General features: G+C 44.2%; 1 protein-coding gene across 11 annotated transcripts; it reads left to right on the top strand.

The window, feature by feature from the left end:
- The first annotated feature begins 18,102 nt into the window (after nt 1–18,102).
- Nucleotides 18,103–47,538, top strand: Upb1 (beta-ureidopropionase 1). Of its 11 annotated transcripts, none has more exons than XM_021257269.2 (12): nt 18,103–18,215; nt 18,320–18,441; nt 25,252–25,334; nt 26,113–26,284; nt 28,476–28,563; nt 33,122–33,216; nt 36,657–36,818; nt 38,736–38,905; nt 42,632–42,713; nt 44,015–44,057; nt 45,265–45,419; nt 47,192–47,538. In XM_021257269.2, exons 2-12 carry the CDS (start codon nt 18,322–18,324, stop codon nt 47,273–47,275), a joined length of 1,254 nt encoding a protein of 417 aa, XP_021112928.1. In that variant the 5' UTR covers nt 18,103–18,215; nt 18,320–18,321; the 3' UTR covers nt 47,276–47,538. The 11 variants fall into 11 exon arrangements, with proteins under 11 accessions (XP_021112928.1, XP_087054217.1, XP_021112929.1 ...); XM_087198091.1 differs by having other exon boundaries at nt 25,252–25,324; XM_021257270.2 differs by having other exon boundaries at nt 18,320–18,425.
- Nucleotides 47,539–64,335: the final 16,797 nt, after the last annotated feature.

Raw genomic sequence — 64,335 nt, forward strand, 5'->3', positions numbered from 1 at the left:
ATATAAAATATTCATGTATCAAAACATCACATTAGGGCCGGGGATTTAGCTCAGTGGTTCCAGGGCCTGCCTCAAAAGCGGAAGGACCCAAGTTCAATTCCCGGTACCAAAAAAAAAAAATCAAAAGGGGGGGCCGGGGATTTAGCTCAGTGGTTCTGGCACCTGCCTTGAAAGCACAAGGTCCTGAGTTCGATTCCCGGTACCTAAAAAACAAATAAACAAAAACATCACCTGAGGCCTGCTGTGGTGGTAATACCTGTAATCCCAGCACTTGGGAGGGTGAGGCAGGAGGATTGCTGAAAGTTCGAGGCCAGCCTGGACTACATAACAAGACCCTGTCTCAAAAAAATAAAATCACAGGGCCAGGGATTTAGCTCAGTGGTTTTGCCACCTGCTGCACAAGCAGAAGGCCCTGAGTTCGATTGCCAGTACCAAAAAAAAAAAAGAAAAAGGAAAATCACATAGTATCTATACATACATATGTGTATATATACCTGTATAGATATATGTGTGTGTGTATATATATATACCTGTATACATATGTATATATATATAACTTTTATGTGTTAATTAAAAACAACAAATGTACACACAATTTTTTTTGGTTTTTTGGGTACCGGAAATCGAACTCAGGACCTTGTGCTTCCGAGGCAGGGACTGGAACCACTGAGCTAAATCCCCGGCCACTACACATAATTTTTTAAAAGAAAAAAAAGTATGTTAGAACTACCAATGTCTGGTGAATGGCATCAAAAATCTAGCAAGAGGCTTAGGTTTCAGTCTATTCTTGTATTGAGTAGGCCTTAGTATAGGGGGAAATCCAGATCAGCTATGATTCATGCCATCTCTGCTCTTGAAAGGGGACAGTAAGAAGTAAAAATGGCTTTGGACTGGATCACCAACCCCTAAGTTACTTGAACATCATGATGTAGGGCTAGATGCAAGTGTCCTGCGCAAGGCTAGAAAAAGAAAAAACATGAAATAATCAGAGTGATAAAAAAGGATCTTGAGGGGCCGGGGATTTAGCTCAGTGGTTTTGCCGCCTGCTGCGCAAGCGCAAGGACCAGAGTTTGATCTCCGGAACTAAAAAAAAAAAAAAGGATCTTGAACTCAAATTTGGGAACATGATCCAAGAAGACTGAAAGATATTAGAACAGGCAAATACGTGGATGTTTCTGCTTCTGTTTAAACTGCAGACAGTTACATTAACAGATGAAACTTCTGCTGGTGTTGAGAAAACTTAATCTTAGTGACTATCATTAATAAATGCTCTGTCAAAGTGGTGCTCATATCCCCACCCCCACCCCAGTGCTGGGGATAAATCCCAGGGCCTCATGCATGCTAGTAAGCACTCTACCACTGTGCTACACTCTCAGTCCAGGCTCTGTACTCTGTTTTCTATTAGTGAGTATTAGTTCTGCAGAGTGATGGGTTTTGTTTTGGCATGTTCTGACATGCATAGCATTTGCATTCTTCATCCACAGAGACGATAGGGAGTCCAGGGGATCGACGCTTGAGATTCTAAATTCTGAAATAACCCGTGATACTTACTACATCATTGTTTCTGCCTGAAAAACAATTTGGACCATGAAACTTTTCTTCTTTGATGCCTTGCAACTGGGCTGACAACAAGGTCTCACAGGCTCAAGTCTGGCAGCATCACTAGTATAAGCAAAAGCAGTTGCAGATACTTAGTATTATGGTTGGAAAAAAATCTGCCAAGTCTGCTTAGATCCCTGTCCCTGCCAGGACACCAATACAGTATTTCAGACCTCCTGAGTCAGCGGTGCATCCTAGTAGAGTAACACTGAAGGAGGTTTGTACTATTTTTATGGTGTTTTCAGTGACTTTCCACTGAGCTGTGGGAAAATTTGACAGTTGACTGTGGCTGAATCATAACCCAGAGGTCCTGACCACTCAGATCTTTTAAGATTCCTTTCATTCCTTTCCCAAAAGGGGAACCTGACAAACTCCAATTGGTTAATTCCATTTACCTTCTGTTCCTTGCAACTACATATAGGTGCAGAGTTTTGTGCCCTAAGTGGTGGCAAAAGGTATCAGAATAACAGATCTATAGTCTGTATTTACAGTATCTTATATTTACCTAGTATTTATGGTTTCAGGCACTTTTTAGATTTTTTAATTGATTCTTCACAATAACCCAGGAAAGTGTTTACTGTTATCTTTAGTTTACAGATGAGGAAACCAAAGCTCAGTAAGTCTTGTAACTTGTGTATGGTCACACAGGTTGGGTATGAAGTGCTGAGATTTAACCTGAGCATTCTAACTCCAGACTCCATACACTTATCCATTATGTTAGACTACATGCAAATATAAGCACAGATATGCCAAACACAGAGGCCCTTTGGATATCACACATCAACCCCTAGATTTTTGCAGCTGAGAAAACAGACCTTGTGAAATTATGGGAATTACTCAGTGACAGCTAAGATCCAAAGCAGGTCTCTTCTTTCTGGGGTTAAATGTTCTATCTACTGTGTCAGAATGCCTCAGGTTTTCTGTTTCATCTTGAGTATAGGCAGCTTTTTAAAATATTTTACCCTCTATTCTTTAAGAAATGGAATTTCCATTTATATAAATATGAAATATTTTTGCATAGTTTTTCTACAATATGAAGATTTCCCAATTCTCCTCTACCCTTTTATTGTAGACTTTATTTATTTTGATTACTCAGGTTTAAACCCAGGGCCTTGAGCATACCAGGTAAGCGTTCTACCATTGAGTTACATCTCCAGCCCCTTTTCATTTTTTCCTTTGAGACAGGGTCTCACTAACATGCCTAAGCTGGTCATGAACTTCTAATTCTCCTGCCTCAGCCTTCTGAGTAGCTGGGATTACAGGGATAGGCTACTATACCTGGCAAAAGTTTTTTTTTTTATGTAAGGTTTACAACATAACTGAGTGGAAAGTCCTAAGATATTCCATGTATTTCCTGTCCACACATGTACAGCCTCCCCCACTGTCATCCACATCTAGCGCCAGAGAGGTACATTTGTTACAATCAGTGAACCAACGTCATATCGTGATTACTCAAAGTTCAGAGTTTCACTAAGGTTCACTCTTGGTGTCCTGTATTCTATACATTGTGGAAACTATATAATGACATATATTCATCTTATAGTATCATATGGAATAGATGAAATAATTTCACTACCCTAAAAATCCTGTCCACTCCAGTGGCTGAAACAGGAGGATTTCAAGTTCAGGCTTGGGCAATTTAATGAGACCCTCTCGCATAAATACATACATATGTACATGCACACATACATACATACACAGGGCCAGGGTTCAATCCCTAGTACCAAAATAAAACCCTCTCTATTCCCTCACCCGCACATAGTCCCGTAGTACACTGCTTTCTCCCTCTCTTCTGCATTTTCCTCTTTACAAGAGTTTTTTTGTTGTTTTTTCCAAACAAGATCTGGTCTTTCTCCTTCCTATTATTCCAAGCTTATTGAAAGTTGATCTTCGCTGCTGACCCCTTCTTACCCTCTATTCAATTACTTTATTGAATTCCTACTAAGGACCACCTTCACCCATTTCAATAGTCTCCAAACACTGAATTCAATACACAATTGCAAATCAGTCTCACATCAGCATTAACCACTGCCTGGCGCTCTGATCTAGGATGCCTGCTTCTTCCTGCATCTGCTCTAACTTTTCCGAATATTTCTGTCCCAGGAATTTTCTACTTCTCATCTTTCTCCACTGTTCGCTAAAACTTCTCTAGTCCACTCTCTCTAGGTCTCATGGCATCTTAATCGCTAGATTCGCTTTCTTTCTCTCACGTCTTTTATTTTCTCAATGGCTGTATCATTAACACAAGCACAAGGAGACCATAATTCATGTCTCACTGCTGGGCGGCTCGAAACACTGGTGGTATTTGCACCGGCGGTGGCTTTGTATTATTTTTATTAGTAAAAAGACTGATAAAAGTGATTAAGTCTATTTGTACCAGCAGTGGTATAAGCCACCCGGTGGGAGAGTCAAGCATGTACCAGCAGTGGTTCAAGCTGGCAGGAACGTGTTAAACCAGTGCTCAAGCAAGAAGCCTGAGGCATCTTGAAGGTCCCCGTCTTCTATACTCCATATTCTGTGGTTAAGATCATTTTTATTTTTCTTTCCACAGTTCCTCTTACACCATCCGCTCTATATCCAGCAAGTTAGTTCGGGCCTTCAGCACATCTCACCTCAGCTGTTGCTTCAGTCTAGGAGCCCTCACTTCCAGTCACTCAGCCTGTGCATACTCTGCTCAGTACCCACATTTATCTAATTAACAGACCCAAGAATATTAATCATCTGCTATAAAATCTTCCATAGCACTGACTACACAGAATTCTGAATATTTGTATCTCTAGTTTCCCATTAGAATGGAGGCAATTCAAAATTAGATAACTTTGTCTTATTAAGTATTATAGTTCATTGCCTACTATTGTATATTAAGTATGCATGAAGAAATTCTTGTTAAGTGAATGAATAAAAGGCCAGACTATGCCATATACAGTAGGAAATATGAAAGAAATACAAGCTGGTCCTCTGGAAGCTTTCACTCTTGTTGGAGAGATAAGATAAACACAAGAAACTTGTGTACCTAAACCAAGACACAGACTCTAAATGCCAGAAGATCTCAAAAAAGACAGAGATGTAAGAGGGAACTGTTGGTGAAGACATCAAAGAGGAACAATTTGATCAGGATCTAAAGAAAGGCATGGGTGGGATTTGTGAGTGCAGAGTATAAAAGGTTGATGCTCCAGAATGGAAGTGGCACAGTGACATGCATAGAGTATTTCTATCAGCCTATGGAGAATGGGATCCTGGTCTAATGGGGGCTGTGTGTAATGGTATTGGGGAACAATGGGACTAACTGGGAGGAGTAATGATAACAGAGACTGTCAAAAGTCAGGAAAAAAGGAATTTGCTCAGAATAAGAAAGCAGTCACTTTTTGAGCGTTACAATACAAAAGCTAACATATATGAAAGATAGTACAAAAACTTTAATATATAATACTACCTAAAGATATGTACACACATTCATTTAATACAGCAATCTTCTGAGATAGTTATAGGTTAAGTCTCTCTTATCCTAAATGCTAGGAACTAGATATATTTCAGATTTTTTTGAATATTTGCATAGACTAAAAATTGAGCATCCCCCAGGCAAAAATCTAAAGTCTGAAATGCCTCCAAATCTGAATTTTGAGCATCATTGTTACATCCATTTGCAGAATTTTGTATTTAAAATTTTGGGATTAGGGTTGTTCAACCTGTACTATTATCCTCATTTTACAGATGTGGAAATTTGGTCACAGAGCCATTAAATGACTTGTTCAAATGTTGGACATGGTGGCACATGTCTGTAATGCCAGCTACTTGGGAGGCTGAGGCAGGAGGACTGCAAGATCAAGGTAATCTTGGACAATTCACCAAGACCTTGTCTCAAAAAAGAAGAAGAAGGAGGAGGAGGAGGAGGAGAGCTGGGGATGTAGCTCAGTGGTAGAGTGCTTGACTAGCATACCTCAGGTCCTGGGTTTAATCCCCAGCCCTACAAAAATAGACAAACAAATAAATGAAAAATAACTTGCATGAAGACACGTAGCCATGTGCAAGATCCTGCACTAAGCACTACTGGCACAGGTAAAATAGCTCCTTCTTTTAAACTGCTTGAGATCTAACCAATGTTTATCTCATAAATAATTATCTATAAATCAATCTGTCAGGTATTGTAACAAAGATATACAGAGGATGGGAGTGTTATAGTGGGAAAAATTAATTTGAAAAGGCTGTGCTGGAAGACAAACACATGGAAATAGGAAGAATAAGCTTTCTAGCTAATATAGCTTCCCAGCTGACACAACGATGCCAGCAAGATGGACAAGGAAGGTGATGAGGGCGGAAGCGGTGAGACTGGAGAGGGCCCAGAATGCAAGACATTTCACAAGCAGCAGTGACAGTAACCCGTTTAACGTAAGCGCAAAGAATCAGACTTCAGTTTTTAAGTTTGGGAAGCTCAAAGAAGGGCATTAGGAGGAAAATAAATTCATTTTAAGGTATACTGAGTTAAAAATCAACTGTTCTATTTCAGGAGAGTGTAATAGCCCTTAATATAATAAGATTCAGAAATGAGACTTCTAAAATTGTTAGCAACCAGGCTTGAGTTCTACAGTAATACAGAATTTCAAAATACTTTAATTAGGCCCTATGCTGGTTGGATAGTCTCCATGTATTTTCTCTACTTTTATTTTCTCCTAACTCCCAGCTAGTCTCTCTTATCCATTGTTTTGCATCATCCTTTCCGTGGAAAGATCTGATTAGAAAGTAACAAAGCTGAAGTCTAAATGTACAAGAATTTATCAAAAACTAATTTCCAAAACGCCTTTCTTTCTTTTTTCCTTTTGGGGTACTGGAGGGTGAACCTGGGGCCCGGCACACGCTAGGCAAGCTCTACCACTGAGCTACATACCCAGCCCCCAAAATTCTTCTTTGCTTAACACTTTTCTCAACTTTTCAAGTGTTACTTTCAGACATCCAATTACAGATGCTCTTTGATTAAAGATGGGGCTACCCCTAAATAAACCTATTGTAAATTGAAAATATCTTTAAGTCCTTAAGTCAAAACATCACAGCTTAGCAATAGTAATACTTCACAGTTGTGCTTTATTTGTAAATATCTCCAACCTCTGATGATCCATTAATTTAGCTGAGTTTAACTCTTTCTTTTTTCTTTCTTTCTCTTTCTTTCATTTCTTCTTCCTCCTCCTTTTCTTCTTCCTGTTTCTGTCTCCTTCTCAGTCTCTGTCTGTCTGTCTGTCTCTCTTCCTTTGTAAAATCTATCAGAGAGAGAGATGAGGGAAGATATTTCTTGAGTATCAACACTAAGGTTATTGGCAGGGGCTGTGCCTCAGACAATTTCAAAATGGGCTTTCCAAACCTCCTGAGAAGTGGTAATATCACCATAGGGGGAAAGTGGATGAAAATTAACTGTTTGAGCCCCTACTGAGAGCTGAGCATTACACAGCTAATTATTTCAGATCTGCTTTTCATTTCATTCTTGAAGTAAGTACTGTTATCTTATGCTAAAGAAAAATAAAGTAGCTGGGCCTGCTTGTATTTCTAGCTACTGGGGAGGCTAAGGCAGGAGGATCGCTGGAGCCTAGGAGTTCAGGGCCCCCCTGGGCAACATAGTGAGATACCATCCAAAAAAGAGTAAGGTCCAAAAAAGTTAAATAACTTACTCAGGGTTATAAAACCTATACATACAAAAATGGAAACTTAAAAAATTTGAAGGGCCGGGGATTTAGCTCAGTGGTTTTGCCGCCTGCTGCGCAAGCACAAGGACCCGAGTTTGATCCCCGGTACCAAAAAAAAAAAAAATTGGGATTTTTCGATAGTACCATATTGCTTCTGATAAAATGATATGTATTACTTCCCAATGGATGGGAGAGTTATTAAATAGTATTAATATATAACCCTATATTATATGCCTATAACTTCAATATTTCTTAGTTTCATTTGTTTCCCTACTGTGTTCTGTACCGATTAGCTCAGGAAAAATATTAAGGGAAATATGAGCAACTCAGCCATGAAAATTTGTCAGATTTTGTGTTAAGCCTATCTTATAGAAATAGACCATCAGAAATGGAAATGTCTTTGGATAGTCAAGCTTGATTACCTCTGATTATAATAGCATTTAATGGGTTGTGTCTGTTATAATACAGGTCAAGAAACAAACAGCATTTCCTTCCCCTTATACAACGTTTTTGAATGAAGGCTATTGTGTATTGCCATCTGCGATTTTTGTCTATGCACCATTAGTTGAAATTTTAAGTTTTATTTATTCCTTCTTTGAATTCTACTCATTCACCATTCTACTATACACCTTTATATATAGCAGACTTTTATCCTATTGTAAACTGAGTTGGAAGCCAGCAGGCTTGAATTATTTAAAAGAAAAACACTTCCACTTGTCTTGCCAAGTACGTTGATCAATGCTCACTTAAGTGATGTAATCATCTTCTCTCATTTTGTGAACTCGCCACTCTCTCTGTAGGTGACTAAGCAGTCTGCAATCTTCCTTCCTTTAATTGGATAATGCTTAGGCTTATGATTTATCCTTCTGGTTTTTACAAATTTATGCAATCATTTTCTCCTGTAAATATGGGAAAGGGTTTCACAGCTAGAGTTTTTCTTCAGCACAGCCCTCTCCAGCACTCTCTAGATCTGCTTCCCATACATTGTTCCTAGTGCAACTCTTTCTCTCCTCTTGAGTTCCAGACAGACTGGCTGCTCTGCAATGGTTGCCTTTTTTCCCCCTGTTTTCCTTCTTCTTAGATTAACCTTCCTGTGCACTCCTTCTGGCCCAGGAGTTTGTTCTCCCTACTTCTGGATTTGTGTGGCACTTTTGGTAATGTTATTGCCTAACACTGTGAACATAGCTACTGTGCTGTGTCTATAAAGTTTGTCACCTACAGGCCTTGCACAATGCCTAGCACCATGTCTGACACATAGTAGATGCTCAGAAAGAGAAGCCATTATTATGATTATGATTATGAGAGCAAGCACCATATATGACTTATTCCTATTTGACCCCAATGCCTGGCACAATGTCTGGTTCATTCAATATGCATTTATAAAATTAACCAGTGAAGAGAACTGTTGAATGGCACTTGTGAGACAAACTGTATAGCTTGCTATGAACTGATGAAACTAATTCCATGGAGTATGAATAGGAAAAGTACATGATTTACAGAAATGGAGTTGTGCTGCCCAAATCATGCCCCTCAGAAGCCCAGCAGGATAGGTAGTAGGAGGCTGAAGAAGCTCTTTTTGACTAGAGACTGCAGAAGCGCACTGTGCACTGAGATATCAGACAGAGATTGGGGTTTCAGGAAACAAAACTGAGATTGAATTACTGACTGGAGTTCAGGGATAGAGATAGCAGCAAGACAGAAATCTGAAGAACACAGATTCTGGAGCTAAGGGCAAGACTGGTCCAATACTTAAGATGGGCTGAATTTGCCAGCAGTAAGATTGTTGGGGGGCACAGAACCTGATAACTTATTATGAAACTGTAAGCCTTCTACCTGATTGTTACTATATACTACAACCACTCAGAATAGTGTGAAGGATTTCAGGTTGGCAGTTAGCTATAGATGGTAAAGTTCTGTTTAAATCTGTTTGGCCTAACCAAACAGCCACCTCATTCTTCCTATACACTTGTTTCATATCAAGACTGAGCATTGCCTGGCCTCCTAACCCCATACAGAGTTTTGTCCCCTATCTTAGCCCCAGATACAACCATTTCCAAGTTGAAATTGTTCCTTGTGACCATGAGATAGTTGTTTCATCCCCTGCTTCTGGGACTAGAACTCCCTTCCCTAATTAGTTTCAGAATCTTGGTTCACATACTCTTGTGATAAAGTGGTCCTTTAGCTTCCTTCAAACCCAAACAAAGCACACTTTAAAAAAATAACAACATTTAGTAATAATCAAATCTTGGCATTGCCTAGTTCTTCAGTAAGATCCTATCTCTTGACTTTCACTTCTTCAGATAATGTTTTTTTATGGTTCTATGGCCTTCTCAAGTTTTTTGTTGTTGTTTTGGTTCATGTTACAGCAATACACATGTATCACGGCTTCTCTAGTTCACCCCCTCTCACGATTGACTTTCTTCTACAATACTCCCACCAAGTGGCCATCTAGACTGTACTTGAACACCCTAAATGGTTGAAAACTCATAGCTTACAGACTGCCTGGTTCATCTTCTGACATCTCCTGTTGGAAATAACGGTATTGCTCAAAATATGCTTCCTTTAGTTTCTTTTTCTTTTTCTTTTTTGAGGCAAGGTCTTACTATGTCATCTAGGCTGACCTTAAACTGTTCATGCAGCCCAGGATGGCCTCAAACTTGTGATCTTCCTGCCTTGGTCTCTCAAGTGCTAGAACTACAGATGTGCCCCATGCCTGGTTGCCTCCTTCAGTTTCTTTCCGTTGACTCCAAGTCCTTTCTGTTAAAATAAATAGGACAAATGTAGACCTCTCATATGTGACCCCCTCCAGAAATCTAAGTAGTAATATCCTTCCCAAGTTCATTTGCTTTGTTTTGTTAGATAAATGGTCCTGGGACCTTCAACTCCTGTTGCTATTGCTAGATGGTCTCTCCAACACTGTCTCTTTTTTTCTGCTTTTCGTAGACTAAAGACCTCTTCTGGACATTATACTTTTCATAATGCAATTTGAGACTTTATCAGCTCTTTTGGTAGCCACAAAGCACTGTTGACTCACACTGAGCTTGTAGAGAGTTGAACATCCCTGAATGCTACCTATATAGCTACTGATCCCATTACATACTTACCCAATTGTTTTAGGAAGAGAAGGTGGTAGAGAGAAAGACTTGTTTACTACATTGGTACGATGAAATTTGGGGCCTGAAGATTCAACCTGGGATTTTGCGTTCCTGATGATAACACGAGCCTAGGCTTAGTTTGCTACTTCAAATAATTATAGACAAATTTGTGATGGTCATAAACTAAATTTCAGCATAAATTTTGATGAAATTAGTCAATTTTGATTGTCTCAGATTGGAGCCTTCCTCAAAATTATCCATCTTTCAAATATATGCTATTTATCAGCAGAAGAACTGGTAGGAAAGCTATAAATCATCCAAACCAAAGCCATTATTACCACTGGAAAAATAACTCACAGATAAGTATCTAGTACATTAAGGACAGTATAATTTTAATTTTCCATGGAAGAATTATATTCAAACACCGTTCCCTTAATTGAAAATAACATAGAGCTGAGAATGGGAGCATATGTCTGTCATCCCAGCTACTCAGGGACTGAGACAGGAGTTCAAAGCCAGCCTGGGCAACTTAGGGAGACCCTGTCTTAAAATTAAAAAAAAAAAAAGTTTAAAAGGCTGGGGATGTAGCTAGTGCTCTTTGGATTCAACCTCCAATATTGAAAAAAAAAAGCAAGCAAAACAAAATAACCATAAAGAAACAAAAAAGGAGATAGGTATTACTTTTAGATAAAGAAATTGAGAGTTAAAAATGTTGTAACTTGTCTATGATTACGTGACTAAAGGGGGTAGGATGGCTAAAGCCTAAGTCTTTGGATAGCTAGTATAGTTCAGAACTTACCAGACCCATGGCACTCCACTGCAAGTAAGACCCAGCCCTTGGCCTTGAAACCCTAATACTGAAGTTTCTCTAGAGGTGTTAGGTAACATGTGGTATATTGTTGTCAGTTTTTGTTGTACTGGGGATTGAACCCAGGGCCTTCACACTGAGCCACATTCCTAGCAGCCCTTTTAATTTATTTATTTATATATATATTTTTAGACAGGGTCTAACTAAGTCTCTAAATTCCCCAAAGTGGGGTTGAACTTTCGATCCTCCTGCCTCAATCTCTGAGAGTACTAGGATTACAGGGGGGTACCACCACATCTGGCTAGATACCCAGATTCTTAAAACAGCCTTGCAATCCACCAGTATGAAAATTATAGAATTTATAGGAATTAGCCCAATATCTTTAATTAGAGACTAGGAAATAATGTCAAATAATTTACCTAAAATTATAGTTATTTAATAGTAAAACCAGTCCAGTGTTCTTTCTTTTAGACTACTATTTCTCAAAATACAAGCAGGTAAATAGTTATCTGTTACATAAAGCAAGAACATTTATGAAAATTGGGTCTGATACATATTCTTCATAACTCAGAAGTGTTACAATTAAGGATCCCACAAAACTAATCTAAGAGAGCATGGGCCAGGAAACTAATCAGAGAGAGGTGAACCATGAGATATTAAACCAGCAACTTCCCAGTAAACAGAGTTGTACTACATGATGCAGTTCAAGGGCGCGGGCCTCCATACCAATATGTATTTTTGTTGTAACCACTAAAGAACTTAGACTACTTGAGTCCTAGATATCCAAGGCACAAAGAGAGTTAAGAGTCTTACAGAGCCAGGCATGGTGCAACACACCTGTAATCTCAGCATTTGGAAGGCAGGAGGATCGCTGTGAGTTCTAGGCCTCCTAGACTGCAGAGTGAGACCCTGTCTCACAAAAAAAGAGTCTTAAAAGGTATAATAGATAATGTGAAATAGGAAGAAAAGGGGCAAAGGGGAAGGGGAAGTGGCAGGGGTAGGGGAAAGGAAAGAAGGAAATGGAATTAACATGAGAAAATGAAAAAATGGAAATAATATCTTTGTAAGTAGGGAGGGCAGGGGAAGGGGGAAAAAATAAGAATCAAGAGAGATTATGTAAAGGTGCAAATTTCCAATGATGAATGTCATTATATTGTATACCTAAAATGTACCAATAAAATTAATTAAAAAATAAACTGAACCAGATACTGCTGAATATGTAATTTCTCAACAGTGGAGGCCAGTTGCTATGGTTTATATCTAGATGTCTCCCCAAAGCCTTATGTGCTCATAGGTGGGGTTTTGGGGAGGTGACTGGATCACAGGGACTAATACACTGATTAGTTTATAGCTAAATGTGATGTTGGGAGACAGAGCCTAGTTGGAAAATGTGGTATTTTGGCTTGTGCATAGATGTCCCCCTAAAGCCTCATGCAGTCATAGGTAGCTTTTTCAGAGGTGGCTGAAGCTAGAGTGTGTGATGCTGGAATTAAGGGCATGTGATTACTAAAGCAGTACACTGATTGGTTTGACATCCCCCTAATCCCGATAGTCTGGATAAGACAAAAGGGGAAAAAAGATGCTGTTGAGGTTTTCTTGCTGCTTTGCTACCTTCATCCACTGTGAACTGTTACCCTCTGCTATGTGCCACCCTGCCTTGGAGCCAGCTGATTTTGGACTAAAACCTTTAAGAACCATAGCTAAATAAACCTTTTCTCTCTCTTAAAAAGAAAAAAAAGAGTCTTGTAAAAAGAAAAGGATTATAAATCTGCCTCAGCTAAGGGTAGTCTTTTTAGAAAGCAGGCTAAAAGCTGGGTGTGGTGGTTCATGCTTGTGATCTTCAACTTCCACCCAAACTAATGTATCTCCCTGGGAACCAAGATCAAAGGGTAATTTGAGTTGGGAGACAGGAAGCCTGATCGAATTGGCTGAAATATTCTAGGAGATGTTGAGAACCTGTACACAGATGTTGAGAACATTTGTACATAAATTTTGAGGAAAAATCATTTCATAATTAAAGAATGACTACAGCTGTCTAAGGCCCAATGCTGCCTTGTTCGTGAGCTGGCTGTGGCATGTGAAACATAACTCCGTTTTTCCTCAGGTCACAGCTGAGGCTTCAGTGGTCTGTAAGGATATGGCGCTCAACAGCAAGATCACATCAGCTAAAGGCATCCTGGTTCTTTGAGAACCAAGTAGTAATACAAAAAGTCTGAGGAGGGACAAGCTCCTTATCAGCTTAATTCATCCCACCTACTGTTGTGGGAATGCTCTCCTTTCTGCCCTCATCAGCTTGAGATATGCATTGACATAAGATCAGGATCACTGCCCATCCCCTAAGTCACCTGATGCTCCCTCCAATTATTGTGTGTACTCAATAAATAGTGGCTAGCTCAGAAAGTCCTTGTCTCTGCCCACTCTGAGGCACTGACATCCCAGGCCCCCACATACTTTGAAATTATGCAAGTCTCTATTGTCTTTTTTTCTTTGGCCCTCAATGTCGGAGGATTGATTGATCAGCAGCATCTGATACACGGAGATCAGCAATTAGAATCTGTAAGATACATAAGACGGCATATTCCAGAAAATAATACTAAATGATGTTATCAGATGTGGAGAGGAGGGATTTTCTGACCTGAATATTTTTCTCAGGGCCTTTCCTCATGCCTGATTTTTCATCATCAGAGGCTCTTCCTGTAGGAAATCCCCTACTAAATAAGATGGAATTGTTAGTACATTTTAGTGTAAATCAGCTAACTCTAAGATGAATTATGAAACTTTACTGGTATAGTTAGTAATCATGGATTGTATAATTCAAAATACCTAAAAGAAAGTATTTCAAGGGTTCTTTAACAAGAAATGATAATTTGAGGTGATAGACATGCTCAATTTGATCATTCTGTTATGTATGCACGGAAGCATCACATTGTATCTCATAAATACATACAATTATTCTTTGTCAATTAAAAATAAAATCTTAAAAATAATTTTAAAAGGGCCAGGGATTTAGCTCAGTGGTTTTGCTGCCTGCCGCGCAAGCGCAAGGACCCAAGTTCGATCCCCGATAACAAAAAATAAAGAAAGAAAGAAAGTTTACTGGAAGTAAAGACTGTCTTGTGGGAATGAGATGAACTAGTCATGAGAGAAGAAGCCAGGGACCCAAAGCAAAAGCAGTGGACAAACAGTTCACACCGCTTACAGGGAGACAAAGAAACTCATGTGTCATGATTTTAGCGGGGTCGACCATGCTCCGCTGCAAAGTTCCCTCTCCCTAAGTTTTGGAGCTCTATTCCAAAACTCTCTCATGTGAGACATTTAAGTCTAAACAAGGATAATAGCATGAACAACTACAAAATAAGCCCTACCTAAGAAAGAACAGTGACTTCTGAGCTGAGGAACGCCGTGTCAGTATGAGTTTACCCATAAGCTGTGCCTTAAAAGTGACTAAAAAATCAAATCACCTCAGATCTTTTTCCCTATGACTGCATGTGTGATATTGGCTCCTATAGTTTCATTTCCAGTAAATGTCCAGTTTAACTTGGAAATCTGACAAATACCAAGGACCCCTGCCCTTTACCTCATCATATTATTGGGAGGATAAAATGGGGCCAGAAGATGCAAAAGCTTTGTGTGCTGTAAAGTACTAAATGGAGACATAAGCTACCTCCAGCTCACAGAGAAAAGAAGATAGGTGAGACTTGAAGAATTGCTCATCAATCATCATCATACAATTGTAATCCTTCAGTGTCAATGAGCAAAACCCCCAGTACCTCAAACACCTTCCCTAAGGATTAAAATTAATGCATGTTGTGAATTTAAAAGTAACCCCTAAAAACAGACATTAATATATTTTTTAATAAATGAACTTTTCCCATAGAACCAGGCCCTATACTGAAACTCTGCTTATAAATAAGCATAAGAGAAATTTATACATGACTAGATTATTAGAATCATATTTTATAAGAAGTAGACAGAACTCTAGGGTCTAGATAATCTCTGCACTGTCTTCCCACTCCCCTTCCCTCCCTTTCTTACAAAAGGAAAACTGAGGTTACTGTAGAACCCAGACTGAACTGCAGGTTTTCTTTCTTTTTGGGGGACCAGGGATCTAATTCGGATCCTTGCGCTTGTGCAGCAGGTGGTGAAACCACTGAGCTAAATCCCTGGCCCGAACTGCAGGTTTTCTGATGCCCTCTCTAAGGCTTTTTTATTTCATTTTTAAATTTTTTTCATGACTGAGTCGCACTATGTAGTCCAGGCTGAACTTAAGCTCACTATGTAATCTGGGCTGGCCTCAAACTCGTGATCTTCCTGGTTCAGCCTCCATACTGAAGTTGTGTGTTCTACCCTTCCTGCCCGTGTTTTTATTTATTTACCAAATTATGGGTTGTACATTCATAAACCACATAATGTTGCACAGAAAGAATTGTTCTTCAAAACAAGGAAAAAAATCACTGGTGTATGCTTCTAAGCAGTTATTACTTTTGTGGGATTTGGCTAGCTATTTCAGAAAGCAACTAGGGTAGAATCTAAAGTCTCTCTTTTTTTTTTGTATTAAATTCTTTTATTGGTACATTGTAGGTATACAACACAATTACATTTCTCATTGGGAATTGTACCTTTACATAATGCATCTTGGTTCTTGTTTTTTCCCCATTCCTAGCCCTCCCTTCACCCTCTCCACCCTTCCCTATTTACAAAGACTTTATTTCCATTTTTTCCATTTCTCATCATTTTTTCCTTCCCCTTCTTTCCTTTCCCCTGCCCCTCCCACTACCCCTACCCCTTTGGACCTTTTCTTCCTATTTTACATTATCGATTATTCATTCTAATCATTGGTACATTTTAGGTATACAATATAATGACATTCATCATTGGACATTTGTACCTTTACATAGTCTCTCTTGGTTCTTATTTTTCACTCTTGCCCAGCCCTCCCTTCAACCCCTCCAGTCCTCCCTATTTACAAAGATTTTGTTCCTATTTTTCCATTTTCTCATATTAATCCCATTCCCTTCTATCCTTTCCCCTAGCCCTCCCACTTCCTTCCCCTTTGCCCCTTTTCTTCCTATTTCACATTACCTATTATACATTTAGTCCTTATTTACACTTTCAGTTTCTCACACCAGAGAAACTATTTGGTATTTACACATGTGTGTCCTATTTATTTCACTTAAGAGTATTGCCTCAATGTGCATCCACTTAGCTATAAATGTCTCTAATTTCTCATTTTGTATGGCTGAGTAGTACTCCATTTTATAAAAAAACCACATTTTCTTTATCCAGTCTCCAATTGATGGGGATTTGGGCTGTTTCCAAGTTTTAGCTATTACAAACTGTGCTGCTATGAACATGGGTGCACATATATCACTGTGGTATGATTCTTTTAATTCTTTGGGGAAGATCCCCAGCAGTGGAATAGCGGGGTCAAATGGGACTTCCAGTCCTAGTTCTTTGAGGTATCTCCATACTGATTTCCACAGTGGTTGCACCAGTCTACACTCCCACCAGCAGTGGAGCAGGGTTCCTCTTTCCCCACAGCCCCACCAGCATTTGTTATTGGTTGATTTCATGATAGCAGCCATTCTTTCTGGAGTGAAGTGGAATCTCAGCGTTGTTTTTATTTGCATTAAAGTCTCTCTTAATGATCATCATAGAAGGGATCTGGTGAAATGTCTTGTTATCATTCTGACTAAAAAATTAAGCATATATAAAAATTGAACACAACTTTTTATCCTTCTCAAGTTAGTGTTTTATATTTGTGAGTTTTATAATGACCTCATGAATAAACTGTCACTGAATAAGGAAAAATGGATTAAGCAATCTAGCTAGTAATATTTTCTATGTCTGCTTCAAAGTCCAGCTCAAATGTCACCGGCTTATTGAATTTGTCCTTGATCCCATAAAAATTATTTCTTCAGTAGTCATTTAATGAGTGCAGAAGTCCTGCAGGTACAAAAGTAGTTCAGAGCCACTTTTGGATTATGCAACAGTGTTTGATAAATGTACTAGGAGAGGTATCTGTAAAGGGCTGAGGAGCTTAACCTTTTCTGGAGGTAATGTTTCAACACATCTTGGAGAAGGAGCAGTTCACAAAATGGAGCAAGGAGGTGATTGATCCCAGGGAGGGAGACGCGGAATGAGAGATACAAAGGAAGGGAAGACATTCGTTTTAGACCACTACACAGTGGGGGTGGAGAGATAATTTAGAAGACTGAGAACAATCCAAGCAAAAAATGACATGATTGCAGGCATGAGGTGGGAGGGGGAAGGATTTGAACAAAACCCGAGAGATAAATTTAACAGAACGTGATGCCTGATTGTACAGAGGAAAGAAAGAAAATAAAGGCGTTTCAGGATGCCTCCCAAAGACTTGACACATGAGTGAACGGTCCTTATTAATGAAATGAGGGCTACAGATCAGAAAATAAAATCAGACCAGAGAAAGGGGGTTCAAGTTCAGTTTGAGGCATGTTGATTTAGCAGTGAAGCCTCTTCCACGAGGAATTCAGTGATTTCTCTTTCTAGGCTGGAAATCACTCCTTCCCCTGGGATCCACAGCACAGTATACCTTCTCACTTTACATCATTTAAATCTGCTGTATTTACAAGATATCCTTGGGAAGTTGCTTCCAGGACCTCCTAGGACACCAAACTCATAGATGCTCAAGTCTGGTACAGTGCAGGAAGTCTACAAAGGGGAAGGAGAGCAAGAAGGCCGCCCCCAACACCTGTGCGACGCTTTCCCGTAGGGAGCCTGGAAGGAGCAACCTTCAGCAGCTGGGGGCGCCTGAGGCGTCAGGGTTCAGGCTGGGAAGAGGCGTGTCCTGGCTCGGGTCGAAGGAGGTGCAAAGAGCAAGGAGGGGTCCAGCTGGCGAATCTCTGAAGCTCTGATTGGCCGTGCGCCGAGAAGATGGGGAAGAAGGCGTGTCCTAGCTCGTGTCTAAAGAGGTGCGAAGAGCCAACGGAGGGTCTGCAAGCCTTGGAGCTCTGATTGGCTGCTAGAGAAGGGGGAGTGTCCGCACGTGGCGCTCTCGGGCCCAGGGTAAACAAATAGAGGGGAGGGAGCATGCGTCTGGCCGCCTTCTTCAGGGGGCAAAGAGCAGACAGCTGGGGTCAGCACTGACGTCTGACGTTTGTCTGTTTCAGCCATGGCGGGAGCCGAATGGGAGTCGCTGGAGCAGTGCTTAGAGAAGTACCTGCCACTCGTAGAGTTGGAAGAAGTGAACCGCATTCTTTATGGCAAGGAGACCAGGTCCTGGACCTTAGAGGTTGAGTTGCTGGGTTTTGAGGGCCACAAGGTTTGGGTCTCAGGGTCCAGGGGGAGGACTGTAGGGTCTGAAGGGCTCTGAGAGGGTGGTGATTTGAGTCCTGCATAGGTTCGCAGGGACGGTGGGAGGTCTAGATGTGACAGCCCTGGGGCCCCCTTAGAAGTCATTCTAACCTACGATGCCCAGAACTGGAAGGGAAAGGAGGGGGTTTTACTCTCCAGAGCTATCTCTGTGGCCACCCCAATCCTCCTGCCCACTTTAAGGGACCAGCTCCTTCCTAGAGCTGGGCCTGCACTGTGGTTTCTGGCCAGGTTAGTACCTCCAACCAGAGACCCCTGGCAGGTGTACGTAATTGTCCAGCCCCAGCCCCTCTGCCCTTGCTGAGGTGACTGAGACTTGGAGGTGGGGGCCGGGTGAATCTGAATCTAATTAGCAAAGGAAACCTACCCACCAACGAGCTCGGGGAATTAGTTACCACGCTCAGAACACATGCTTTTCCCCCTCCAGGAAGCCTTATATGCGTTACCAGGACTTTCTGAGGGCAGTACGTTGCTGCACACTGTGTAAACAAAGCTGGAAAAGACACTTCACCTTCTGCTCTCTTTCTTCTCAGACCATTCTTAAACTCTGCAGCAACCAGAAAGATCTCTTTAAAATGTAAATCATACCCTGTTGTTCTTTTGCTTAAAACTGTATGAGGGATTTCCTGGGCTCTTAGAATGAAATGCAAACACTCTGACCTTGAGCAGTTCCTGGCTAAAATTCCTGCCTCCTCAATCCAGCTTAATTGCCTGCTCCTTGACTTGACCCAGTGACCTTGCAGCAGGAATTTGATCAGCTCACTTGTCACTGAAGGGTGTTAATTGAGTCAGTGGTTTATAGCCACTGTGGACTTCCTGCAGGGAGGTCTGATCTAAGGATTTGTGTGTGTGTGGTGGTGGTGGTAGTACTGAGGATAGTACCCAGGGGTGCTCTACCACTGAGTTACAACCCCAACACCCTCCCCATTTTTATTTTGAGACACCGCCTCCCTAAATTGCCCTCACAGGACTTGAACTTGCAATCCTTAGTGCTGGGATTACAGGTGTTTGTCACTGCACCTGGCTTCCAAGGATATTTTCACAGGTAGTGGATCGTAAAGGTAGAATAGCTGCCTTTGGGCCTTGTCAGAAAAGGTTTTTCATACCCAAAGAGAAGCTAAATAGTCTTCAAGGCCCTCCCAGTGAGCCCATGCTGTACTCTACTTTCCACTGTTCCTATGAAGACTGGTCACCTGGGACATATGTTAGAATTGGGCTTCTTCCCAAAGAAGATATCTTCAGCAAGGGGAATCTCAGGCTACAGTTTCTAGGGTTGGAATTACTTTGTTTTAATGGTGAAGAGAGCATGTTCTGGAAAAACAGAACAAGATCATGGGTGGCAGGAAGAGGCAAAACTGAAAGGTATTAGGAAAAGAGAAAGAAGTTTCCTATAAAAAAAGACCACCTGGGGCACATTCTGGAGTAGGGCTAAGGTCAGGCCAAGGACTACCACAAAAGAGGGATTTTTATTAGCAGTTGGAGAACTCCAGAATGGGGAGGGATTATAGTGGGTGGTAAAACACTAGCCAACAGCTGTTGACCAGTGATTGCAGAGTCCCCTGGAGCTTGGCTCACAATAACACAAGTAGTGCGCCACCCCCCCTTCTTGTTTCTCTTCCGCTCAGCATGTAGTGCTTCCAGGTTTTATCTCTAAGGTGTAAGCCTCTGTACTTAGAATATCTAACTGAAGAGAGAAAATTAATTCCAGTTGTTACATAACTGACCTCCCACTTAAACTCCTGTTTGTTTCTCAGAGCCCAATCTGGGTATGGCCATGAAGTTCTGGAGTCCTCACCCCTCCTCTGGACTCTCAGTGCTGCACATGAGACTCTTCTCTGGATTACTTCCTCTGCTAGTCACAAAAATGCTTAGTGAATGTTTGCTAAATAAGTGAGCCAAATGGGCCTGGGCCCGTGCCAAAGGATGAAATCCCCACAGAACATTAACTGTCAGTTTTAAGATGGCCAGAACCAATGAGTATTCATTCAGTCAATGAACATTTGTTGATCCCTTATTTTTTGTCTTGGGCACCAGGGATACTAGGATAAGTAAACCATGACTCCTGCCCCCAGGACTTTTTTTTTCTTTCAGTGCTGGAATCAAACTCAGGGCTTCCCACAATTCCTGCACTACTGAGCTGCCCCTCCGGGACCCGCTTTCTGTCTTTCGATGGCTGTTTTACACTATGAGAGAAGAATGCAAGGAAAGCCTAAAAAAGTGTACAGGTTTAGAGCTCAGGGAGGACAGAAAGGGTTCCCAAGCACGCTGTGTTTGAGCTGCATCCTAAAGGAGACAAAGTTTATTTGGAGACAAGAATTGTGCCTCCAGCATCGGGGGACATGGCTTCAGGGACTATGTGTGAGAGAGTGGACTGTATGTTGTCATAAGGTGGCACGGAATGCCCAAGGGAGGAGGAGGCAGGAGTGGCCAGGGTGGATCCTGGGGGCTCTATGTGTACTGCTGCAGTAGAACTTCATTCTTGCAGTGGTGAAAGCCTTTTACAAATTATCTTTCTTAATTGTGTCAAAAATGAACTAGAAAAGGACAGGTGAAGGATGAGTGGCCTAGAGGCAAACAAAGAGCCTGTGGTGGAGAGGCAGCAGGAGTCCAGAGGCCTCAAGGAGGTCAGTGGACAGTGGATAGCACAGGCTGTGAGGATTATGCCTGGCTTCTGGCTTGGACCCACAAGGTGACTGGTGGGGTCACCTTTGGAGAAGGATGATGAATTCACTTTGGGATGAGCTGGATTTGGATGCTATTCACTTCCTAAAGCTAGCACAATTACCACAAACTGAGCAGGTTAAAACAATAGAAATTTATTCTCATAGTTCCAAAAACCAGAAGTTCAAGTCCTAGGTGTCTACAGGGCTATGCTCCTTCCAAATTCTCTGGGAGATAATCCTTCTAGCCTCTGATGTACCTTGGCTTGTGGCAGCCAGTCTTTGCCTTTGTCTCCGCATGGCCGCCTTCTATTGTCCCTGTGTCTCTCCTCTAGGTATCTCTTAAAAGAATGCTTGTTGCTGGAGTTGGGGCTTACCTGGATAATACAGACTGATAGTGTCTTGAAGTCCTTACCTTAATCTGTGGAGATCCTTTTTCCAAATAAGGTCCCATTCATGGGTTTTGGGTATTAGAGGACACAGTTCAGCCCCCTGCAGGTACCCTTGGGTGTCTCTAGATGGAGATTCTCGTGGCTGTTTACAGTGTGGCGATGGGCCTGCTGGGGGACTTGTGCCAGAGCTGGACATCCCCAGTGGAGGAGGAACAGTTGTAATGTGAGAGGCGCAGAGGGAATTCTGGAGAACCTGGATGTTAAAGGGGTCAGAGAGGGCCGGGGATTTAGCTCAGTGGTTCCACCGCCTGCCTCGCAAGTGCAAGGTCCCGAGTTTGACGCCTGGTACCAAAAAAAGGGGGGGAGGCGGTCAAAGGAAGGAGAGGATGTGTAGGTAGTAGGACTTCAAAGTGGGACAGGAAAAGGTGTCAAGGGCTAGGGAGATATCAAGTGAGGACAGTTCTGGCTTAAGTGATAAAGAGGCAGGGCCCAGTTCTGAGCTGGTGAGTGGAAGGCAGAGAAGGTTGTGTGGGGTGAGGGCTGAGTTGAGGGAAAATGTGTGTGGAAGCTCCTATGAAAACAGCAAGAGGGGGCTGTATTAGAGCTCTTGCTGTCATCCTCTGCGTGCGTGCGTGTGTGCGTGTGTGTGTGTGTTTTAATGGGAGAGACTCGAACCGCTTTAATGGCGGATCTAGTAGGTCTGTATGTACGGACAGAGGGATGTCCACACTATCTAGTCATGTGTCCCTTGGTGATAGGGATGTGTTCTGAGAAATGCATCCTTACATGATTTTGTGACTATGCAAACATCAGAGAGCCAAATTTACACAAACTCGCGTGGCATAGGTTTGTCATGTGGGTACTTCTTCCTTTTCTTCTGCAGTACTAGGAATCAAACCCAGGGCCTCGCACATACTAAGAAAGTGCTCTATCACTGAGCTACACCCCAACCCTTTGATGTGGCCTCTGGATGCAATTAGGCAGTATAGTAAACATGAGGCTGCTGCAGGTATAATACAGTATTTTGTTTTACATTAACCTTTCTTTATAAGTGGAAAAAGTACAATAACGATAAAAATATAGTAAATGCAAAATTCAGTAATGTAGTTGTTGATTATTATCAAGCATTATGTACTACACATAAATGTATGTGGTATATACTTTTAGCCAACTGGCAGTGGAGTAGGTTTCTTTAGACCAGCATCACCACAAACACGAATAATGTATTGTGCTACAATGTCATGACAGCTGTGTCACTACGTGCTAGGAACTTTTCAGCGCCATTATAATTTTAAGTACTGGGGATTGAACCCAGAGCCTTTCCACTGAGCTACATCCCCAGTCTTTAAAAATTTTTTTAACTTTTTGCAACAAGGCCTCGCTAAGTGCTTAGTTGCCCAAGCTGGGCTCAAACTTGCAATCCTCCTGCCTTAGTCTCTCAGAATGCTGGAATTACAGATGCGTGCCATCACACCTTGCTCTATTATAATCCTATGGGACCACAGTCATATATATATATATATGTGCAGCCTATGCAGTCTATCAATGGCAGAAACATAAAGTGCATGTGACTGCATATTGCCAAGTGAAAAAGGCCAGCTGAAGAATGACAAATATAGGCTGATATCACTATATTTGTAATACCTGCACTTCTATAGAAAACTTAAGAATGCACAAAACATCATTAAGAGGGGTCATCTCTAAGGTTTGGGACTGGGGCTTTTCATTTTATACCCTTTTTACTTGTTTAATGCCCTCCCATGAGCATGTTTCTTTTATAACAGAGCTCTAGTTTAATAATTTGAAATGCTGATGGTAAAGAGCCATTAGAGGGAGAAAGATGCAGGTCCAGAAGTGAGTGGTTGCTGAGGAAGCAGAACCTTAGAGCCCTAAGGCTAGGTCTGCTTTGGCCCTAAAGGGAGAAGTGGAGAACCCAAGAGGGTGTGTAATGCCCAGGGCTGGAAGTGACAGGTTTTCCTTCTTTAAGTTGGAGATAAGGCCTGGAGAGATGCGTCTTCAGTAGCAGGGTGAGGGGTAGAGCAGCTGGAAGTCAACTACTGGAATCAAAGGGGGGCTACAGGCAGCACGAAGTTCACTGTGTAAGTTGTGGCTCCTTTTCAGGTATCTGCCTCTTCCTGACATCAATCCCAGTCTTAGTCCTTTTGCAATGCTAAAACAAGATACCACAGACTGGGTGGGCTTTCAACAACAGGAATGTATTCCCCACAATCTGGAGGCTCAGAAGTCCAAGATCAAGGCACTGGCAGATTCACCATCTAGCAAGGGTCTGTCTATTTCCTAGGTACAGATGGTGACTTCTTGCTGTGTACACACGAGGTGCAAGGGCAAGCAGCCTCCTTCAGGCCTCTGTGTGTGTGTATATATATTATGTATTTATTTCTGCAGTGCTGGGATTGAAGCCAGGGCCTCAGACATGCCGGGTGAGTTTGCTACCACTGATCTACATCCCCAGCCGGCAGTTATTTATGTGGCCTCAAGCTTATGATCCTCCTGTCTCAGCCTCCCAAATATCTGGGACTACAGGCATGTACCACCCTGCCTAACAGGACTCTTGGGGAAATCCAGGGCCTTCACTCTGAGCTATACCCTCATCCCTTTTTAAATTTTAAAATTATGAGACAGGGTGTTGGTAAGTTGCCCAGGCTGGGTTCAAAACTGCCTGCAATCCTCCTGCCTCAGCCTCTCACAGTGTTGGGATTATAGGCACAAGCCACTGTGCCTGGCTGGCAGCATGATTTCAAAAGGGTGTTAATCTCATGCTTGAGGCCCCCACCCTCATGACCTAAGCTCATCCAAGGACTGCATCACTTTACTATTTCAATATGTGATTTGGGAGGTGGGGAGGGACATTCAGTTCATCACAGTGGAGCCTGGCCTGCCTTGCCTCAGGCCTAGGAGAATGAGGTCTGCGGGGAACTGGGAATGAAGGGGTGCACAGCCTCGGCCAGCAGGATGGAGGCAGCACTCAGTGTAGATAGAGGGTGAGGAAGTAGACAAGATTGCAGAATAGTGGGGCTGATAAAGGGTGGAAAGAAAGATAACAGCTGTGGGCCCAGGCTAAGTTGGAGAGAAATCTCCCAGGTGACTGGTATAGCCAGGCTTATCCTGCCTGATTTCTTGTTGGATTGAGACAAAAGGACATGCTTCTGGTGGGCCATCTGGCTCCTGGGCCCACCAGCCTTTGAGGAGCAGACACACACAACCTTTCTGTGTTTCCCCTTGGACTGCCTGTGCATCCTCAGGCTGGAGCTCCGGGAAAGCTTTGTAACTGTCTACCCAGGAGGACTTGCCCTGGGCTGAGTCCCATGAGAGGGGCCCTTCGGGGCTGTCTGAGGCAGTCACAGTGCAGGAAGGAAGGGAGGCGAGGTGTGGGCACCGCTGCTATTTCTAACCTGCCAGAGGGAAGGGAACCTTGACTGTTTGAAAAGCAGGCTGATTGTCAGGGGTGGAACCGAACTCTTAGCTGTCAGGGCCATCACATGGAAAGTACCTGGCAGGGGGCGGCGACAGGGGGCTTAGGCTGACAGGGCTGTGATTTTGAAAGAAATGCCTTTAAGAAAGTGCTTTGAAGTAGGAGAGAAATATTATTATTAGATAATGGCTGTCAGGTTATTTTTGATGTGTTCTCTGGGTATTTCATAACCCTCTCCCCCTCAGATGGTAAGCCATTCCTGGCCTGGGGCCGTGAACCGCGTCCATGGGAGTTTTACCCAGTTCCCGCATGCAGCAGGTATCAGGAGGTATTGCTGTCTGCCCAGTGGTCACTTTAGTGGGAGGTTTTATAAATAACTCTCTAGCCTTTGTTAATAAACCACAAACTTGGATGGGCACTTGGACCTTTGGTCTGAACACCTATACCACATCAAGGCAGGGACTCACCTGAGGCTCCACTTCCTTAAAGGTGAGTGGCCACAGGGTCTGCCTCACACTATCAGTTCTTGGTCTCCATTCCGCCCACCTCCTGAGTTGCATTCTCCAAAGCCCCTTCTCTGTTATCACAGCCACCTCATTTCCTATGCTCCGAATAACTCTCTGATTCTAGTTCAGAAATATTTTTTGGAACTGATTCTCTCTTCTGTACGAACTACTGGACTTTAATCCCTGCCCTGAGTTTATTAACTCCAAAACACCAACCTCTTGACGGGTCACACACACACGCACACCCCTCCATTGCCAGGCCTAACTGTGCCACCTCCCTGTTGACTGCAGATAAAGTCCAGGCTCAGTATAGTGTGCAAGCACAGCCCAGCCCACCTGTTCCCTGGCCCTTTTGACTCTGGAAATGGGATGCCCCTTCCTCTCTACCTAAAAAATGACTACAGGGCCAGGGATTTAGCTCAGTGGTTCTGCCGCCTGCCTCGCAAATGTAAGAACCCAAGTTTGATCTCTGGTACAAAAAAAAAAAAAAAAAATAACTACAGAGGGCATGAGGGGTTTTTTTTTACTGTTGTTCTGCGTGTGGCTCTTAAATGCAGCAAATCTCATTGAAATCCTCTTCCTTCTTTCCTACCCTTTTAGGTCACTCGATCTGCCCAGGAGAGCTTTTGAAGCTGCCTGCCAGGGTGACTTTGAACTACAGGGACATGGCTTTGAGGCAGCGGAGGAGCAGATGAGACGCCCCCAGCTCGTGCGAGTGGGGCTAGTACAGAACAAGACTCCCCTCCCTGCGGAAGCCCCTGTGGTAGAACAGGTACAGTCTCTCTTGACCATAAATACATGAAAGGGGAACTGGCTCACCCTTTGTTTTGAACACATCACAGTCCCCGGATGGCTACTCACTCAAGGTCTCCAGGCACCTCAAAGGGCAACCAACCAAGATACTTCTGCCCTGGCTTCCCTACTTTTCTTTAGCTTGCATATTTGGCTCTTTTTTTCTCTTCTGTGTTGTTGTTGTTGTAGTTGTTGTATTTGGTGGTGGTTCTTTGAGACAAGGTCTTGCTGCGTAGGCCAGGCTGGCCTTGAATCCAGTGCTCCTCCTGTCTTGGCCTCCTAAGTGCTGGGATTAGGAACACGTGCCACCATGCCTGGCTAAATGTATTTTTCTTTGTTGGAGAGGCCCTACTGGTGATTGAGCCCCAAGTCTTGTGCACGTTAGGTAGGTACTCTACCACTGAGCTACATCCCCAACTCTCCTCTTCTTCTTCTGGTTTGCACCCCCTCTTTGTCTTCTTGTCAGCCCTCACTGTTCTTTCCACCTTCCTTTCCAAATTCCTGTCACACAGTTAATCCAAAGTTCCATTTCCCAACCAGGAGAGTGCCCTTTGTCTGACTCAAGCTCTCTGCACGGGACACTGCCTCTCAGCTGCCTGTCAGGAGGCTGCCTGCATGGACAGGACTGTCCTGTATGCCTCTGCCTTAATCCTGAGGTAGGGACTCATTAAAAAGTCCAAAAAGTCCATCAGCTGATGGTGCCTTCAGGTTTACAGGAATATGACAGACATCCACTTAAGACTTTATAGTTAGTAAATAAATGTGATGTCACTCTGTATTTCCCTAAAGCAGCGTGTCACCAGAGCATTTGTTTTATATACTCCATTGCATTCCTCCAGCTCCTCAAAGTGTGATGGCTTTCTGTACAGCTTTTTTCTGAACACTGGAGACTTATTAGGGGTTCTTGAGAAATTTAAGGTCATTTGAATTCCAGATCAGGTTCTTCATCATCATTCACTTTGGTCCTTCCTTTGCTTTTGTTGGACTAAAATTTGTCTGGGTCTTAGGGATGTAGCTCAGTGGCAGGCATGTGTGAGACCCTGAGTTCGATGCCCAGCATTCCCACCCACTCACCCACCCACCCCTATAAAGAGGTCTGATTCTGTTTAATTTGGTCTCTAGAATTGTCATTTGTGGACATGCCCCTCTGTCATTCAAGATGGCCAGGCTGTAGCGTCAGAGCTGTCATTTCTCCCACACACACAGCACCTAGAAATACACTGCACACTGCCAACTTGAGCAAATGTGTGTTCATGACTGACGCTGGCAGGAAATATCCATGGAGCCTGGGGTACACAGCCTCTTGAGGGAAGAGACTAAGAGCATTGGAGAGAGTTTTTCCTCCCTCTGGGTTTCCAGCCTGATTCCTTTAGTCTGCCTTCGAACAATTCTGAATGTCTCCTGGGAACCAGACTTTGTGCTGAGGACACAGAAACAAGCATGTGTTCTTCCTGCACCCAAAGAGCCTGTGGGGTCCTGAGAGTGCCAGACAGCAAAGAACCATTAGCACAGTGGAAATAGTATGCTGCAGGGATATCGGAAGGTGGCTGGGAGAGTCTGCTGAAGGCTTAAGGGGACACACACACACACACACACACACACACACAACATGGGTAACACCTCCAGGAATACTGGATGTGGGGAGAGAAGCACATTCCTGCCCAAGGCCACACTCCAATACATGAAGATTTGGAGCCAAAAAGATGAGTTGTTGACAGATAAGAGACACACAGGAAGTGGAAGTGGCCAGACAAAGCAAACCTAACACCTCGAATGCAGGATGGTGCAAAGCAGACTGTGCCAGGAAGAGGGAGCAGCTGATTTGGTGCAGTTGTGTGTGTGTGTGTGTGCGCGTGTGCCAGCGCACCCAGTGTCAAGCAAGCAGAACCATCCTCCACACCTCAGCAACCCTACTAGGCAGGTGGTGGTTTCCCCGTTGCCAGGCAAGGAACTGGAGGGAGTGTCCAGGGCTCTCTGGGCACCCAGAGCTGCTGTGCCTCCTGCTAGTCTCGCAGAGTTTGGTCTGATGAGAGAACCAGATATCAGAACCTCGCCAGCCTACTTGCACCTGGTCAGGTGGAAGTTTATTGTTCTGTGTACATTGGGATGAACTTAAAATTGTCTCACCAAGAGAAGTAAATGGGTTCTAATCCTCACTTTTAAATCATCAGGTCTCTGCCCTCCACAGACGCATAGAGGCCATTGTTGAGGTGGCCGCAATGTGCGGAGTCAACATCATTTGTTTCCAGGAAGCATGGAGTAAGTGTCTTTTGTGGTGTTTCTCAGTCACCTTCAAACAGTTGTCTTATCTACACGTTGCCAAGAGTATCCGCTACCCAATTTGAAAAAATTTTTCCTTTCTTATTCATAGAAAGGCTATTTGTCAACAACACCAAAAGCCCTGACCTCCTTCCCTTTCAACATCCCACTCTGTCATTCCGTCCTTTTGATTCTGCCTCCCCTGCCTCCCGCATCTTTCTTTCTTTTTTTTTTTTTAACCGGGGATCGAACTTGGGACCTTGCGCTTGCGAGGCAGGTGCTGGAACCACTGAGCTAAAGCCATGCCCCCCCCCCATCTTTCTGAATCCATTCCATGCCTCCCATTCTCTGTATCACTGCCCTGGTCTAAGCCACCAGCAGTCCCTCCTCAGCTTTGCCTTTTTTTTTTTTGCTGCTGGAGATCAAAGCCAGGGCCTGTGTGTGCTAAGCTCCTGCTCTACCACTAAGCCACACCCACCCCGGCCCTTCTCAGCCTTTATAATCGCCTCTAGTTCATCTCTTGGCATCATGTGCTTTGCCCTCCTATCCCAACTTTGCTTCAGACCTCAGCTCAGGGCCAGCTGGCCAACCTCCCTATCTAAAATTGAGTTCTCTGTTATATACATTCCTGTCCCCATATACTTTTTCTTTATGTTATTTTTTATTTTTAAGTTTTTATCAAGGTTATATGTGCTCATGATTTAGAGTCAACATTGATCTATAACGTCTGTTACCAAAGTTATCTGTTTTGGCAAGAGGCAGCCTCTTTCAACACTTAACTGATTCCTTTGGAATTTACTTTTTTTTTTTTTTTCCTTTGTGGTACTGGGGATGGAACCCAGGCCCTTGACACTAAGCTACATTCCCAGCCTCTTTTAAATTTTTTCTTTTGGTACAGAGTCTCACTAAGTTGCATAGTTGGCCTTGAACTTGCTATATCCTCCTGCCTCAGCCCACCGAGCTGCTGGGATTACAGGCACACACCATTACATCTAGCTGGAATTCACCTTTGTTTCTGTTGCTGCTTCCTGATGTTTCAGTTTTGCATCATTTGTTGACTTCTAACCGTGAAAGAAGTCAGTGTTAGTCCTTTGGCACCTTATGCCCCTTCTCCACACAAGCATTCTTGTTCTATCCACATCCAGTCTCTGCCAAGGCATTTTGTTAATGTTGATTTCTTTTCTTGAGTCATTTTCTGTTTTCCCTACAGTTTGCTTTGTTTTCTACATACTTGCCATTAGTCCAACCCTACACTTCTGGTCAGTTCCCCTAACCTGTTTAGACGCATCAGGCAGGCAGGCAGTTCTATCTCCTCGAAGCAAACTGCCACAGAGCCTTCTCACTGTGCCTGTCTGGATCAGTTGCCCCCTCTGCTGGTGACACAGCTGTCATCTAGGCCCTCCCTTTACCATTATCCTCCAGGTTCTTTCCCTTCCTTTCTGGATTTACTCCCTTGTAGGAGGTAAATATTTTGAGACCTTGTGCATCTGATAATATGTATTTCTACAACTTGCTCAGTGGTTTGGGTTGGTATCAAATTCTTGTTCAGATACCATTTTCCTTCAGAAATTTGAACTTATTGCTCTGTAGTCTTCTAGCTTTGAGTTACTGACTAGTCCCAGACTATTTTGATTTATGAGCCATTGTTTATGATTTGCTTTTCTCTAGAAGTTTATAGGATCTTCTGTTTTTGCAGATACTCTGCAATTTCATAATGATGTCCTGGTGGTCTCATCTCTTTCTACCGTGTTATTCTGCTCACACAGTCGATTCTTTCAGTCTAGATACAGGTCTTGTAGATTTAATTTCCTTGTTTTATTTCATTAGTTATTTTCTCTGTCAAAAGGCAAAGTTAAAATTAGTTTAAGTTTTAATTAGCTTTATTTGTGATTCTAGGACCAGGCATGCTTTTTCTATGGAATACTCCAGTGAGCTGAGCAGAAGAGGTTGGTGGCTTCATAGACTGAGAAGGGCTAAATGAAATAGAAGCAGAACAAAGACAGGATTGGTTGTTTCAAAGTTTCCTTCCTTGGAAAGTGGGGACAGGGAGACAGAACATTAGAAAAATAACTGATTGGGGCCGGGGATTTAGCTCAGTGGTTCCGCCACCTGCCTTGTAAGCACAAGGTCCCAAGTTCGATCCCCGGTACCAAAAAAGAAAAAACAAAACAAAACTGATGTGGTTGACATTAGATTCCTTCTTTGATAAGTTTTAAAGCAGAGGGAATGACATTGTGATGTTAGTTGAAACTGGCCCTTTGGGAAATTTTGTTATCTTTTCTCTTTCCTAAGGTCAGATAACAACTTTGTTTGGTAATGCAGAACTTCAGTGTGAGTGATATCACCTTGATTTTTAGTCGTCTCTGTTGGGGCCCAGTGCAGGAGCTTAGTCCAAAACAATAGCCTTCTATAATTTTTATTTCACATTAATCTCTTTTTTTTCCCCCTCTTCCTGAATTTTCTACAGTTAGGATGTTGGAACCCTGGACTATTTTCCTAATTTTCTTATGTATTTCCTCCTACATCTTGTTTTATTCAATTTTATCTAATTTGTCATTCAAGCCATCTATTCACTCTTTCATTTCTGCTGTCATGTTTTGAATTAACAAGCATTCTTTTGCCAAAGTTCCCTGTTTTATCACATCTTGCATCATTGTTGCAGTATCTTCTCTTATTTTCTAAAGATACTAATATTAAGTAAAATTTTGTTCCTTTTGTAGTCCCTACTTCAAATTGATCTTTTTTATGAGTATCTGCTTATATTTTAAGAATTAGGGATTAAAAAGCTGACTGTGAGCTATGAGTTTGTGGAAAGGGCTCATCCACTGAACTCCATTACAGGAGGATCTGAGTTATGGTAATCCTGATGTGAGTATCTCTGAATCGTTCCCCTCAGGTTGGTCAGATTCCTCAGAAAGGATCCTTCTACCTTCTTGCCAAGACAGGAAAGATAACAAGGGTCCCAAATAGTGATGTTTGCATTGCTTTTCCCATTTTCTGTTACATTTGTTCTTTCACTCTTGTTTGTGTCTTCATTGGTCTGCTGCCTCCATTAAACTGTAAACTCCAGGAGGCCAGTGCCTATGTTAATTTGTTTGGTTTTTTTTGCCCATCTCTACCCACCCCCATCCTACTTGTCATAGCTGCTACAACCCCTGGTGCATGACAGGCACTAAAGATATTTATTGGACAGCTTAACCATCCTGCCCTTTGTTAGACTGGAACTCCTATCAAGACTTAGCACAGACACCGCCTTCTTGGTGGGGCCCTGGGGACTCCCCCAGGCAGAGCTGAGCGCTCTGTCCTACTAGGATATCCATCCTAGGTCATAATCTGCCTCTTTTACCCTTGGCAGTTCCCAAGGGCAGGGCCAGGTCTGAATCAAGAGCCTGGCTCCATGTTCGGTCTATGAATATGGGAACCCCTTCCATATTGGAAAACTGAAGTTGGAACTTTGCAGTTCCTGGCCTCCCCCTAACCTCCATTCCACACACTCCTTTTGAAAGTTTATGTTAGAGTATTTGCGTAAGGAGGAAAAGAACCTATTAAAATGGAAACAGAAATTTGGACCCTTCTCAACTTGAAATGAAATCATCATGGTAGATTTTATTCTCTGGGGGCACTTGAGTCATTCCTAATGCTCTAAAAGCTGAGAATTAATGGCCATTAAGGAACATTTTTGTTATCAACAGTTTTTTTTTTTTTACTTCCTTAAAATAGTTCATCCATCTTCACCACGAGGGCCCTAAGGACTCTTGAGCCTGGTGCTGAAGCCCTGGGGCTGTTGCTGGCAGCACCTGTAACTTGCTTGGGCAGCTGAGAGCCTGGCTATGCCAATGGTGATGTGCTCACTCTGACAGTCTTAGGTCCAGGCTTCACGAGACTGGAAGGAATTAGGAAGCTGAGGCTTCTCTTCTTTCTCTGTGAAATGAAGAGAATCACCACTGCTTCATGGGGCGTTACCACACCTGGAACCATGTTTGGGAGATGTTGGCTACCATTGTGTCTCCTAAATAGGCCGCAAACCCCATGCCAAGGCCAGTTAAACACCCCCAACCACATGAAGCCTTCTGTGAACATGTCTTGCAAGTTGGCCAGTTCAGAGCCAGTGGAATGATAGCAAACATCTAGAAACTTCCATTAGTTAATCCCTGTAAAAGAAATGGACTTGGGTTCATGTGAGGGAATGGAGCTACAACGTGTGCTGAGTTAGCCCACAGGTCCTGGGTTCAATCACTAGCACTGAAAAAAGGTAAAACCAAACACACACACACACACACCCCAACCCAAAAGCAAAAAGGAAGCCTAGTGGGCTTATGAAGTTTCCTATTGAATTAACCATCTAGTAGGTGGTAGCAAGAGATCATGAGAATAATAGTGCATTTATTCTTGGATGCATCCAGTGGTCCAGTGGCTAGACTTCTTATGGGATCACTCAGTGAGTGCCTTTTCTTATTTCTGAAGATGAGGAGAGTCCCCATGGTGACCTGCTGCTGAGCCAAAGAGAACCCCTCAGGCTTTGTGTGTGATAAGAATCTGACCTTTATCCTCTTTACAGCCATGCCCTTTGCTTTCTGTACAAGAGAGAAGCTTCCTTGGACAGAGTTTGCCGAGTCAGCAGAGGATGGTATTACCACCAGATTCTGTCAGAAGGTAGGAAACTAACTCCTCCTCTGACAGCAGCTGCTGAACCTGCACAGGCTTCAGGACACAGCCACAGCCATCAGATGTCCTTTACCATGGAAAATGTACTTCTTGGGTGCTTGTTTTATCAAGTAAGATTAGATAAGCCTATTTGCCACCTTCTTTTACTGAAAATCATAGACTTTCCGACCCTCCAGAGCCCTTTGTGGCTTTTCCAGGTAAAGGAACGATAGCCCAGGAAGGGGGTGCTTTGGGGGTAACTTGGTACTAAGGCTGGTGAGTGACAAAACTAGCACTCAGGGAGCAGGGACATTGATTCCTTGTCCAGAGCTTTGCCCGCTGCACTTGCCATTAGCTTGACTCACTGGCTCATCAGTGTAGAAATTGGTTTTGATTTTTCTTTATTAAAGTTTCATAATACATGTGATATGATCCCATTTATATGAACTGTCCAGAACAGGCAAATCTCTAGGGACAGAAAGCAAATTCATGGTTGCCTCAGGCAGGTGGTGAGGGAAGCAGTGACTGTTAATAGGCACAGGGTTTCTGTTTGGGATGATGAAAATGTTCCAAAATTAGATTGTGGTGATGGTTGCAGAACTCTATGAATGTACTGAAAACCATTGAATATTACACTTTAAAACAGTGAGTTTGGGGCCAGGGATTTAGCTCTGGTTCTGGCGCCTGCCTCGCAAGCGCAAGGTCCTGAGTTCGATCCCTGGTACCAAAAAAAAAAAAAAGAGTGAGTTTTGGAGCTGGTTATTATACTTCAGAGGCAAAGCGCTTGCCTGTCATACATGAGGCCCTGGGTTCAATCCCCAGCACTGTCAAAGAGGGAGACAGGCAGAGTTCTAGGCTGCATGAATTACGTCTTAATAGAGCTCTTACCGAAAAAGCCCATAACGTTCGAAGAGGGGAAGGATAGCCTATCCTTATTCTCCCTCTAACATAATGCCTTTGATTCCCTCTGCGTTCTTTTAGACTTCATACATATACTTAGGGTTTGGGGAGGCAGAGCTACGATCACGGTGATTTTACTAATACTGAGTCTATATTCGCAAGCTACAGGAAAAAAATTATTCATCAGGTTGGTGGTGTGGAAAGGAGGCCGTTGGTTTGGTAACTCTGAACTAGGGTTGGGAGAAGGGTGTAAATGAGAGCTGGTGTCGGGGCACCTGTCAGCATCAAGAGGGACCAGGGGCCCAAGGCTGCCCAGAGAGCCACTCTTAGTATCGTCTTCTGAGTGTGGCTTCCCTTCTCTGCTGTTGGTAAGGCCAGCGGTAAGGACGAACTGATAAGAGTTGAGAACAGATGGTAGCTGGAACTGTTCGTCCTTATGGTCACCAGGGCCCAATGTTCTTACTTGCAGCAAAAGGAATTTAGTGCCTGCTGGGGCTTGAATGTGTCCCCAAAGTTCAAGTGCTAGAAACTTAATACCTAATGTAAGCATTGAGAGATGGGACCTTTAGAGGTGATTAGGGCACAAGAGCTCGGCCCTCAAGAGTGGATTAAGGCCTGTATCTCAAGAGTGGCTCCCTCTTGAGGGAGTTTGGCTTCCTCTCTCGTCCTTCCACCTTACACCATGGGATGACACAGCATAGAGACCCTTACCAAATGCTGGCTCCTCGATCTTGGACTTCTCAACTTCCAGAATTATAAGAAATCTGTTCTTGGGCTGGGGATTTAGCTCAGTGGTTCCGGCTGCCTGCCTCACAAGCGCAAGGTCCCGAGTTCGATCCCCGGTACTAAAAAAAAATCTCTGTTCTTGATAAATTCCCTAGTCTCTGGTATCCTGTTATAGCACCATAAAACAGACTTAAGTGCTACAGTGCTGGTTGTTTTGTTTTTGTATAGATGAGAAGCATAATGCATATTTTTTTAAATTGAAATACAGTACCACTATGTAGTCCAGGCTGCCCTTAATTTGCAATCTTCCTGTCTCAGCCTCTTAAGTGCTGGGATTACAGACTTGTACCACCATGCCCATTTTTTTAAAAATTGTGATATAAAGCATACAATGGGGCTGGGGATTTAGCTCAGTGGTTCTGCTGCCTGTCTCGCAACCACAAGGACCTGAAATCAATCCTCAGTATCAAAAAAACCCCCATATAACAAAGTTTAACATTTTAACCATTTTTGCACGTACCATTTGGTAGTGTATATTACGTTCACATTGTTGTGAGACAAATCTCCAGAACTTTTGCATCTTGCAAATCTGAGACTCCAAACCCATTAAATGATAATTTCCCATTCTTCTTGTCCCTAGGCCCTGGCAACCATCATTCTACTTTTTGTTTCTCTGAATTTGATTACTCTAGGTATCTTACATGTAGTGTTTGCCTTTTTTTGACAGGCTAATTTCTTTAAGCATAATGTCCTCAAGGTTTAACCATGTTGTAATGTGTGACAGGATTTTCTTCCTTTTTTTTTTTTTTTGGCACTGAGGATCAAACTCAGGACCTTGCACTTGCAGGCAGGCGATGGTACCACTGAGCTAAATCCCCGGCTCGATTTTCTTGCTTTTTAAAGATGAATAGTATCCCATTCTTGTATATACCACATTTTACTTATCCATTCATCTGTATTTGTTTTTTGTTTTTAATTTAACCATAGTGAGGATTAAACCCAAGGCCTTCACACTGAGCTACATCCCCACCCCTTTTATTTATTTTTTATTATGAGGCAGGGCCTCACTAAGTCAGGAAGGTGCCCAGGCTGGGCTCAAGCTTGTGATTCCCCTGCCTGAGCCTCCCAGAGTCCTGAAATTACAGGCACAGGGATGTGCCACCATGCTGGGCTGCGTTCATTTGTTGATGGACACATGGGTTGCTTTTGCCTCTCGGCTGTTGTGAATGCTGCTGCTATAAGTATAGGTGTAGAAACATTCTTTCTTCCCCACCCCCTCTCTTTCTCTTGGTTTTTTGGAGACAGGGTCTTGCTGTGTAGTTTGGGTTGGGCCTCGAACTCACTATGTATCCCAGGTTGGCCTTGAACTTGTGGCAATCCTTCCACCTCAGCCTCCCCAGTGCTGGGATCACAGGTGTGCACCACCATGCCCACCAGAACCATCTCTTTGAGTTTCTGCCTTCAGTTATTTGGTTATATACCCCAAAGTGAGATCGTGTAATTCTATGTTTAATTTTTTTTTTTTTTTTTTTTTGTACCACGCATCGAACTTGGAACCTTGTGCTTGCGAGGCAAGCGGTGGCACCGCTGAGCTATATCTATGTTTAATTTTTTGAGGAGCCTCCATACAGTTTTCCACAGTGGCCACACCATTTTATATTCTCACTAGCAGCTCACAGGGATGATGACTATCATGGGCATCAGGACAACACTGATGGCACTTAGTATTCCTAATAACATCCGCTGCAAGTGATAGCTCATTAAATGCTCCACTGAAAAGATACGATTGATTTGAAAGTGAAACACTGAAATTCATTTTCCAGCTGGCGAAGAAGCATAGCATGGTGGTGATATCCCCCATCCTGGAACGAGATCGAGATCACGGGGATGTTCTGTGGAATACAGCCGTGGTGATCTCCAATTCTGGAGCAATCCTGGGCAAGACCAGGAAAAACCACATCCCCAGAGTGGGCGATTTCAATGAGGTGAGCTGCCCCTTGGATAACCAGCCTAGCTTGCTTGTCCCCCTTCCATGTATGGATCTCCCTGGGCCCTTCTGTGGGGGAAGTTCTGTGTGGGGTAATGTCACCCCGTGTGAGGCTGCAGCACAGTGTGGCTGTGGTACTCAGAGGGGCTCATGACCTTGTCCTGGGTCACACAGGAAGGTGGGATTCATGTGGGACTCGAGTGAGTTCCAAACATTTTAGCACAGTCGGGCTTTTTTGTTGTTGTTTTGTTTTTACTGTAACTTGATTTGGTTGTTTGAAATTCTCCTTTGAAGTAAGTAGAACATAAAACCAAAATAAAGAGTGGAGAAATGTGAAATGATCCCTGTGGCCCCTTTCAAGCTCTGACCTCCTAGGTGACCATGACCAGTCCCATTCTGGGGAGGTGGCATTCCTTGTCCATAACTTACGTGGTACCTGTTTTTTGTTTTGTTTCTGTAGTGCAAGGGTATGAACCCAGGGCTTCATACTGAGCTATATCCCCAGTCCTTTTTAAATTTTTTATTTTCAGACAGGGTCTCACTCAGTTGCCCAGGCTGGGCTCACACTTGTCATCCTCCTGCCTCAGGCTCCCAGAGTACTGGGATGATAAGCGTGCGCCACTGTACCCAGTCTGAGTTGGCCCGTGTTCGCGGGTTGGATGACAGGAAGTTAACGTGCCTGTCTGTGTACCTGTGTATTACATGGGACTTTTTATGCCTGTGATCAGGGTATAAATCAGGAGACTACTTTGCCTGGTTAATGCCAATTCATAGGTGGGGGAGATGGAGGGAGTGGATGTTTAAAGGAGGGAAATGAACTCCACCTAAAGCCTAAGATATTAAATCTGAACTTGATTTTCAAATAGGTACAATTGTTCAGGTTGTGATATCACTTGTCCTTTATCTTCTTTTGCTGATCATGGGGGCCCAGTCATACTCAGGCTGGTGAGGAGAATGAGAAACCATCTACAGGGCTAGGTGAGGTTCCTTGGGTGAGAGAAGAACCCAGTGTTGCTCAGAAACAGGTGGAGGTGGGGGCGGACAGACATGCCCCTTGCTATTTACCCTTCGATTAATCATTAGCTCCCTGCAGATAGCACAGGGCCAGTCTCAGTGCAGCAGGTCTGCCCCAGTGTCTACCACGTGTGCATATCCGGGTTGCTGCCTGAACCTGGTCGATTTTGAAATTAAGAGGAAGTGGAAAAGGCTCCAGGAGCGGATCTGTTTGGGACCCAACTTTCCCTCTACCATCCCTAGGTGCTGCCCTTGGGAAAGTTCCAGGGCTGGGCAGGCAGAGAGGCAAGGATGGGAGAATGGAGTTCTCATCTGGCTGCCCTGTGGGCAAGTCCCAATGCCACTCAAGTGACCGTTTTCTCTGGATGCTTGCTCTGGATGAATCCTCGTCCCTTTGGCTCTAACATTCAGAAAAAGAACATGTGCTTGCTGAGTCCTTTGAGCAACTCATGGGAACATCAGCCAGACCCCAGCCTTATGCTGTGATTGAAACCTCACCATAGTCTTTCCTTGAAATACCATGGAAAGTTACTTTGGCGATGTTTTTGTTTTGTTTTGTTTGATACCGGGGATCGAACTCAGGACCTTGTGCTTGTGGGGCAGGTGGCGGCACCACTGAGCTAAATCCCTGGTCCCTTTGTTGATTTTTGATACCTCACAAAGGAGATTATGGATGAATACTTAAAGCCACAGTGACTTTCCCTTGGAGATGGTTTACTTTTGTGTCTGGATTTGTATATGTATATTTTTTAACATTTTAAAATTCCGCAATTTAGAGTCACACCCAAGAGTGTTATTTTTGGACTCTTGGTGATATTTCATGTTTTCTGATGAGTCTAGGGAAAGAGAAATTCTTATAGTGCTGAGGCATCGATATAATGGCCTTTTGTTGTTTTTCTAGTCAACATACTACATGGAGGGAAACCTGGGCCACCCCGTGTTCCAGACCCAGTTTGGCAGGATTGCAGTGAACATTTGTTATGGGCGGCACCACCCCCTCAACTGGCTTATGTACAGCATCAACGGGGCAGAGATCATCTTCAACCCCTCAGCCACCATTGGCACACTCAGGTCACTCGGTGGGCAGATCTGGGGGGCTTCCTGGGGCCCAGCCACCAATTCAGGCCCAAGGCCATGATGCAGGGTTCAGAGGTGGGTTTTATAAACAGCAGGCAGGTGTGGCTATCAGAATGTTGAACAGATCTGAGCCCTGAGGTTGTAGATTGCACATTTAACCAACTTGTTAGTGAAAAGAATTCTCCGGATGACACAACTCCTGATCCCCAAAGAGCTGCTCACTCTACTATGAGACATCAGCCTTTGCTGTGATCCTGAACTCTGAAATGAAAATAATAATCCCACCTCCTGCATGATCATCAGGATTCAGAAAGTCCTACTTCTCAGTCCTAGAGCACAGTACGTACCTGGCTAGCATCAGCTCCCGGAAAAGGGCTGTGGACTCCTGCAGCATCCATCCAGGGAACACAGACATCCAGGTGAGACAAAGAACAGGTGAGGGCTTGGAGCCCACAGGGTAAGAGATCAATCCCAGAAACTTATTTTAGCCAATGAAGTGGCTTCCTCAGTGACACTTAATAACAAATGTTTGGGTGTCAGTATCCGATAACTGCTCTACTGCAGGCAGTGCTGGGTGAGGTGGACTTGGCAGCCCCTGAGCTCCTGGGCAGGACCCCCAGGGCCCCTCATCTGATAAGGGCAGCAAGTAAGCTTAGAGAGCCCTGACATGACTATCCTGCTGCTGATTCACTTCCCCAACAGCTGAGCATTTGGGTGGTTTCCAGCTTTGCATCATTACAAGTCACAGAACTCTAGGAATTATTGCAAACATTTTCCTCCCCATCTCACTTCTTCCAAAGCCGGCAGCCTGCAGCAAGAGGTCTTGGATTTCTCTCTGCAGTCCTGGTTGGTCAGGTCCCAGCAGGGCTAAGCCCAATGTTGGGGACCAGTGGAGGGAGGTCTGATGGGCAGCTCTGAGTTCTCTGTTGGGCCCACATTTGTCTGTTTCTAACTCTTGCTTTCTAAATGTCAGAACGTGATGGTTATTTTACCTTTTCCTTTATACATGGTGATGCGCTCTCTCAAGTGACATCCCCTGTGCTTCCACGTTTGCATAGCAAGTCGCTAATCCAGTCAGAATGTAACCCTCAGTCTCTTACCTCAGGTCCCCTGCCTTGTCTGTGCTGTTGGGTAGAAGTAAAAAATCAGGCCTTGGACCTTCCTTCGAGTTTCCCCTCAGAATATACCAGGGTCTCATAGTGGCTTGAGCAACAGTAACAGTGTCCATTGGTAGTTCTGAGGCAAAGTAATCACTGGTCATCCACTGGGCCTGTGCAGAACCTTGGTCCGCTAAGCGTCCCCCTCTGACCATTTATGTGTAAGACATTCTCGCAGCTCTGTCTTCCTCGCAGGGATCACTAGAGAAGCCTGAAGCCCAACCCCTGGGTACCTGGGCCTGAACTGGCTTCTGGCTGCAGAACCAAACGGCCACCTCGCCACGCAGGTGCAGAAGCCCTCCCTGACCCTGCTGTCTCCGGCTTTTATAAGCCCCGATTAGCAAACAAGCGCCCCAATATAATATGCACATAACCACTTGTGTCCTGGCAGCCTATTAGGCTTATTAACAATGATTGATTTCCCTTTCTCAGCCAAGAATTGTCCAGCCCTCAGCTTTCAAGGGTGTAGTGAGGCTGGCAGTAAAAACTGTTGCAGGCCTTTGGGAAAGTGAAGTGTTTCATGAACTCCTAACTTGTTCGTGTCCTGTAACCAGATAATGACACTCCAGAACTGTAGCCTAAGGAAGTGATGTAAGAGGAGGACAAGGGTGTGCGTGTGACAAGAGAAATGTCAGGGTTAAGTAAATTTCAACCCATTTTTTCCATGGGTTATTGCCACTAAAAAGTCATTATGAAGATAATGATGTATCATGACAAAAGCCTATGAGCCATAAAAAGATGTATCTAGGCTGTGGTCAGAACTCCATAAAATTTTTTGGACCATGAACAAGGATGGTCATGGAAAGATGACAACAGGTGGTTTATTGGGGTGGTGAGATTCGGGTGATTTTAAAGTAATTACTTGCAGGGGCTGGGGATTTAGCTCAGTGGTGCAGCCACCTGCCTTGAAAGCACAAGGTCCTGAGTTCGATCCCCGGTACCCCCCCAAAAAATAATTACTTGCAGAGTTGCTAGTGCTTTTAGCACGGTGCCAGGAAGAAACCCCACAGTGGGTCACAGCTTCCAGAACCCTCCAGCCCCTTCTCTGATATCTTTTGCCCTCCCTATCAGGCACACATTTGCCTGCACTGTGGCTTAGCAAGGTGTCTTCACTCAACTTTGTGTTCCACAGTTCCAAGCCCACAGTAGACTGTAAAGGTTTTTTTATTCATTGAGTCATTCTGACAGTCCCTGGATGTGGCCAGCACAGCCTGAGTAGCTGAATATTTCTGCTTTGTTTGTTCATCAGAAAGTCGCTGTCCCATGCCCTTGGTACATTTTGCCTTCCCACTGTGATGATTTTTAGGGATCTGTGTATGTTACACTGGGAATATGGCAAATGTCCCTATCCCTCCATCAGAACCCGCACACACTGGACTCTCACGAACCTCTGGCTTCCTTTCCCTTTGTGGTTTTGAGAGCATACATTTTATTGCCAGCTGTGGGTTTGAGTCCTACGCAGAACACCTCCCTGGAGAATTGCAAGAAAGATGTTTTATGGCAACTGCTCTGCAAGTGTCTGTTGAATTCCTGAAAATGTCATGTACGGGTGTATTTCTGTAAAAACCCTTTCTTAAAAGTTTTGTCAGCTTGGCTTAGCAGTTGGGGGAAAAAAACTAAAGTCTCCTCAATCAAGCCCTTGATTTTTTTTTTTCTTTTATCCTTTTCCAGACTCGTGAATCCTCCTGAGAATTAGGTTTGTGACAAGCACACACCCCCTCCACCTACTCCATGGTTTAAACCAGGTGCACGCTGACAGGAAGGAAGATTCCAGGGCATTTGCTACCAGTCACTCAGTATTTCTAAGTGGGCATTGTTTCTGCTAGTCTAGAATCTTTTTTTTTTTTTTGGTACCAGGAATCAAACTTGAGTCCTTGTGCTTGTGGGGCAGGTGGTAGAAGCACTGAGCTAAATCCCCAGCCCCGGTCTAGAATCTTAATGATGGTATCCCTTGGATGAAAGATAAGCAGTGACCAGAAGGCCCACTGAGTCCCATGTGGACTAGAATAGACAGGGTCTCTTGTTGAGATGAGGTCTTCCCACTACACTCTCCCTTTGCTGGGTGCTGGACCAAGGAAGGCCCACAACTCATCTGTGCCTATGAGTGGGGGGCAGTAATGGAACAAGGGAGCCTCTGCTTGAGGACACAAGGTTCAGAGAAGGAAAATGGGAAGGAGGTCGTGGGAAACAGCTCAGAGGTGGCAATTCTGCAGAATGTGACCCCCTCACACCCCACTACATCTCGATCAGTCTTCACAGTCTCCTTTTGAGGGAGTTTAGGAGAAAGAAGCTTGGGATGAGGATCTGATGACTGTTCTGGTAGACCACAGCTACAGGGCTTCACCTAGAGTGGGGCTTCCCTAGAAGGCTGCTTAGGCTTAAGCCAGGTGCTGAGGATGAGCAGATGTGCTTGGAGGTCTGAGGTGACCCATGGGGACAATGAGTCCCTGGCTGTCCCCACTAGCGGCCTGGGAAGGCCAGTGGCCCACCTGCAGCTTGGCCCGAGCATCCAGAGTCTGGCTGGAGAGCTGGCAACCTGACTCCTCCCGTTCTTCTCTTACAGTGAGTCCTTGTGGCCAATTGAGGCCAGAAATGCAGCAATTGCCAATCACTGCTTCACTTGTGCTATTAACCGTGTGGGTGAGGTGAGTCTCGAGGTCTGACTGAGAAGAACCACTGCTGCCTGGTGGCCCTGGTCGGGACATATTACAGGACCACACGATCACATGTCTTCTCCCTGTTCCTTGTACCTGCGTGCCACAAATTGTAGGGACCCAGAAGTGGAAAAACTGACTGGGTCTGTTACTTTTGTTCTGTTTTTAACTAAAACCATCCTGAAAGAATCTTTGATTTAGCAGTTTTCACTTTCTCACTTCCCACTATCCAGTTTGTTTGTTTTATTTTGTGTGGTATGAGGGAGCAAACCTAGGGCCTTGTACAGACTGGGCAAGCACTCTGCCACTGGGCTTCATCCTTCGCCCTTTTTAAGTTGCTTATGAGACACAGCCTTACCTACTTCCCCAGGCTGACCTTGAACTCACAATTCTTCTGCCTCAGCCTTCCCTTAAGCTGGGATTACAGGCATGTGTCCAGTTTAATTTCTCCCATTGATGACCCCAGACAGGAAACGGCTTCGACTACCAAACACAACGCATTTATTTCCATAATAACTCTCTTCCTTGTTCTTTCTAATTGGATGTCAAACTCCTATCAGAACATCTGCTCACTATGATAGAACCAAGGTTTCCACACTAATTCTATCTGATTTCTGGCAACATAAACCCAGTGATTGTTTTTGTTGTTGGTCGTGGTGTTTGTTTGTTTTTCTGTACTTGGGTTTGAACTCTGGGGTACTCTACCACTGAGCTAAGTCCCCAGGCCAAAGTTGCCCGGGTGGATCTTGAATTTGTGATCCTCCTGCTTCTTCAGCCTCCCTCAGTGCTAGGATTATAGATGTGCACCACTGTGTCCAGGCAAAACCTGTTGTTTTAATTGGCCTCTGAGACCCACATTACAGCTCGATGTGTAGTTCCCGTCAAGCTTTGGGGAAAATATTTAAAAAACAATGTGAGGGCTTCCCTACCCACTTCTTGCTTTTACAGAGCCCAGCCTGGGATCTTAACTACTTCAGGCAGGCCAGCCTCACCTGTCTCCCACAGCCTTGAGAAGCAATCAGTGCCCAGTGTTTGTCTTCCCAGATTAGAAACTTCTCAAAGGCAAAATCCAGGTCTTTATCTTGCTTGCCAAATTCCCCGCTGGCTGCCCAATGCTGGTGCTCAGTGGGGCCTCTAACAAGTGATTGCCCAATGAGTGCAGCTGTTTTCATTCACTTTAACCATTAACTCTGCCTGGCCGGCTTGCTGTTCTTAGTCTGGCTAAGTGATCTGCGATGAATGTCATAGTTGTGCCACCTATAGGTTCCTCTTACCTTGTTGTTACTTCACAGGAACACTTCCCCAATGAGTTTACCTCTGGAGATGGAAAGAAAGGTATGTTCCATGAATTTTGGTGGCAGTGGGCCTCATCCTCCCCTTCTCCACCTGCTTCTCTCGGCAGAGTTTGCCCCACAGCCTGTATCTGGAACCTAGGAGGAGGCACTAATGCCCCTCTGCTTTATTGCTCATAGTGCATTGGAATTTGACTGGCTGGGAGCAAATAGGCAGTCCTGGGCTTGTGACCACTTCATTCCTCAAATGAGAATATAATAGGAATAGGATTGGACTGAATCCCTCCCCCAGGACTGGGAAGAAGATGGATCAGAGAGGATTTGAAGGAGCAGTCTGTGAGCTTCCTAAAGGGGAAGTGTTCTCATGCAGCCTGTAAACTTCCCTACCTCTTTTCCTTTGTCCCTCACCCCCATCCCCCACACCAGGTACAAATGCCCTTGAGTCAGCATGGATTGCCTTGAGTTTCTGGTGTCCACAGCCTATTTTAATCTGAGGACAGCTGTCACTACACCTCTGCTGGGAACCCTACACCCCAGGTCCCACCTCTGTGGCTGTGAGAAGGAAGGGTGACTTCTCACCAAGGAGGTGTTTGAATTGGCTTGGGCTGTCACCCCCCAGGAATACGGAGGATCCTGAGCAGATCTGTTTCCCAAGAAAACATTTCCTACAGGTGGTCCCAAGTCCCCAACATGAGGCCACAGATTGCACCCTGGATTCACAGATTCTCCAATCCCAGTTAACTTCTTTGCCATGGAGGTACAGAACTGGCAGGAAAATTAGTATCTGGGCCTGTGCTAGATTGGCCCAGCCCTGCACCCACCTCCTCACATGCCTCAGGGTGGTTCTTAGCACCCTGTGACTGAGGGGACTGAGGTGTGGAGGTAGGAGATACTGTAGTTTGTTTACTCAGTGGGGCCACCACAGGAAGTAGATCACACAGGAAGCCCCCAGAGCCTTGATTCCCTTGGGGTATGAGTGGTGGATGTTAAGAATGAAGAGCCACACCTTTAATGGGTGACATTTAGAAATCTTAGGAGCAGAGAGGAGTGATGCAAGGGTGACCTTTGCAACTACCTGCTGGGCCTTCAGGGCTAAGGAAGAAGACGAGCCCTTTGGGCCTCAGCATTTGGCAGGCACAGGGGAGGGCAGTGTGGATGCCTTGTCCTGAGTATCTCTCTGTGCCTGCCTTTCTGCAGAGCCTACACTTTGTCTATTACAGCTCACAACTGTTTCCCTTTGCTCCTTGTAGCTCATCAGGACTTTGGCTACTTTTACGGCTCCAGCTACGTGGCAGCCCCTGATGGCAGCCGGACTCCTGGGCTCTCCCGTAACCGGGATGGGCTGCTGGTCACTGAACTCGACCTCAATCTCTGCCGGCAGATGAACGATGTCTGGAACTTCAAGGTAAGGCCCAAGTTCCCTTCTGTACCCTGCTTCTCTACTTTGGTCCCCCATCCTTCCTGCTGGATGGGTAACTACAGCTGTAGGGTTTGCCCTTAGCGACCGCTGATAGGAGGTGCCCACTCCCCACCCGAGTCCATGGTGAGCAGCCAGCCAGTCCCTGCCTCTTGCTGGCTGTAGGGAGGAACTGTTGGGCTGGACAGTGTACAGGCAGCAGGCTTCAATAATTCTCCTCTCATCTGATTTAGATTCTAGGCGCCTTCAAACAAATTAATCTCAATTTCATTTGTCCAGAGAATAGAGTGGATTGGCTTCTCTAATCCTTTTTCCTTTCCAGGCATTTGCACTTACTGCAAGATAAATGTGCATGTCTGGTTCTGCCTGCGGCCAGACTCCACAGTCTAGGCCTTGACAATCGAGGGAAATGGGTCACTCAGAGAAATGGAATCCAGGTTGGCTCTGTCTCTGCCTTGCTTGGTCACCCTAAGCAAGTGCCTTCTGCTCCCAGGCCTTAGGGCTCCCAGCTATAAAATAAGAGGGTTAATGGGGCCAGGGATTTAGCTCAGTGGTTTCGCCGCCTGCGGCACAAGCGCAAGGACCCGAGTTCAATCTCCGGTACCAAGTAAATAAATAAATAAATAAATAAAATAGGGTTAGCTTGAAGGCTCCATGCTGCTTTTAAGACCAAATGCCCTGTGACATCAGGAGTTGGAGAGCTGTGTAGGTACCTGCCTTCCTGGGATGGGCCACCTGGAAGGGCTTGTGTCTGTGGGATTTGTTGTATTTGTGTCTATCCATATTTCCACCAACTGAGCCCCATTTATAAGCAAACCACACAGCAAATGAATGTCTCATTGTTATAACCGAACAATTTTGCCCAGTATGAAGAGCCTTTGCTTTTCCACTTGTCTGAGCATAGGTCCTCATCACATCTCCCAGTCTCAGATCCTTGTCAGATAAGCAGAAAGTCTTCTGACATGTCACTCCTCTTGAGCAGCTCATATTAATGCAGGATTCCACCTAAATCAGAAGTTACAGCTGAGAACGCTGGGCAGCGCTTTTAACAAGTATCAGCAGGAGGGCTGGGGATTTAGCTCAATGGTTCTGCTGCCTGCCTTGCAAGCCCAAGGTCCTGAGTTCGATCCCCAGTACCAAAAAAAAGTATCAGCAGGGACAATAAGTAGAATGACACTGTCTTGGAGCAGAAAACTTCCCAGCTGTGGTGATGGGCATGACCTCAGGCTGAGACTTTTGGAAGGAGCTGACTTGGGAAGGGGAAGGCAGGAGCAACCCAGTGGGCTTTGCAGCCCCCACTCTTCAGGCTCTGTCTGTATCCATGACATGCCATACGGAGCAGACAGACCTGAGACTCGACCAGGAAACCCAGGATCAAATCCCCAGCCTTCTTCTGTGGAGTAGGCCTCAGGAAGGCAGTCCTGTAGAGTAGATCACTACCCTCAGTGGGCCTTAGGCTGCTCTTCTGGGGTTCTGCAGAACCGTAGGACATCCTCCTCCCTCAGGGAGGACCACATCTCTGGGAAATATGGATATGTGTCAGAGGTCACAGCAAGCTGGGCTGGGTGAGCCATCTTGGCATCTCTGAACTCCGCTGGAATCAGTGCCCAGAGCTCACAGTCTGAAATTGACCTGTCAACCAGCCTCGCCTATGTAATCCTGTCCCGTGGCTGCCACCCAGTGGCAAGAGGTGGTGGTGAGGAAGTGACCCGTGATTATAAAACAGGAACCTCCAAAGTACACCTGTGTTTTGTTTTCAGATGACGGGCAGATATGAGATGTATGCACGGGAGCTTGCTGAAGCTGTCAAACCCAACTACAGCCCCCCCATCTTGAAGGAGTAGCTGGCTGCACCCCTTCCTGCCCGGGGATAGGGGTGGGTGCCTCTTTCCCCCAGTGGAGAAGCATGCGGGACAGGTGTTCAAGTTCTGATAAGGATGCTGCCCCAGATGGGTTTTTCAATACCCAGGTGAGGGGAGGTGAAATGGGGAATGGCTGCTAAATGAGCATAAGATTTCTTTCTGGAGTGATGGAAATGTTTTGGGATTAGACAGAGGTGATGATGGTTGCACAACACTGCAAATGTATAAAGTACCACTGGATCGTATGCTTTACATGTTTTATGACTCCTACCTCGCATTTAGAAAATTATTCGGGTACTGCTTGGGCCAGTGAATTTGAAGTTAGATGGGCTGGGTGTGGTGCCACACGTCTATAATCTTGGGAGGCTGAGGCAAGAGAATTGCTGTGAGTTGGAGGCCAGCCTGGGTTACATAGTGAGTTCAAGGCTAGGCTGAACTGCATAATGAGACCCTGTCTCAAAGAAGGAGTTAGACAGATGGGATGCCCCAGTCCTGAGGTGACATTAGCAGGTTGAGGGTCAGCGTGAGCATCTGTTGTGATGGTGGGAAGAGGGTGTGGGTTGATGCAGAGTGACAGCCTACAGCATGGCTGCAGGTGTGTCAACTTGATTTGACTGCAGTCCCCTGGCTAATTATCCAGGCTGGCCTTGAACTCCTGGATTTAAGAAATTCTCCTGTCTCAGCCTCCTGGATAGCTGGGGCTATCTGTACACAGACCCGTGCCCAGGTTTGTGGAGTTACTGTTATTGTTTTGTTTTGGTTTGGTTTCTGTGGTACTGGGATTGAACCCAGAGTCTCATACATGCTAAGCAAGTGCTCTGCCGTTGAGATATACCCCAGCCCTTTTAAAATTTGGAGACAGGGTCTCACTTAGTTGTAAAACCTGGCCTCCAGTTTATAATCTTCCTGCCTTGGCCTTTTGAGTAGCTAGGCTTACAGGTGTTTACTACCACACCTTGGTTGTGTGAAAGTAGTTTATAGATGTGATTAAAGTCCAAGGGAGATTATCTCATATAACTTGGGTGGTCCCGACTCAATCTAAAAAGCAGATCAGATTCCATGTGAGCAGACAGCAGTTCTAGCCCCTGAGGAGAGTTCCAGCCTGCTGCCTTGACAGCCTGCTCTTGGGTTGGACTTGTCTAACCAGCCCCTACAATCACTGGCTTCAGTTCCTTGCAACAAATCTCTTTATATCTCACTGGGTCTGGATTTCTCATTGGGTCTGACTGACACAGATTTTGGTACCAGAATTGGTTCCAGAGAATGAGAATCCTAAGGATGAGTTTTCTGCATTGGTATTAGGTTTTCTGGAATTCTCTCATTTGCTTGGCGCTGGTGACTATTTTGAATGGCAAAAAGGGAAGTGGCAGTTCACAGCATGATGCAGCCGTGGAGATTCATATGTGGCATAGGCCCTCAGCCAGTGTCCAGGAGTTCCAGCCCACCCTTCCTGACAGCCTGCCCTGTGGGTCTCAGACTTACTGAACCAGCCCCCAGCGTCATGTAAAGCAATTCCTGCACTAAAGCTCTTGATATCTTATTTCTATCCATCCCCTGGTGGTTCTGCTTTTGGGTTTGATCCTCAACTTGCATATCAGGTTAGTCACCTCCCTACACCTTGGTTTCCACATCTGTAAAAGCAGACCATGTGCCCTGTCCTGCTTTATCTCACAGAGGGGTGGTGACAGACTAGGTGAGCTAGGGAGCTCCCTGGCAATTGTCAGTGCAGTGCCCATGTGGGCTCTGTGCCTTACAACAGCCGCATGGCAGCTGACCAGAGTGTGAGGGAGTAGTGTGCTGTAGTTCCACCCTTCCTGTTCCTGGTCAGAGTGCAGCCTCATCCCTTCACCGGCCCAGGAACTGCACTGCATGAACAAGCCCATGTCGGGGCTGGACAGCCCTTGGATGATAAAGGCCGATGGAGTGGCCTGACTATGCTAATCCCCATAGCCTCTCTGAGCTGCAGGTAGTAGTCTGCTTTGGACCTTATTTCTTCATAAAAGACAGCCCTGCAGACATGGTGAGCCTTTTTTTTTTTTTTTGTCTGGCCTTTCCGGATCTTTGTACCTATCATTTCTAGGAGCATGTAATCAGCCAAATATAGAGGTTTTGAGGACATGTTGTATTTATGAGTAATGCACCAGGCACTTTGATTATCCATACCTTTGAAAACAACAATCGGGCTCATCCTAGAGTAGGCAGGCTCTGCACAGATAGGGTGTTTCCAAGATTTGCCTTGTGCCTGGAACAGGTGATGCTCAGAAAACATTTGTTGATCCCGGCCATGGTGGCACAGGCCTGCAATCCCAGCACTTGGGACGCTGAGGCATGAGGATTGCCCTGAGTTCGAGGCCAACCTGAACTACATAGTGAGACCCTGTCTCAACCCCTCCCCTCAAAAAAAGTTTGTTGAATGAACCTGGGGTTAAGGTTTTATGCGTGTGTTGCTGATGCCATGGAGAAGGCTCACAGCTGAGAACTTGCTTTGGTTCAGTACCCATGGCTTGCAGGCCCTCTGGGCCCTCTGCAATCTTGGGTGAAACATTCTGATCCCTCAGTTTTCTCACAACAAGTAGCTGGACTCAGAGTTCTTCAGAGTTCTTCCAGCTCCCGCAAGCAGCCTTCCTGCCAGGCGACAGCTTTATTTGTAATGCTAGGGACTGACCCCAGACCCTTGCACATGCTGAGCACACACTCTACCACTGAGCCCAGCAGCTTCACTGCTGGCATCTGGAGTGGGGTCAGGGTGGCCAGACTACACTGTGCCCAAAAGGAAAAAGAGAATTCTCAAGCATAGACCAGGAGCTAAACCACAGTCTTAGTAAGTTAAAAATATTCAAATCCTATAATGTGTATTTTCCAATCAGAGTGGACTTAAAGGAGAAATCAGTAGCAAAAGAAAAACTGGGAAATTCAAAAATAGGTGGAAATTAGCACACTACTTTTTTCTTTTGCAGTGCCGGAGATCAAACCCAGGGCATTGCACAAGTTAAGCAAGTGCTATACCCCTGAACTACTCCCCTTGCCCAATAGCATACTCTTAAACACCCAGTGAGTCAAAGGAAATCATAGAAGAAGTTAGAAAATATCTTGAGATACATGAAAAACACAAATACCAAAACATACAAAATGCAATGAAAAGCAGCGCTAAGAAAGAAACTTATTGCTATACTTACATTGAAGATCTCAAACCAACGACCAAACTTCACATGTTGAAGAACTCTGAGCGTGTGCATGACCAAATGAAACCCAACACTAGCAGAAGAAAGGAAATGATTAGAACAGAGGTAAAAAAAAAAAAAAAAGCAGTAGAGGAGATAAATGAAAGCAAAATTTGTTCTTCAAGAAGATCAAAAATGGCCAGGGATTTAGCTCAGTGGTTCTGCTGCCTGCCTCGCAAGCACAAGGTCCTAAGTTCAATCCCCGGTACAAAAAGATCAAAATTGACAACCCATAGCTCGATTGTAATAATGTCTTTTTTTTTTTTTATCAGTCAATCAGAAATAAAAGTGGGAGCCAGGCATGGTGGCACATGCCTGTAACCCCAGCACTCAGGAAAACTGGGTGTCCACATGCAGAAGATTGAATCTAGACCCAAATATCTCACCATGTACTAAACTAAAATCAAAATGGAACAAAGATCTAATGTTAAAACACTTGAGCAGGGCATGGTGGCACATACCTGTAATCCCAGCACTCGGGAGGCTGAGGCAGGAGGATTGCCATGAGTTCGAAGCCAGAGTGGGCTACATAGTGTGTTGAAGGGCAGCCTGAACTACATAGTGAGACCTCATCTCAAAAAACAAAACAATTTAAAAAACCCAAAAATAACAAATCTGGTGAGGCTGTAAGGAAAAAGGAACCTTTCTTCATCGTTGGTGGGAATGTAAACTAGTACAACCACTACGGGAATCAGTATGGAGATTTCTCAAAAAATTAAAACTAGAAATTCCATTTAACCCAGCTATTCCCATTCTAGGTATCTTCCTGAATGAGTTAAAGACATGTTACGGTAATAGATGCATACTCATGTTTATAGCAGCAAAATTCATAACAGCTTAATCTTGGAAGCAGCGTATATGTCCATCAACAGATAAATGGATAAAATATACACAATGCAGTTTATTACTCTGCCATAAAGAAGGTTAAACTTGAGTCATTCATAGGAAGATGGACCTTGAAACCATAATGTTAAGTCAAATCAAACACATAAAGTTAAATATCACATGGTTTCTTATTTGAGAAACTCATAAATAACAAAATAAAGGTAATAGAAGTGGGAGATCTTTCTTTAAAAAGAAAGAGGGTCAACAGCTGAAGAGGGGGAAGAAGGAGAAGAAGAAAAGGACGAAAAAATTGAGATGTGGGCCGGGGATTTAGCTCAGTGGTTCTGCTGCCTGCCTTGCAAGCACAAGGTCCTGAGTTCAATCCCTAGTACCAAAAAAAATTTTTTTTAAATAAAAAAAAGATGCTGTGTACAAGTGCCAACTTCCCACAAGGAATGTAATCATTATATATTGCAACCATGCATTAATAAAAAAGATACACTATTAAAAATCTCAGTGCTCGGAAGGAGAATGGCCTTGAGTTCAAGGCCAGACTGAACCACGTAGCAAGACCCTATCTCAAAACAAATTTTTTTTAAAGAAATGAATGTGGGACTCCAAGGATTTAGCTCAGTGGTGCCGCTGCCTGCCTCACAAGTCCAAGGTCCCAAGTTCGATCCCCAGTACAAGAATAAATTAAAAATAAAAGATCATTAAAAAGAAATGAATGTGGGACATTACTTCAAATTCTATAGAAATAAAAGGAATTATGAAAAATACTATAGAATCATAGGATACTATGGACAATTCAATGCCAACAAACTGGATAGCTTAGATGAAATGGATTAATTATTCCTAGAAATGCAAAACCTCCCAAGATTAAATCGTAAAGGAATAGAAACTGGGTATGGTGGCCACCTGTTATCCCAGCATTTGAGAGGCTGAGGCAGGAGGATCACCACGAGTTCGAGGCCAGCCTGGGCTGCACTGAGTCCAAAGCCAGCCTGAACTATATAGCAAGATCCTGCCTCAGAAAACCAAAAAATTAAATGAATGAATGAGTGAATAGAAAATCTGAATAGATGTCACTAGTAAGGAGAGTGAATCAGTAATCAAAGATCTCCCAACCAAAACAAGAAAAACCCACTTTGGACTAGATGGTTTCATTGGTGAAAACCACCTACCAAATGTTTTAAAAACTAACACGAAAACTCAAAGCCTTCCAAAAAAATTGAAGGAGAGGGAAAATGTCCTAACTCACTCTCTGAGGCAAGCATTTTCTTGATAGAGACACCACAAGAAAACTGCAAACAAATGCATTATAAATATTGTTTGCTTTTTTTGTTTTGTTTTGTTTTGAGAAGTGAATTTGTGCTGTGGTCCAGGCTGGTGTCAAACTCCTGGGCCTAAGTGATCCTCTCACTCAGTCTCCTGAATATCTGGGACTAGAAGTGTGCGGCACCACACTTGGCTTCTTCATAAACATTGCTGCAGAATCCCCAATAAAATACTGGCAAACCTACCAGGCATGGTGGCACAGGCCTGTAATCCCAGCATGTAAAGAGGCTGAGTCAAAAGGATCATCTTGTGTTTGAGGCCAGCTGGACTACATAGTGAGTTCAGCCCAGCATGGACTACATAGTGAGACCCTGTTTCAAAAAAACAAAAATAAAGGACCCGAGTTTGATCTCCGGTACCAAAAAAAAACAAAAACAAAAAAACCCCCAAATACTGGCAAACCAAATTCAACAGCAAATTAAGATAATTATATAGCATGATCAGGTCATATTTATTTCTGGAATATGAGGATGGCTCTGTGTCCTTGATAAATCCATGTAATATATTTCATTAACAGAATGGAGGGGGAAAAGATTCCATGTGATCATCTCAGTTGATCCAGAAAGAGAATTTGGAAAAATGCAAAATCTTTTCATGAGTAAAAAGATCAATAAAGTAGGATTAGAAGAAACTAACACAGGGGCCGGGAATTTAGCGCAGTGGTTCCGCTGCCTGCCTCGCAAGCACAAGGACCCGAGTTTGATCCCCAGTACAAAAAAACACCCTAACAGTATAATAAAGGTCATGTATGAAGCTTTAATATCAAAAAATATTACAACATAAAAAGAATCTAATATCACGAACAATGTCAAAAGACTCAATGATCATTTTTCCATTTCTATTCAACATCGTACTGGAAGTACAAGCCAGAGATACCAGGCAAGAAAGCCAGGCCTAGTGGCACATGTCTGTAATCCTAGCAGTAGGGAGGCTGAGGCAGGAGGATTGCTGTGAGTTTGAGACCAGCCTGAGCTACATAGTCAGTTCAAGGTCAGCCTGCACTACAAAGAAGACCCTGTCTCAAAAAAAAAAAAAAAAAGAAAGGAAGAAAGACATCAGGCAAGAAAAAAAAATTTCTGTTTGCAGGTGACATAATACATACAAAACCCTAAGAATTCCACCAAAAAGAAAAAGCTGTTAGAACTGATAAACTAATTCAGCAGAGTTACAGGATACAAAATTAACACAATTTGTTTCTGTACAGTAACAATGAACAATAAAAAGGAAATTAAGAAAACAATTCCATTATAGTAGCTAGCACCAAAAAGAAAGTATTTTGAGATTAACTCAAGAGGTGAAAAAATGTATGCACTGAAAACTATAAAACACTTGAAGAAAATTAAAACCTAAATAAGTAGAAAGACAGCCCAGGTTCATGAATTGGGAAACAATGTTTTGAGACAGGCTCTCACTATGTAGTACAGGCTGGTCTGGAACTCATGACTCCCCTGCCTTCGCCTTCCTGTTCCCCTCCCAGTGCCTGGGCTTAGTAGGCATCAGGAAGTGTCTGTTGAGCAAAGGGAAATATGGCTGAGACAGGGTAAAAGGATTTTGTGCCACAGAGAGTGGCAGTCAAAACAGAAATCAGCTTTATTTTTCCTCCTGATAATACAGTAGTGAATAAGTCATAAGAGATTTGGAAGATAAGGGAAAATATGGAGAAAGGAAAGTTCATCTTTCATCTTCCAGAGAAAAGCTATAGCTAACATTTTGGCAGAGTTTTTCAGTGATTTTTAATGTTATTTTAATGTAATTGAGATCATAATGTCTGTAGTTTGTGGCATTCCTGGTTCACAATATAATGTGAGCATTTCCTACATCATAAAAAGCTGGCTTTAAACTGGGCATGGTGGTGCATGCCTGTAATTCTAGCTGCTGAGGAGGCTGAGGCAGGAGGATTTTGAGTTTATGACCAGCCTGCGCAATGTAGCAAGTCCATGTCTAAAATCAAAAACATTTTTTTAAGGACAGGAGAGGTAGCTCAGTGGTAGAGTATTTGCTTAGCATGTTTGAATCCCTAGGCTCAATCCCCAGCACCACCGCCAAAAAAAAAAAAAAAGAAAAAAAAGTTGGTTTTAAACTATTTTTATCAGCTACATAGTACTCTACAAGTAAATGGTCCATTACTTCATTGGAAATGAAGTCATGTGATCATGTTGCAGCCAGCATGGTGGCAAACAGTCTGTAATCCCAGCACTCGGGGAGGCTAAGGCAAGAGAGGATCACAAGTTTCAATATCACTTGGGCAACTTAATGAGATCCTGTCTCAAAAAAATAAAAAGATCTGGGAATGTGCAAAGTCCCAATACCAGAAAAAAATTTTTTTTCATAGCTGTTTCTATAACCAGTGATACTAATATGAACATTTTAAAGGCTAAATTGGTCGTATTTCTGTTGTTTTCATCAGGATAGTTTCCATGAAATGAAATTCACTCTATTAAAAAGCATAACTGTCACGTTAAGAATTGTGAAGAGTTGGGCCGGGGATTTAGCTCAGTGGCGCAGCACCTGCCCGGCAAGCGTGAGGCCCTGGGTTCGATTCCCGGTACCAAAAAAGTGAAAAAAAAAAAAAAAAGAATTGTGAAGAGTTAAAATTCTACCCTGCAGTATTTGCAAGCTGACAAGTTAGCCCACCATAGTTTCATAAATGCTGGCAGAAGGTGACACTCTTGAGTCAAAGACAAGGACAGTTTATTATAGCAACTGCAGTAGCCAAAGTACCAGCGTTTTCTTACAGCGGTTTCCTAAGCCTCAGCTCCCACAGGGCAACACAAGAGGGCTCAGTGACTCCTGCTACCCAGTGGGTGTCACTGGAGAAAGGAAGAGAGGAGAGAGTTTAGAGAATTTTCCTCTCTTATACCGAACAGTCCATATGCCTGCCACTTGCTCTAGAGGAAGGCATTGTCTTTATTTACCAAGGTCACTAGATCACCTGCTCTTTGCTTTTGTTATCTTCTAATCCTGTTCACTATACAAACTTTCTTTTTTTTTGGTACCAGAGATCGAACTCAGGTCCTTGCGCTTGTGAAGCAAGTGGCAAAACCACTGAGCTAAATCCCCAGCCCCTATACAAACTTTCTTGAAAACAATTCCATGACAAAGGCATTCACAGTTTTAGCTCATGAAACACACAGAGAAATGTGTGAGACCAGTGGAGAATAATCTCCCAACAATATCCACTCTTCCTTCTACACTATCTTGGCCTCTGGCTGTTTTCCCATAAATCCCCCCCCTCACCCCGTGGCCTTTAATTTTGAGATAAGGTTTCACCAAGTTGCCATGTGAGACCCAAATTTATGATCATCTTCTGCCTTAGACTCCCAGAGTGCTGGGATTGTAGGTATGTGCCACCAACAGAGGTTACCACATATCAGTGCAATATGTCTCATAGCATTTAATTGATCAATAGGATTGAAACAGCACAATAAACCCAACCTATGATATTTACCACCTCGTTCTTAACCCCACAGTCTTCCACTCAATAGGGTAAACAAATACCATAAGCTATCAGTGTCTCCCTTAGAAAGTTAGGTGGCTTTCTCAAATATTGACCTTTCCACTTAGCCCAAGTCATGAATCCACATACTGCAGGATATATTAACTACTGCACAATTTCCATCATGGCCCTACAAGGAGGAAGTCTAGGGCAAGATAATCATATAAAACCTAGTCAGTGAGTTCATGCTGACCTAAATAGTCAGGGATAAATGTCACATCACCTTTTCCAATCGCATGACTCCCTCCCCTCATAGAGATAATTGTTCCCATGGTGCACATTCATAATGAGTCAGTTATCAGTTTAAGAAGTTCCCCTGAGGAACCAAGGGTTTCACATTTGGGTTCCCAGTTTACTTTAAATAATTAAGTCTAATCCATGTGTGCTGGTCAACTTTCCATCAAGGTGACAAATAAGGTAATCAACTTATAAAGAGGAAATCCTTAGCTGGGCATGATAGTGTAATCCCAGCACTCTGGGGTGCTGAAGCAGTACAGTTGCAAGTTTGAGCCCAGCTTGTGCAGTTTAACAACTTAGCAACACCCTATTGCAAAAAAATTCAAAATGGCCATGGGTTCATTCCCTAGTACTGAGGAGGGGTGGGGGAGTTTATTCTGGCTCATGGTTTCAGAGGTTCCAGTCCGTGGTTATTTTGCTGCCTTGTTTCAGGGCCTGGAGTGAGACAGTACTTCATGGTGGAGAGCAAATGGCAGAAGAAACTACTCACCTCATGGCAGTCAGGAAGCAAAGAGAAAAATGGGCTTCATTCCCAATATCCCCTTTGAGGATAACACCCCCTAACTTCCTCCCAGTAGGCTTCCCCTTTAAAAGGTTTCACCATCTCCCAGTAGTGCCACAGGCTGGGGACATTTCAGATTTAAACTGTAGCACCTTGTATTTGGAAGGACTAACTCTGGATAATTAGTCCAATCTATACTGTTTGTCCAGGCCACCAGCTGGGTGACATTTGTCTTCCCCTCAGACAGGGTGAGTGAGGTCTATGGGAATGAGAGTGGAAAAGACATCTGGTGGTACTGCAGGTGTGTTTCATGGGAGGAGCAGAAGCCAGGGATATCCCTTGCTGTTTCTCGTACATCTTCTGGCAAAGTTAATGGGAATTGTGACCAAAGTGCAATCAAAGCCATCTGAGAAGAGAATTACATCCACAGTCAAATTTTGTGAGAGGTGTCTCAGATTGTCTTTGTTCATACAGAAGGGTTCAGAAGCAATTCTTTTGGAATCAGTCTTGCTATGTAGTTCAGGCTGGACTTCAACTCACTAGGTACCCTAGGCTGGCCTCAAACTTATGGTGATTGTCCTGCCTCAGCCTCTGGAGAGCTGGAATTGCGGCATGCACCACCATCCCCAGCTTCAGAGGCAATTATGAAAAAATCACTAAGGCCTCTCCTTTCTTATTTCCTGGGACAAAGGTGCTTCCTACGTAAACACCAGAGCTGCTGCTCCTCCTTCAAAATTGGTGTTTCTCATTCTAGTCTACTACGCCTCCTCTTTTTCCAAGCATTCCTTTCTTGCACCCAGACCTTTTGTTCATCTGGTACAAGAGAATGTTTTGTTTTGTTTGAGACAAGGTCTCCCTCTATTTCAGGCTGGCCTTGAACTCACAATGTAGCCCAAATTGGCCTCATACTTGGCAGCGATCCTCCTGCCACAGCCTTCCAAGTGCTTGGATTACAGGTGTTCACCACCACACCTGGCAATAATCTCGTTTTTAACTCACTGTGTAAAACAGGCTGGCCTCTAACTTGCAGTGATCCTCCTGCCTCAGCTTCTTGAGTGCTGGGATTACAGGCATGTGCCACCATGCCCAGAAGAATCACAAGTTTTTTTAAATAGGTCCTTAAAAAAGGTCCTTATAACCTTCTTATTGTTTCTAGAGATGGCTGTGTTCAATATCTAAAATGCTTTATGAAAGGTGTGTGGACCATGGAGTAGTGAGGGAGGTAGAGTCACAAGCCCTTTTGAGTTGCTTTTCTGAGGAAGCCATTCTCATACTCAGCACCAACTGCTCGTGGATGGCAGTGAGTGGGAAGTGCCCTCACTGTCAGCTATTGTTGAGTGGTGTGTTTGATCACAGTTGCACCTCAGTCAGACTGCAAATGGTCTAGAAAGCCAAAAACATGACACAGATTAGTTTCAAGGGCCACAAGTGGTGTGCTCAGAGCTGGCTGATCAGATTGGCAAATCTAATAAACCACAAAAGTGTCAACAGTGGAGAGGCACCACCGATAACCCCAAGAGGAGACCAGCTGCCATGATCGGGCTGGAGCTATGCCTTGGGATGCCTTCTTCTTATTCTTCCACCCCCTACCACTGTCAAAGGTGAATTGGCACCTTTTTTGGACTCTGGGTATCATAGAGACTGCATATGCCTTGGGTAGATATCCTTCTTAATTATTTATATCACCTAATGCATAAACCAGCACCATTTGAGTGAAGCCCAGCTGGGGCCATTCCCCATGCGGTACCCCAGACTTTGACAGGACTCGCAAGTCTGTTGTGTGCTGGTAGCCTCTGCATTAGTAGCAGTCTCGTACTTTAAAAATGCCTCACTCACATGGTGGGAGGTGTCGCTACATCCAGCACAATGATGGATGTGATTATGCAGGCTGCGTCAACAGGCTTATTCCAGTTAGTCTGGATGTGCAATAGATTCTTCAAAGTCACACGGAGTGATGCATGCCTGTGGGTCCCAGCACTCAGTGGCCGAGGTAGAAAAACCGTGAGTTCCAGGCCAGCCTGAGTTACATAGGGAATTCAGATCCAGCCTGGACTACATAGTGAGAATCGGCCTCAAAAGAAAAGGGAGGGGGCGTCTGGTATGCCCACATATCTGACCCAGACAGGTTCATTACAGCCATAGTTTATTTTCATGATTGACGGCCCCAAAGAGAGGTGACTTTAATCTGCCAGATAAGGTTTTCTAAGTGGCAGATAGAGCAACCAGGCCATTGGCAACAGCCCAAGAGTTAGTGAAAATAAAATGAGGGCCATCGAGCGTAATAGTGGCCCAGAGCTATGAGAATGGGTGCTACCTCCTGAGCAGAACTGTTACAGAAATCTCGGAAAGAGATACATGGAGACACAGAATTCAGATAAAATAATAAAATCTCTTCTCGCAAGCAGACGGGAACGGGAATGCCAGAAACAGGTCTGGTCAGTATCCGCGCCCCCTTTGTTCAGCGTTTCCCTTTTTGTATCCTTTTTAGCCATTATCTCATCCCTAGTAGTCTTTGATAAGTAAATACAATTCCGGTTCCTATTTACAAGTCACAGACACAAGATATGCCATATACATTGTAAATTCACCCTGGCATGGTAACTTTGTTAGGTTAATGAAGTTACTGGTTAGAGTCAGATAATCCTCACCTTAAACAAGGAGTTATGGGAAAAGCAAATCTTAACACATTACTTATTTTGCTTCTACAATTACCTTAATATTCAATCTATTAAGTTAAACCTTTTCCGTATCAGAATGACTCACATCTATTTTGTGTTTTGCGTGGCTCCTTCCGAGGATGAACAGAGGACACTGTCAGGTTTCAGCTTAAGTGAACCATGAGTGTATTATGATCCCCCCTGAAGCAGTGGCTTTGCTTTGGTGGAGTGCAAATAAAAGTATCACCTAAAGAGTTCACTAGTGTTTCATGTAAGGTTGAGATGTCACCAGGGCCAGGCTGTGTTCTTGAATAGACCGCTTCCATTTTACAAGCAAGGTTTTCAAGGTCCAGGTGTTCCATTTTAATTACAGCCCCAGTTAGTTGTAAGCTTTTCAAGAGGACTATACTGGTCACTGTGTCTGGAACACACTATGTCCCAAATCCCCAGGGTTACCTCTAGGTAGTCTGCTTCCTTCTGCCAGAGGCTCCAGTTAGCAAAATTATCAGTCAAGAGACTTTTATAGCTTGGCTTGGAAGAGTCCATTTTCTTTGTTACCCAAATTGTCAAGAAGTATGAAGGTTGTTATTTGCAAGCTTGCCCGTGACAGTTGCATGGATGTTAGTAGAAGACATGACAGTCTTGGATCAAAGCAAAGGACAGTTTCTTACAGCAGTATGTATAGCCAGAGTACCAGCATTTTCTTGCACTGATTCTTAAGCCCCACTTCTAAAAGAGGCCAGGGACATATAACTGCAGTGGTCATGAGAGGAACTGAGTTCGAAGAATCCAAATCACTGCTATCTTGCTGGGCATGATGGCACATGCCTGTAATCCTAGCTACTTTGGAGGCTGAGGCAGGAAGATCATTTGAGCCCAGGAGTTTGAGGCAGCCTGGACATAATGAGGTCTTATCTCAAAAATAAACAAACAAAACCACCACCACCAACAAAACCCCCAAAATATCTCAATGTAATGGGCAGTATGTCTACCTGTCTGTTGCTCTGAAGGGAGACATATCATTGTACAAACATCTTTGAAAAGATTATTCAGGACCTGGCTCTCACAATTATTTTTTTAAAAACAATTTCTTTGGCCTCCAGCTACTCTGGAGGTTGAGGCAGGAGGATCAAAAGTTTGAGATCAGCTTCAGCGACCCTATCTCAAAATGAAATGAAATAAAATAGGCTAGAGGGGTGGCTCAGTGATAGAGCATATATGAAGGCCTGGGTTCAATCCCCAGTATCACAAAAAACAATGTTTTTTTTGTCCCCTCCCCTCCCTTCCCCGAGCCACATCACATTGGCTAAATCTGAGGATGTAGAACTCACAGATATGGAAGGCTAATTGTGGTGACAAATTACTTTGGAAAAAACAGTATCAGTTTACCCTTTCACCTTTCCTTGTAGGAAAGAATATCAGCTTGCTTGACCTCAAAAGTTCAAATCCAGCTTCCCCTTTAATGATGACCTGTTGTTCCGAAAAGTAGAAGAAAGCTGCAAAATAGATGATATTCAAGATCTAATGTCAAGCCAGGTGTGATGGCAGGGATTTATAATCCCAGTGGCTCAGGAGGCTGAGGCAGAATTGTAAGTTCAAAGCCAGCCTGGCCAATTTAGTGAGAATTTGCCTCAAAAACAAAACAGGGGGCGGGGATTTAGCTCAGTGGTTCTGCTGCCTGCCCTGTAAGTGCAAGGACCCAAGTTTGATCCCTGGTACAAAAAAAAAAAAGAAAAAACCCCACAAAAGAACAACAACAACAAAACAAACAAAACAAATAACAGCAAGACAAAAACAAAACTATTGCCTGCTATCCATTCATTCACATTTATTAAGCATCTCTTAGGCATCAGGTATTCAGGCTCCAGCAGTAGAGATAGGTTGTTGTGGTTTGGATCTAAAATGTCCCCCCAGTTCTCATGTGTGGAAGGTGAATCGCTCCAGGGGCACCACACTCACAGAACTGAAAGTGCTGATCATAAGTGGGGTCTGTCGGAAGAGGCGGGTCATGGCCCGGAAGGATGTACTGTGTCTCCCTCCTCAGCTCCTCCCTTCACTCTGCTTGGTGGTCTCCATCATGTGAGCCCCTCTGCCAGACCTGGAGCCAGCTGATTTCAAACTGAGCCAAAATAAACCTCCTCTTCTTTAAATTGTGAGCATCAAGCATAGAGGAAAGTGATGAAGACACAGGGCCATGTGGTTGAGCCGGGAGGGAAGAGGTAGAGGTTCTCCTTTAGAAAGTGGTGACATTTGGGTAGAGCACTGAAGGAGGAGACAGGGTGGGGAAATAGCAGGTATAAAGGCCCTGAGAGAGGAAAGGACAGATGGGTGGTACCAAGAGGAGCCCATTGTCTGTGAAGAGAAAATAAGATGTAGGAAGTTGGACAAGGTAATCCCAGTGTTCGGCTGAGGCAAGAGGATCACTGTGAGTTCAAGACCAGCCTAGGCTACACAGTGAGTTCAAGGCCAGCCTGAACTACATAGCAAGACCTTGCCTCAAAAAAAAAAGATGCAGGGCTGGGGCTGCAGCTCATGTGGAGCACTGGCCTAGTATGTGAGAGGCCCTGGGGTTCTATCTTGAATACCCAAAATATGTAAAAAGAAAATAAAAATGTGTGAACATCAAGCCCTGGTAAAGCAGGGGGCTCTAAACACCTCTGGGAAGCTGGTTCACCAGCTTGTCTTGGATTATGAGAGGCACAAGATTTTACCAGGTACTTGGGGCAGAGCCTCAAGAGGCAGAATTCAGGCAGCCAGGGAGAGGCAGAGATGGGGAGGCCAAGGGGCAGGGAGGAGGGGAGGAGAAGCCACGGGAGGGGCCACTGGTCTGGTGGGAGTGACAGTCTCCATTTCCGGGTGTTAAGATTTTTTCCGAGAATACTTAAGTCCCTTTACTCAGCCCCTGGGGACCAGCAGTTCAGCAGGATGACATCTTGGTATTTTCCTGGTCTTCTCAATTCTGTCCTGAAGTAAAAGGGTGTGGGTATCATGACTAGGGCAGGTCAGATGGAGGCCAGCCAGGAGGACAGCTGAAGGCCTCTTCCACCTATCAGGCCACGTGCCAGCCTTTTACCTGAGGGCAGGCCCTCGGGGGACAACATCGGCAGTGTCTGGCTCCGGACCTCTGAGTTCATCTCCTGGCTCTTCTGGCATCGGTTCACCCCACAGGGTCACTGGGGTTGCTTCTGACCGTGGCCTGGTCTGAATAGTAACAGGTTTGGGTCTTGCAGTCACTGTCCCTCTCTGTGCCTGTCTCCTCTTTTCACTAGACTGCTGATTACCTGAGTTTTAATATATTTCACAGAACTCCAGTGTTACATAAAAATAAACTCTGTGGCTAACTCTGTCCCCTTGCTGCAAGATTCTTCAGAGCCTTTTCAGCATATCCTAAGTCTCCTAGAGGGGATTGTAGCTTGCAATGTTTGCCAAGCTGCCCTGCCTAGGAGACCCCGCTGTACATAACTTCTCACTGCTGGCACTCTGAAGGGCACTCTTCAGGATGTGCTAGACAAGGTGGTCTGCAGCTCTGTTTTGATAATCCACAGAACACCCTTGCTTCTTGGTATTCATGCCCTCTGTCATTCCCAGTGTGTTTTGGATTTACCCATTCAACTTCCTTCTCCCTCCCTCTTTCCCTCCTTTCCTTCCCTCCTTCTTTCAAAATGTTCTCTGTGCTGTACTTTGTGAATTCAGCAATTTCCTTAAGTTCAAAAATCTTTTGGAAGTGGCTCTACTGCTGGGTGAGCCCTTTTCTGTTAGAAATATATTCTGGACTCTACCCAATACATGCCTGGTTGCCATTTGCCACCATTTCACTCAAGGTCAAGGACATACCTGCACTTAAAGATGAGGCCACTGACCTCTGCTGATATTGGAGACAATCTCTCAGGTACTGACTCACTTCTAACAAATAGAATACTGCAGAAGTGAATGCTTCACTGTGGCTCACAAATAGAATACTGTAGAAGACTGTGGTTTCCATTTTGAGCCACAGAATGGTCTTCCCCAGTCATCATTAGGACACTATGGCCAGCATCCCTTAAGTGAGTGCAGAGGCAGACACTCCAGGCTGCCTAGCATTGAGGGTATGCAGCCCCAGCCAACAGCTTGACTGAGATGTCACGAGAAACCCTGAGCCAGAAGTAGCAGCTCAGCTGTACCCAGATTCCAACCCACAGAAACTGAGATATTAAATGTTTTTTGTTTGTTTTAAACTGCTAAGTTTGGGGGTAATTTGTCATACAGCAATAATATGGCATGAGGCCTTCTATAACCAATGTGTGACTGATTCTATTGGTAAATTGTTGGTTATATGTATAATAGTGGAACCTGTTTTGTAATATGTGCCCATGTCTCTCCCTGGCACTGGGTGACCAGTGTCTTCTGGTGACCCCGGTGGTCCTAAGAGGGAGGTGGCTGCAGGAGGTGGTATGCAAACAGGCGATTCCCAAGCAACCGGGCAAGGGGTACCATCCTCTATCAAAAACCAGCCTTGACAGTAGATTACCAAGGTCAGGTGACAGGTGTGCCCTCTCACCCCTGGGTGCTGTCCCTGATGTGGCATCTTGGGCTCAGATTTCTGCTCTAGCCCGGCCCTTTGGTTCCCAACTGATTTCTTACAGGAGTCCTGACTGCCCACGCTATCCCCACCCTCCCCTCTTTGTTCTTCCTGCTTCGCCGTCGCCCACATTCATCTCTTCTAACTGCATCTGGTGGCCACTTGGAGCCCACAGCCCAAAATGTGCCCTTTCAGGAGAGGGCTCTTC

This window comes from Heterocephalus glaber, unplaced genomic scaffold (genome assembly GCF_053883595.1).
Source record: "Heterocephalus glaber isolate CG9 unplaced genomic scaffold, H.glaber_assembly_v1.0 deba00001687, whole genome shotgun sequence".
In the NCBI taxonomy this organism is placed as follows: domain Eukaryota; kingdom Metazoa; phylum Chordata; class Mammalia; order Rodentia; family Bathyergidae; genus Heterocephalus; species Heterocephalus glaber.

Bases quoted from the DNA above. Each gene is read 5' to 3' on its own strand.
- Upb1 (XM_021257269.2), top strand. From the start codon at position 18,322: ATGGCGGGAGCCGAATGGGAGTCGCTGGAGCAGTGCTTAGAGAAGTAC. The intron at 42,714-44,014 runs GTGAGTCTCGAG...GTTACTTCACAG, and splicing joins CTATTAACCGTGTGGGTGAG to GAACACTTCCCCAATGAGTT. The intron at 44,058-45,264 runs GTATGTTCCATG...TGCTCCTTGTAG, and splicing joins CTCTGGAGATGGAAAGAAAG to CTCATCAGGACTTTGGCTAC.